Raw genomic sequence first — 72,089 nt, 5'->3', positions numbered from 1 at the left:
CTGGGGTCTTGCCCTTTCTAGACTCTTCTGACGCTGAGTCCCCTGAGTCTTCCCCCTGCCTCCGGCGGGCTTTAGGACCTGGTTCCCAATCCGGGTTTTCTGCTGTCCCGCGCGCCTGTACATTCGAACTTGGCGCGCGCGCCCAGCCGGCAACCTTTCTCCTGACCGTTACACTGCTCCTGTCACTGCTTCCCCCTTCGGGGAGGCTAGCTAGACCTGACTTCCCCTCCGTTCCCTCACTCTCCGATAGAGGCGTGGTCAGCCCTGACTCATCTTCTCTCCCTGCTGGAGGAGACGCTGGCCCTGATACATGGGACTCTTCCCCCCCACTACACTCTGGTGGGGGAGCTGGTCCTGATCTCCCGCTGCTGCTTTGGGAGTCCCCGCTGGCCCCTTGCTTCTGGTGCATCCCCCCTGGGACCCCCCTTGCCCTGGCCCTCGGCGCCCCCCTCTGGGAATCTTCTGATTCGCTGGAGAAGCTCATGGAATCTCTCGTGCCCCTGTCATACTCCCCTACGCTGCCCTCAGATTCTTCCCCTTCGCTCTCCATTTCCTCTCTCCCCTGTGCCTCTGCTCCTGAGCCCCTGACAGCAGGAAACAGGCTCAGTAGGCAAAGTTCAGAAGTGGAGCTGATGCACGTGGAGATGTTGGGAGCAGGGCTTGAGTCCATGTCCCCTCCCTACTTGATGCCTGCATGCATGATAGGGAATAATAATTCTTGATCAAATAACACTTCCATGCAGCAAAGAGGAAGGATGTAAAGGCCAATCCATTACATAGTAATGGGACCACAGTGAGATGTCACCCATTGAGGGCAGAGAGGTTGCAGAGATAGAACACGTTGTTTTTGGTCCAAAGGGGGCACAAAGCATGGCAAGGAAGAAGCTGGATGGTGGTGTTTGTTTGTTTTTTTAAAAAGTATGCAATACTTGTGGATGGCCACTGATCTGTGTGTCTCAATAAACTCGTTAGAAGTGGGTTCAAGGCACTGTATGCCAAATTTCAAACTGCGCTCATTTGAATCACTGGGTTGCTTCTAGCATTGTTCCGTCTAATATTTTACAAATTGGCTAAAGCCCAGCAGGAGGCCATAGTACCAGGCCTGGTATCAGCTGTCAGTCAGCATGGTCAAACATCTGCCAGGGCCCACATACTATGGTCAAATTCACACAATATATATAAAGCACATCCTGAGAATTATGGTTTGTTAAAAGTGCTGGGAATTGCAACTCTATGAGCGGTAAACAACAGGTCCCAGAAGCCTTTGGAGGAAGCCATACACTCAATGTATGGTGTGCATATGATCTCTCAGAAAGCCTATCACTGACTCCTAACCTGACCACAGCTGTGCCTTGTCTGGGAATATTATTGCCTTTTCACATTCCTGGGGCCAGTCAAATTCATTTTCTTTTCTTCTTTTTTTGAAGAAGAGTTTGGATTTGATATCCTGCTTTATCACTACCCGAAGGAGTCTCAAAGCGGCTAACATTCTCCTTTCCCTTCCTCCCCACAACAAACACTCTGTGAGGTGAGTGGGGCTGAAAGACTTCAAAGAAGTGTGACTGGCCCAAGGTCACCCAGCAGCTGCATGTGGAGGAGCGGAGACAAGAACCCGGTTCCCCAGATTACGAGTCTACCACTCTTAACCACTACACCACACTGGCTCTCCAGTCAACTTCATTTTCAATTTGAATGTTGTGAAACAGCAATTTTACATCCCCCCTCTTCCCAGTTGCTTCAGTATGTTCAACCAAGGTAACCATTCTGTTGACACATGAAGCCCAGGGGGAAGAAAGAATATTAACCACCACCACCTGACCACATTTATAGACTGCTCCCATATTGCAACTTGCATTTCACACAGGAAGATTTATCCCTGTAAATGTTTAGGGAATGCATGTACAAATGACCTTGGTTTAATGGCAGGGCAGGAATTTTAGATTCCTGCAAAGGGACTGTCTTCCTCCCACAAGAAAGGGTGAGTAATTTCCATTTGTGGAGCAGAAAGATCTTTCAGGGTGAATTGTCCCCTCCTCCCTCAGGAAGCCAAAATACAAATTCCCCAGTAAACCAGGCTGCTGGTAGGGATCACATTAAGTGGGAAATTAGCGTACCTAATAGTAAGGGGAGGGGGAGGCAGACCTGCTGAAATCATAACTAGTGCTTCTAAATTTAGAAATCAGCAAATAACTTGCTTGTATCAGTTTTCAAATGGCTTTCATTTTCACAAAATATAATTAAATTCAGATTTGGTTTTTTTAATGGAGATCAGGTCCTCTAGGTAAGATCTCTGTCATATCATTTTTTATTTTCATTTAGAGTGATATTTTCCTGTGTAAAGCCAGTCATCTTCATGTTAAGTACGAGCTGAATGATGGGAGTGAGTTGTAATAAACAGAGGAATATTATCAGCAACAATACATTATTGCCACATCTCAGAGCCTAACAACTAAGTGTGGAACAGGGAGTTTTAACATGAGAGAGAGAGAGCAGAAAAGAGAGAAAATGGTTATTGCACACATTCTTGTACAACCCACCATAATTTAAGATTACAGCTTTTGTAGAGATGGAGGCAGCACTGTTATTATAGTGCGTGGAAACCCTATTTTGAGACCCTTGCATTATTTTGTCAACAGTGCCATCAATTGCCAGGGTCCTGGTGACTCACAAACATTGCTCCTGCGACTCACAGCAAAGATTCTGCAACCTGCCTTTTGAGAGTCATTGTCCTACCTCTTGCTCTGTACAAAGGGGTAAGAAACTGTTATGACATACGGCTATACTTTTGTTCCTACTGGCTAATGGAGCTCAGAAGGTACCTCTTTCTCACACTGAGAAAAAGCGAGCTGGGTGTGCATGATAATTTATTAATCTATAAAATACAGACATCTTGGTGTTAAACAGCTTGACTCATAGTATACTGCTGCCTGCTTCCAACATCCCCGGGCAGCAAGAAGTTCAAAGGGCAGAGCTGCTGGGTTTGGTTTCCTTTAGAGGAGAGAGCTCTGGAGATTTATAGTGTTTTGGTAACGGTTGCCTTCTTTACTAAAATACAAGCAGAACATAAGTGGAGGAAAACAGCTGACACTCATACGAGACAGTGGATCTGCTACCACACTTCATATCCCCAAACAGAGACCCTGTACGCCAAGCAGTCAACAAACAAATCCACAGCTTCCTTCCTTGTTTGGTGTGCACCTGGGAGATAATAGTACAGGTAGCAGGGGTGTAGACAATACCAGCCAATGATGTAGTATCACTTCCTTCTCGATGGCAGTTCTGGCTTTCTGCTTTGCTGAGCCTACTCCAGTTGATGTTTACATGCTCCCTGAACTGTGACAATGAGGCCTAGAAGCATGCTTTTAAAAGGGTCTCTTTCATTCGTGGATATCAAGTTCTCAAGCAAATATAGGAGGCCATGCTTGCACAGTGAAATTGGAGGCAGGTGGATTAAAGCAGCACTGTATCCCTTCCGTGGAAAAGGCATGGGAATATTTTGTTCAAGATGGCGCTTGGGCAATACAGTGAAAAATTAAATACGATTATTTCACAGCAGCAGGTAGCAGCTTGGTTTTATGTTTTGTATACAGTGTCCATGAAATTTCCTTGGCATAAATTTAATTGTTAATCTCTCTGTAATTAGTTTAGGGTGTGCATAATGTTATCAGAGAAGGCCCTCCTGAGGTTTTTGGAACCGAACAGCAGCGCTAAAGCTATTGCGGTAATAGCAAAAATTCCCAGAAGGCCTCATTCTGACACACAAAAAGCAATGCACATAAGCTTCTTCTTTTGCAAATAGCCGAGTGGGGAACACACAATCCCTTGAACATTTTCAACAATGTTCTCTTCCAAGTACTTACGCAGGAGAAAAATCCCACTACATTTATGCGTCTTTGGGAACTTTCACTTCTGGGTACCATTTTTAATCACTTTGGATCCTGGTAGCAAGCAACATATTGAAATACATTTTGAATACTTCTGCTACCATAGAGAATTTCATTTGCCTGCCCTTTCTCCCCTTTCAAAAACTAGGTAAAGTAGAAGCTGTGTAGTAGCCACGTGTATAAAATTAGAGCAGTGCAAGTAACAGAAGCCTGTTTCATGAGCTATAGGGACTACCAGCTGACCAGGGCACACCACTCTGCCCCTCTTTTCCTTGGCCATCTCTTCTGAGCATGCCTCTTGACTGGCAGAGCAGGGACTCATGCAGAGATGAAACATGTAACCTCCCCTCTGCATCAGGAACGACTGGGTGATGCCATTAAATCCCATACAGAGATGTGGCAGAACCATCAGAGAAGGCTGATAGGGAAGAATACAAGGAAGGAGCAGTAAGCCTGGCAAAACCATCGGGGGCAGTCTCCTCAGCCATCACATATTTGGGCCTTGCAAGAGTCTTTGCTTGTTTCATTCTCAGCAGACAAACAGGAAGTAGCTAGGAACCACAACCTGGTGTTGCCCAGCAATCACTGGTGTTCCTTCCCAGTCCTCCCTCAGCTTGGCAGAATGGCCAAGGTTGAGCTTTCATGTGGATTCATCTAGTCCAGTATTCGATCACTGGTTTATCTAGCTCAGTGTTGTCTGCACCAGGTGTGAGGAACCTTTGGCCCTCCCGATGTTGCTCAGCTACAACATTCCATCATCCCTGGTCACTGGCTGCACTTGTTGGGGCTGAGGTCCCCACATCTGGTCTACTCTGCCTGGCAGTGGTTCTTCAGGGTTTCAGACAGAGGTCTTTCCCCACCCAGCTGGAGATGCTGGGGACTAAACAGGAGTCCTTCTGCCTGCAAAGCAGATTCTCTATCACTGAGCTCTGGCCTTTTGCCAGCTTGAGACAGGCATTTACTTACCATTAGGTATCCTGAACAGATATACTATTAAAAACAAAACAAATTCCTTCCAGTAGCACCTTAAAGACCAACTAAGTCAGTTAAGGTGCTACTGGAAGGAATTTGTTTTGTTTTGACTATGGCAGACCAACACGGCTACCTATCTGTAACTAGATATACTATTACACCCTGAAAATACAAGCACAGGCAAAGTGGAACCCAAACTGTTTGCAGTTTTGAAACTGTTTTAGTTTCCTAAGCCCCACTCTTTTCATTTGAGCTTGGACTATGATACATGGTTAGGATCTTTGAGAAGATACATCATACAGTATGTGAAATGAATGCTCTCCTCTGTGCGCCTGTCTGCATTTCCTTTATGAGTTGGGTATAAAACGCCATCCTCCCAACAGAAGGCGAGACTTGTACAGTTCAACACCATCTGCTGAACACATGTTTTGTGAACCAGACATTTCTTTTCTGACTTTTTTTTTTAATTCCCAGGCTGGCTGTACACATTTTCATCTTGCAAACCATTTTCATTTTAAAATAGAAGGAAGAAGATCCATCGATGTCACGTGCCATTGCCATTAAAAACAAACAAATGGTAAAGGAAAGATTTGGCATAGATCTTTTAAAAATAAAAACTACAAGAAGAAAATAAATAGGAGGAAGAGAAACAAATCATTCTGAAGGCACATTTTAAAAAGTGTAACAGCAGCCAAAACCAGGTCAAACCCAGCCAAATAAAGGGTGGTCATTTGTTATGGCCCTTGAAATTGACCTATCCTCATACTCTATTTTCCAGAATCTTGCAGATTTTTTGTAAGGAAAAAGTTCCCTTTCTGTTTTTGCTGTTAGGAAAGTGATGGAGAAATTTTGGCCACCATGATGGCCGGAATTACTGTAGTTTTCCCCATGTGCCGTCCAGTTCACATTTATGTTTCTTTGCATGGTTGCACCAGCAATTGCACCATGAAAATGAGCTAACTTTGTTTGTATGTGTGAACAACTAGCCTTGAGGGGAAAGGCTGTGCCTTTAAAATGTTCCACGGGTGTTAACAGACTTCTTCTACATTTCTTCTCCAAATGCAGCATCGACACAGAGGCGGCTGAGTGCATAAGCAGCTGCAGTGGCCTCAAGGTCTCAACACAGAATGTGCTGGCAGGGAGCTGAAGTGCTAAGATTCGTAGAATACATCAGTGCCACCCAAGCTACAAAATCTGGAAAGAGTTACAAGGATCTTGAAAGGAACGGTTTCCTTTTTAGGCAAATTATTATTGACCATGAGAGAGGAAAAGTGATTTGATAACAGAAACATACTAAGCACCAGCTGTTCTTTAGAAACGGTTTGAACTCAACTGTAGCAGTCACAGAGAGGTGCAATTACTGTGTCTTGCTCAGTTCCAAGGAAAACAAGGTTAAAACTTTGGCTTGCATTTCATGGTGCTATGTTTCTCTCTCTCTCTCTCTCTCTCTCTCTCTCTCTCTCTCTCTCTCTCACACACACACACACACACACACACACACACACACTTAAAGGGGACCCTGTGACTACTATCGGTTATATAACCAACTCAAAAGAAATCAGGCACAGACTACTATCTGAGCCAGGAAATAACAGCACATTGGTCTTCAAACAGTTGAAAATACAGCAAGGAAGGTGTGACTCCTTTCTAGGGAAACAAGATATATGAAACACATTGTGAACATATTCTTCACCTTATGAGTGACAAACATTTTGGGGAAACCCAATTCCAGGACATGGTCTGAGGGTACTATGAGACCACTACCTTGCTGAAGCTAAACTGGTCTGGGTCTGGTCAATGCCTGGGTGACTGAACATATGGGAACCATATGACTATGGTCTTGGGTTTCAAGGAAGAAAGGTAGGATATAAATGTAAGAAAAGAAAATTTAAAAAGTGATATGGGCTTAGAGGGGGATATTTCAAAGGTCAAATAGCCTATATTCCCACACATTACTTTGCTGCATGTTTTGTGATTTAAAATCTCCGCTGGGGCTCTCTCACCAAGGAGTACTTGGCCCAAACCCGGATCTAGGCATCCAGGGAGTTCTCCTTTCTATTTTACCAAACAAACACAATCAACTGATGGACTTACCTTTTGCACCTGGGGATACAGGGTCCAAATGGGAGTGCTGAAGATGCCTGCCTGTTGTCCACATTTTATATAGAAACACTGGTGTATCCACAATGACCAGGATTGCCATGAACTCTGGGTAGTCATCCAAAGAGAATAGGCAGAGAGGACTGAAGAACACAGAGCCAAAACCTAGAGATGTGGGGAGGGATGAATTGTAAACATCCAGATCTTTGGTTGCAGGTTTAAGTCACACCCACACCAAACATTTAAAGCACATTTAGCACATGGCTTCTCACAAATAATCTTGGGAACTGTAGTTTACCTCTCATAGAGCTGCAGTTCCCAGCACCCTTAACAAACTACAGTTCCCAGGATTCTTTGGGGGAAGCCATGTGCTTTAAATGACATGGATCTAGCTTTAGTTAGACTTCTTCTGGGAGAGAAATATTTGCTGGAAGAGCTTTCTGAGGCTCTTTTGACAAATAAGAATTGGTCATCAGCTGTACTATATTGTATTAGTGTGTGAATCTCAGGTTAGAAGAGTGACTGCAGTGGCACTTAACTATACTTGGAAGTAATAAAACAGAGCAGGAAGTGACCAAAGTGACATAACTGATATAAATTACCCAGCAGGGAAGATTAATAGACAATTTCCTTACAAGCTGTGGAAAATGTAAGCACAGGCAAGGCTGCTGAAGAGAGCACTTGGTTTATGATTCTTGGATTTATTTCTGTTTCGTATGCAGCTGGTGAGGCCAAGTCTACAGTATGCTTTTCAGATAGTAAAATGTATGGAATAGAAGGAGAGAGATGGTCAGACAGATATGGTATAAGATCTGCTGGACCACTTCAATGCATCTCACCTCTGCAAAATCTGTGGCACTCCACAGATAAATTCTAGTCAGCTTGATGTAATCAACCAGACCTTGGAGATCTGCCGACTTTCTGAGTCCCCACTAACAACACACTCAGCATAACAGAAGGTTCTTCTGGGTGGTCTTATCCCACTTGGCTTCCATGTGTGCAGAGACATCACTTTTTTGCATCAAGCTGGGACGAAGATGGCTGATTGGGTGCTAAAGACACACATGATTAGCCCCAGCCATGTGGTTGGAGTATTCAGAGAGAGAAAGAGGAAAGGGCTGTATAGCTCATTGATACTGCATCTGCTTTGCATGCAGAAGGTCACAGGTTCAATTCCCAGTAGGGCTGGGAAAGAATTGCTGCCTGAAACCCTGGAGAGGCACTGCCAGTCAGTGTAGACAATATTGAGCTAAATGGACTAATGTTCTCATTCGGTATAAGGCAGCTTCCTGTTTTCCCGGCAGTGTGGGCACTGGGCTCATGCTACTGGGAAACAGCTCCCAAGCTTGTGTGTGGACCTGAAAGTCCTTGACATCTACTAATAAAAGGACTAGGTACCCATTTGATGTGAAATCACATCTTCTGTCTGAGATGCTGAAGAACTGCTGCCACACTGAAGGTGGGGAACCACATGTCCTGCAGGAATGAGATTCATCAAAGGGGTCCAGCATATCTCTCTCTCTCTCTCTCTCTCTCTCTCTCTCTCTCTCTCTCTCTCTCTCACACACACACACACACACACACACACACACACACAACCATGTGGGGGGGCATGTCCATTTGACAAAGCTATGGTAGGACAAGGTCTTTATTAGGTCTGCTTAAATGTAAGGAGAAAGCTTTCAGGCTCTCCAGAATTCTTCTGCAAGCAGATTCGTAAGTGAATCCCATCAGAATAGGATTGGGGGAGCTGGGTGTGTATCTAAAGCCCCAGGATCTCCAGTTTGCAACAGTCTTAGGATTCAGTAGGGGTTATGCAGACTGCATTCAGATCAATCTCATAGGACAGGAATTTTTACGATTAGCTATGCTGCCTCCTGTTTTGAAACATCCCACTTGGTTTGACTTACCTGCATATACCTTTAAATCTTCTTGCAATCTTGGTTGATTCATAACAAATGAAAGTGAGGGGAAAAACATACCTGCTGAGTTTCATGCTTCTGCTAACCCGGGACAAAGGGTCTGCATTCCCCCCATCACTTTTGAATGGGAAACTTAATTGTTCTGGGATAGGTTTTTTTTTATTCTTACACTGAGTTCTTTGTTTGTTCCTTGAGTTCCCCTGTGACATCATTATGTAGCTCTTTCCGCCGATCATTTCCAAAGGGACTGCTGGAGACAGGCGGGAAGGAACGTAAATCCAAACAAAGCACACACAGTGTTGATCTTCAAAAATAAGCAAGGCATAGGTGAGCGCCCAGCTCTTATTATAGAGGACAGATGGTTATTTAAGAGCATTTTTAGGATTCTCTGAAGAACTTTCTTCCCAGTTAAAAATATCACTGTTATTTAATTCCTGCTCACAAAACCCCTTGTCAGGTATTCAAAAAGAATGTGGTGTGTGGGGACGGAGGTGCATACACTAGGCATACCCGATTCCCCTCAACCTTTCTGCATTAATTTCTAAGCATGTATGGCTGAACAATCTTAAAAGCCTTTTTCAGATTTTCCCACTTAACGCAGGAATATTGGTGTGGAGAGGTATCTCAAGCACACCTGGTGATATTTGGGGTGGGGCCACCCTATCCTTATCCCTTCCAAGCCCTTATGTGTTCTTTTTGAACACCTGAAGAAGGCACTTTAATCTAAGGCAAGAAGCAGCCATTTTAAGCACCAGACATTTGACTGGAATACTGGATCGACTTCTTAACTGTGCTGGTTATAAATATATGCAAATCCCATGGTCTTCAATGGGACGTGTGCATGAGTAGCTTATTGCCAGGGCTGGGATGTTGGCAGCAGTCCGGAGCAAATCATGAACCAAGGGCAAAGGGACAAAGCCAGGGCTCAGGATCAATGAACAAGCCAGGGACAAATACAAACCAGGAGACTGGCTGGAGGAGCAAACTAGGACAAGTCTGACCAAGGAGCAAACCAGATTTGCCCAGAAGGCAGATCTGAAGTACAAGTTGGACCAAACAACTAGCCAGGAAGCAGGAGCAAGGACAATTTTGACAGGAAGTAGGTCTGTCATATTACATATGGAGAACCACAGAGTTACTAGAAATCCAAGTGTCCCTGAGGAATGAAATATTGGAGTGATGGGGGCAATGCCCTCCCCTATAAATGCTGCTCCTGCTACAAAAAACCCCCACCCAAATTTACTCATGTTGGCGCTGTGCTAGCTTTCTTCTTTTACCTCAGTTAGTCTCTTTTCAGTCACCTGAGAGTATGTTCTTGAGATTGCCTTAAAGAAAGAAGAAGTGCTTTTAATTTTCCAAGGGAATGAGTCCTTGGTTTTATGAGCCACCAAACATGTACCTCACACACGTAATTTATGAAATGACTCAGAATTACAACTCTCTCAGGTAATGATACTGTCCTCTTTTTGATCTCGAGTTGCAAGTCCTGCAAGACAGGACACAGAGCTGTGTGACACATTTCCCTTGATGTTTCTGACAGGACCGAATATCAACCAAACCAGCAGGGGGAAAGAAATTGCCATGGTTGCAGCATCTGTGCTGAGAAATTGATCCGGTGACAATTGCTGCAGTTGTTGGATCACTGCAAAACTCAGATTATATTGTTTTGGCCCTGAACTGCATTTGGCACAAACAGCTGATTTAATTACCGGTATTGTAATTATGTGCGTAGAAAATGTTGGTTTTACTGAGCTTAAAGGCCAGACTGGCATGCATTAGAATTCAGTATACTGTACATAATGGGATTATGTAAAGGCTTCAGCGATTTGCCTGATAGACAGTCATATACATCCTTTGATTGGCGGCTGGGCTTGCCAAAATTAATTTGGAGTCACTTCCCCCTCTTCTATATTTTTTTTTGGGGGGGGGAGGGGACACATTGGTGTTGATGATGGTCCAGCAAAACAGCACATGCAAGAGTTCAGGGAGTAGGGAAAGGCCTCTGCCCCCCCCCTATCTAAACATAAAAATGGAAGGGGGAAGCTGACTGAATCAATCCCTGGAGAAAACTTCAAGAACATGCTGTTTTAGCTGGCTCACAAAGGATCCTTTCAGAGTATCTTGCTTTTGAGATGGATGATGCAGCTGGCCTGAATGGGAGGAGAGAGAACAAACATAAGCCAGCATCTCTCTCCATGAAAACACTCTGTGTGGCAACAGCTATTCCCTAAGAAGATCTTCCTTTCATCAACACATCCAAAAGAACACCAAAAAAACAGATTCACTTAGAGATGCTCTACAAAAATGGCAGCTTCTGGGCTGCATTTTTGTACATAAGGCTCCATCTCTCAATGTAAGGTTTGCATCTGGAATGCTGTCCACTGCCCCCACCATGATGGTTATTCTGTACCTCCATGGTTTGAGGACGTAATATTTCTGAATACCAGTTTTTGGACACCGCAGGAGGGAGGGTGCTGTTGAGCTCTGGATCTGCTTTCAAGCATCTGGTTGGCCCCTGTGAGAACAGGGTGCTGGGCTAGATGGACAGTTGGTTTGATCCAGCAGGCTTTATTTTTGTTTGCACAGTAGGTCCACAGCATTGATTCATTTGTTAGAGTAATTGCTTAAATGATACGTGCCTACTACTCAGAACAGAGTTTTGTTGGCATAGTTCCATTCTGGCAATTCAGGGGTAGGGTAGAGCCTGAACAGTTCTTTTAAATTTTCAGGATGGGCTTACTTTATTGTTTTAAGAGGTGGCTGAAATCTCATTTCCATATATATATATATATATATATATATATATATATATATATTACAGTTAAGAAGATCCTCAATGAATCTCCTCATAGGAGCTGATGAGGTTCTCCTCCCCGGAACCTTCCTTCCAGCTCATGTTTCCTGAGGGTTTGGCTGGAAGCACTTGGGTTGCCATGAGCACTCTTCCTACCTATGTTTCCTGGGGGATGAGCCAGAAAAATGTTCATGAGAATGTGCGTTCTTCTGACCCAGCCCCCAAGAAATGGAAGAAGGACGAATGCTGAGAGGAAAACCTCTGATAGTGGAGTTAGTACACAGCCACCATGACTTAAGTCCATCACGACATCTTATGGTAGCTAATTCCATCATTTTAACACATCTTTAATTACAAGGATCTGCAATAAGCAGCTACTTTTAGAACTTAAATCAACTTTTTCTAAACACTGCAGACTCTTACAGCTTTAAGGGCAAGGAAGTTGTGCCTCCCGCTGTCATCCTTACATGAAGAATTCTGCCTTTTGTTGTTTAGTTGTTTAGTCGTGTCCGACTCTTCGTGACCCCATGGACCATAGCATGCCGGGCACTTCTGTCTTCCACTGCCTCCAGCAGTTTGGTCAAACTCATGCTGGTAGCTTCGAGAACACTGTCCAACCATCTCGTCCTCTGTCGTCCCCTTCTCCTTGTGCCCTCCATCTTTCCCAGCATCAGGGTCTTTTCCAGGGAGTCTTTCTTCTCATGAGGTGGCCAAAGTATTGGAGCCTCAGCTTCAGGATCTGTCCTTCCAGTGAGCACTCAGGGCTGATTTCCTTCAGAATGGATAGGTTTGATCTTCTTGCAGTCCATAGGACTTTCAAGAGTCTCATCCAGCACCATAATTCAAAAGCACCAATTCTTTGGCAATCAGCCTTCTGTCAGTTTCAGTTTCTCTCTGTTTCTCATCCCCCCCCCCCAGGTTTTTTCCTCTCCTCATGTCAGACAGTAGTTTGCAAAAAGCAAAAAACTAATAATTATTTTATTTTATTTTTAATATCCCCATGAAAATTTGTTGGCATTTTAGTGTGAATTTCTCTTAAGAAATACATTTTGGGATGAAATTTTGACTGCTATACACATTTTATGCTAGCTATTTCTCCTAATATAATACATTTCTGTATGTTAATTTCACTAGCACGTGCATTTTAATGCACAATCCCCACCCCCACATATGCATTTTTTCCACTTGTTTTGGCTGGAGAACTGCATTTGCAAAATGTTTATTTCAGTTTGCATATTGGTCCAATAAACATAAATTAAATGTAAGTGCAAAGAAGATCAAATCTCTCTCCTCTTGATTGAAAGAGGCTGCTAGAACTGGCATATGTTGCTGGGAGCCAGGCCAGCAGTGCAGCCAGTTTCCTTTTGAGCACATGAGTGACCTACATCCAGGTAATGCATAAACAGGGCTATGATTTAGCCTTAAGTGAAAACCAAAATCAAAAGCCACCCAAAGACTTTGTGTCTGTCAAGGAGAGGACAATGACATAGGAAGAGACTTCTGACTCTTACTGTGATGCCCATAAATTATATTTTAAAAGACTGGTACTTCTCCCTGAAGTCCTCCTGAGTGCAAATAATATTGATCGAACGAGGAGATGGCAATTCCCTGTTTGTTCCAAGTGCTGCTGTGTTTTGACAGCACAGGCTTAGCATGGTGTCTGTTACATGGGAGCTTGCAGATGCAGGAGTCTAGTGTATCAATCTATACTTTTGCTCTTTTAGGGACAAGGGAAACCAAGACATGAGAGACGGTGGAGACCTAATAGATCATCCTGCTTGCTCTGCAGTCCCCATAGCATTGCATTGTGTAGACTAATGTACTGTGCCTATATTGACCTCCTTTAAGAAAAACAGAGAACATAGCAAACAGTTAATCAGGCTGTCCTTAAAGTTTCCCCCCTCCAAGGCATGCACATGACCTAGTGTATTGTCTCACTTTTCACAGGAGAAACTGAAACCCAGAAGTGTGTGTGTGTGTGTTTAGATTATTCCTTATTAACTCATTAATACAACAAACACATCAAAAGGAAAGAAAAAATGGCAGATACAAGATGCAGTTAAAATGAGCAACAACACATAACACTGATGCAAACTCCCCACGCCCCATCTCCCCCAGTACCAGAAGATAGTTTACACAACAGTCATGGAGAAAAAACCACTGGTGGCAAATGGATAGGTTCCTTAGTCTCACTTAAGCAGACTCCTGAGGAATATTTATAAACCCATATAAATGGGATCCACTGCATGAAAAATACATTAATTAATTTGCGTAATAATGTCCCACCCTTTAAATCACTGTTACAAATCCATATATATATATATATATATATATATATATATATATCAGGATTTGCAATCAATCCATGTGAGCGATAGCATCTTTGAGATTGTGATTCATTAGTGCATCAGACTGAGCGATCATTTCTGCCACACTTGGGAAATCATTTAATTGCAAGGCTGAATTTTGCCTACAGGTTAGATTTATGTTGTGTTCTTTCCTACCCATCTCTCTCCCTCTCGGCCGCCTACAGCAGTTCTTTATCACTTCTTATAAGTGAAAACGTAATGGTTGATGACTGTGCTCTACAGGATACTGTTACTGTTAGGTCTATCAAAAAGTCCTATCCATCATTTTACCACTTGGGAGTACTAAGCCTATTACCAGCGAATTCAGCTCTTGTTAAATTTTAAGTGTGCATTTGAAAAATAGGCTATTAAAATAATGGATGAGTGCTGTAGAATGTTCACCTTTGGATTTCAAATCCAGGTGTGCTAAAAAAAGAAGAAAGGTTCCAAATGAGGGTAACTGCGCACAATTAAAATATTGTGAGTTTGATTAATCCTTTTCAAATTTATTTTTAGAATTTATTCATAAAACCACAGTGTTGAGTAAGATGCCAAGGGCTAATCTCTCTTTTTATTATTAAATAGCCTTTTGTCAAAAGAAGGAGAAAAATAATACCTGTGGAAGTTAATTGCGGCATTATTCAATTTTGGAGCAGAGTTGTATTTTCCCTCCGCCAGATACCTGTGTATATCAAATAGGTGTGGACCTGTGAGCATATGCCAAATTGAGGTTCTCAAATATTTTGTATGATTTGCCAGTATCCTTTCTCCCTCTGTATCAGGAATAAATCATTTAATTCTAGAAAGCAAATAACTGCAAGTAACAGAAAGATCCATCCATTGTAACTTTTAGGATACAAATGTGCACACACCCAAAGTCTTCCTGTTTAGGCTCTTGAACCCAAAGACTCCAGTTCTGATGCACTTCAGTTACTTCTTTTGAGTCAAGGCACAGGCAAAGGGATCTTTAACCACTTCTGGTTTAGTGTGAAGAGTAGCAGACATTCTGTTTGGGGCCTCTCCTTATGTATATTAGATGCTCACTTGTGTATGTTAATTATGAAGATGCAAGCAGCTAGGCGTGAACACCCGAGTAGAGAGTTGAGGTAAATAGAGGGAATAATAGAACTTAGGATTGTAGACCGTTCATAGAACTGTAGAATTATAGAATTGTAGAATTGTAGAGCCATCTAGTCCAGGGGTCAGCAAACCTTTTCAGCCGTGGGCCGGTCCACTGTCCCTCAGATCTTGTGGGGGGCGGGACTATATTTTGGAAAAAAAAATGAACGAATTCCTAGGCCCCACAAATAACCCAGAGGCGCATTTTAAATAAAAGCACACATTCTACTCATGTAAAAACACCAGGTAGGCCCCACAAATAACCCAGAGAATGGCTTTAAATAAAAGGATACATTCTACTCATGTAAAAACATGCTGATTCCTGGACCGTCTGTGGGCCAGATTTAGAAGGCGATTAGGCCAGATCCGGCCCCTGGGCCTTAGTTTGCCTACCCATGATCTAGTCCAATCCCCTGCAATGCAAGTATCTTAAGCCCAACGTAAGGGTCAAACCCATGACCCTGAGATGAAGAGTCTCATACTCTACCTTTGTTGCTGTGAAAATGGAAGCGTGGGTTAAAGACACAGATGGGAGAAAAAAATCAGTTTCGCCTGCATTTTAATGAGAAATCACTCCATTCACAAGTTCCAAAAGGATATGCAAAACAAAACACAACTATCCTTTAAAATTCAAATTACTCTGAATTTTGCAATATAGTTCTGCAATCATTAGGTACACAAATACATATATTAGTGAAAATTGACAGTCATCAATCTTTACTTGGTTGATACTCTTTTCTGTGTATCAGCTTGTGTGGGCAGAGTCAATGTTGCTGGCCGTTTTCAGCCATTTCTCTTTTCAAAATATGGTCTAGGGTTTATTTGCTTGCTTGGGGCAGTCAATGGAGGTGAACTCCAGATGTTTCAGATGACAGTCTAGTAGCACATCTCAGCATGGCAAATGGTCAAGGTCCAAAATATCTAGAGGTCACCTCATTGGCTAGCATTCTCCCCAGTTTGCTACTTTTTTGCAAGCTGGGAGGGAACATTCAGACATACCAACCTCTGACCTGTGGCCTGAAGTGTGTAAAGTGAAGAATAAAGTTTATAATTTGATTTGACTAAATAGATCACCTGGCCTTAATAAAAAATAAAAGAAATGCTCTATCTGCATTTCCTACACTTAAGACTGCAATTGTGTATTTTACACACCGATTTTGGAGTAAGCAACAAGGTTGTGCTATTAGGCTGCAAACCACAAACTACTTACTTCTTACTATTTAATTAAGTTTATTAGTACCACTTTGGCATAAATAGTGTGCAGGTTGCTGTTTTAATGTAGACAACACCCAACATTTTAGAAAGTTTTGGAGGAGAGTGAAAGCAAATCTTCCTAACCACTCTGTCCTTTAAGTGGCTTTTATGTTCTCCAGATGAGGCCAGCATACAAAGGGTTTTTCACTTCGCAAAGAATTAATTAATTTGATTAATTAAAATGGAGTAATATTTTAGAACAAGCTGAATTCATGTTATCACAGCAGAACAGATTTTTGAAACATTCACACCCAGACAGCCCTTCTTGCGGACATAAAGGGTTTATCAGTAGGGCCAGGATAACATTAACAGCAACACTGACCTACTTAACAGAAATAAAATGCATAAGTGCTTCTGGTTCACAGAAAGGAAGCTGGACTCCTGGTCCGGGAAGAGGCAGAATGGGGGACGGGGGAGAGCAAGATTTGTAGCTCTTTCCTTGCTGCAGCAATGAATGTTCTGCCAATCAATCATAGAACTCGACAGGTGCACAAGGTCAAGCGCATACTGTAGTCTTTTGCTGGAAAAACATGAGCGACGTACAAGTCGGTTAAAGTATCTTTTAAACTTCACTACAAAGCAGCATGGATTATGTTTTACAGAAGTAGGGATTGCCGTAAATGAATTCACACTGGCTTTTAAGCTCCCATTTTATTTGTAGTGCCTTGTTAATATCAGCAAGATTTGTTGCTTGCTAAAATAAATTGGAATAAACTGGAGCCTCACAGACCCTTCAGTGAGAGGGAATGTTCCACTTGCACATATTCAGGAAATGAATATTTCCTGTTGTATATACAGTATTCCCCCTCTTTCAAAGCAATGGTCTTTCCCCTCACCTGAATCCTATGCTCCTATTCTATGTTTTAGGATTTCAACTAAATTACACAAGTGCTATGCTGATATCGCTGTACTGGGTTGGACTGTGCCTTGTTCTTTAGGGATCAGGGCTCTGAAATACCTGCTTTAACTATTTCCTCTGATATTATTTTGTGCATTTTATCCTAAGATGCGTATTAGAGAAGGCATAACTTTAGGGGGTTTCCTGCATTTCCAGCAGAGAGGTTTGGCGTCAAGCAAGAAATGCTGAAAGATGTTCAAGCACAAAGGATATAATATGACCTGTGTGGACAGTCTGTCATCATGTTGCTGGGCATTGATGGGCAGGGCCACATCAAAGGAACCTGTCTCCGTGTTCACTGACCCACTCTTCCTTCATAGAAATGGAAATGCTCAACTCAACAGCTCTTTATTATGCACCTGGTTCAGGATCTTTCTAAGGAAAAGCCTCTTGCAGTTCCTTTCCAGGACCTTCTCACATTTCCAGGTAAGCAAACTCGTATGTACTGAGTTGAATAGGATCCAAAATGCAGCAGTCTGATTGGTCCTAGAACAATAGGATCCAAAATGCAGCAGTCTGATTGGTCCTAGAACAATGCAGCAGTATGATTGGTCCGCAGGAGCCACCCAATCCAGCTCCAGGTGGAAGTGAATCCACAACCTGATTGGCCTGCAGGAGAATACCGGAATTAGCCAATCACATGCAGCCCATTGTGTAAATAATGTATATAAAGCAGATATTGTGGGGGAACTTCCATTCCTCCTCACCACTAGGAGCTGAATAAAGAGCATGAAATCCACTCTCAACTCCGAGTATATTTCACAAACCCTGAGGTAAAGGGGTCCACTGCCCGAGGTCTGTTCCGTTGCCCACATTTAACCCCTTCAGGGACTGAGGGTGGCTCCTTTCTTCACACAAAAGCCACATCTCACTGAGGACACAAGTTCCTTCTCCAGGAATCTCCCCGTTGTCCTGATATGGACTCTAGACAGTCTCTCTCTCACTTCCTCCAGAGCTCCTTTGATAAAAGGATGAAGAGCATGTTCAAGGTCATTCCCAACAGCTGCATCTAACTCCAGCTCTTAGTCCCTACCAGCAACCTCTGTAAAATGGGACCCAAATTCTCTATTCAAATAGTTTGGAGACATAGGATGCAGCAGAGTGGTCCCAATAAGTCCTTCACCCACATCTTCAGTACTGATGGTGATTAAGATCATGCCAGGAGAAATGTGATGCTTTAGTTAACTTGGCTCAAGTGACCTTGAGCTGTGTTGCATAATCTTGCTGAAAATGTGTACACGTGAACAAAAAAGGATATTGTGGCTATTTCAGAAAGATTCTTGAAATATGCATGGAGTGGGAAACTAGCTTTGCATGAAACTGGGGCATGACCCTTATTTAATTTTCATGTTTTGTCCTGGATAAATAGGTAAGCAGCAAAAAACAGAAGTCTCTTAAAACCTAGAAATCCCTTTGTCAGAGGTACTATATAATATTCACCCAGGCTAAACATGTGGTTTGCTGGGACTGGCTGTGCTTACACAGGGCGGCAGACAGGCTGCTGAATACCTTCTGATTTTTCATGAAAGGAAGCTTTGGATAAACTATATTGAGCCTTTTTGAGCCAATTCCCTCTCTCCCTCCCCCGCTCCCCCTCTCTATTTTCTCAATCTTCCTCCCAAAGGAGCCCAGGGTGGCAAACAACCAGTGATAAAACAATAAAAGCATATTAAAACAATCTTTTTAAACAATTCTGAACCAGTAGTAGGTTGAGGACGATGTCAGCTCAAAAGGCTTGTTGAGAAAAGAAGGTATGGTACTCAGGAGGATGCTGGAAAGACAACAGAGACGTTACCCGTCTAATATTCGAGGGGTGTAAATTCCAAATTTAATCGGGGTCATTAAAAACACACACACATACACACACTATTCTATCACATTCTGTAACAGCTACATCATAATACTTATCATTCAACTAGTTTAGCTACTCAGCGTTATGGTAATGACCGCTCCCCACTTAAAACGGGGGGCGCCTTTTGCGTGGACGCGTGCAGCCCTGGATCTGGAGTGGCCCCATCAGCATAGGCTTTGCCTTCCCCCAGGTGGGATACCTGGAGGTCCCCGCCTACCCCAGCGAGTTGTCCAATCCCACCTGGGGGAAGTGTTGCCAGGGAAACCAGGCCAGGTAAGGGGAGGGATTACCTGCCCACACAATAGAGGGTGGATCTTAATTGTTAATCCTCACTTGGCTCCAGAGCTTCTCCCACCCTACCCACCCTCAGTTAATGTCTTCTTTTGCAGGTTAACTTTTTTTTTTTTTTTCATAGGTTTTGCAGGTTAACCTGTCTCCACAGGTATGCGGGCGCTGCTACGATAAGGTCGCTGTTAAAGGGCCGGAAAGGAATTTCCCTGCATTGGCAGGTTTCGCCTTTCCCGTAGCAAAACGTCACAACTTTGGCGGTATCAGGCCTTGGGCGGAATCCTTTAGTCCATCTTCCTCTTTGCGGCGGCGATACCAGGGTTCCCCGTTAAAGGGGTTTTTGAAGGGAGGCTTTGGCCGTACGCCGAAAGGTCGTCATTGCTCTCCCCTGCGGCGGCGTAACGGGGGCGGCTATCTCTGCTTGAACATATGTTCTCCAGAGCCGGCCCATCCCCCCCACACACACTGGATAACCCTGATGCTCCCTAGGTCCCCGGCTGGGGACTAGGGAGGGAGAACGCCCAATGCCTGAGCCAAGGTCTACCCACATTTGAAATTTAATAAAGTTGTGGCCAATTTAATCCCATAGCACGTTGTCTAGAGTCGTTATTCCACATGACGGGGGGACCACTCGGGATCTGGGGACTCCGCCTGTCCACGCAAACTAGATGTTGGATTTCAAACAAGAACCTAGTCGTATTTCTGTTCATAAAAATAAGACACTCTACAAATGATGTTTTGAGTATTTTAACACACATTTCAGCAGCATCTGCATGCCCTACATTTTTCTGCTTCCATTCCTTATTCACAATGGCTATTTTTGCACTTTGTTTATAAGATTGCTAGGTGATGCACGCAGCCGTTGTTTACTGGCTTGTTTGGGAGAACTTTCCATTCCAAAGCAAGAAACAGTTTTTTGCACATTCAGTTTACCCCTAATTGCCTTCAAATTTTGCTTTTCTTTTTTTTTCCCCATAGCCAAAGGTCGCAGCAATTAAATGACCTTACTCAGAAACATTTAGACTGACACATCTAATCACAGGGTAAAAAATACACGCTATTGTTCATACAACCCACCTCTCCTTCAGTGAGTCAAGAAGTATTTTGGAGTCGGTGTTCAAAAAAGAAAAAATAAAGTTCTTGTCAGCTTATTCATTTGCTCCTGCCATTTTTTTTTTTCAATTCAGTGGTGAAGACCACTTAGTGATTAATGCCAGGTATTTATTTTGGTTCTAAGTTTAGAACATTTTGAGACATTCTAAACTAGAGGTAACAAAAATCTGATGATCAGTTTCATGCCATCATTTGTATTTTTAAGATTTGATTACAAAATTGTTGGTTGAAATATTTCCCAGTGTGGAAGGTGGAAATGAGCAGCACTCTTCTCCTCTGTAATTTATTTAAAATCAGACCTTCAAATTGTGTGTGTGTGTGTGTGTGTGTGTGTGTGTGTGCGCGTGTGTATTTCTAGCCAACATTTCTATCACAAGACTGTCAAGTGGCAATAGTTAATGCAATGCTTAACTCTTGCCAAAAGGAATCAGCTGTGTTTATCTAGTAGGAGACGCCATAAAATACGATCATTTAAATTTTAATTAAAGGTTACCAGGAGCTATACTTAAATCACACCAATCCTTTCATTTGAATTTTAAAAGCTGGATTTTAAGTATCGGTATATAGATAATAATGTCTACTGGGTGTTCTTGGGAAGAATTATGTTATTACAAGGCACACACATAAACAATATCTTGATAGTTGTATACAGTTCAGAGGAACACATTTTTTAAAGTGATGGTTCAACATTTCACGAAGGAACTGTCCATGATTGGGTTGTTACACCCCCTTAATCTTTGGATTAATCATTTTAGTGCAACTTCTGGTTCGTATGTCAACTCCGACTATTGTCTCAGACCCGACAATTCTACTTTTTTCAGTTCTGCCTGCACCGACATTCGTTGAAACAAGAAGCCAGGGCAGGCTGAAGGAGCATCAGCTTCTCATTCTCTATGACCTCTACTTAAATTTAAAAAATTTAAGAGTTTTCCATTCTAAGGTCTCTGACTGCAAAAATATGTGCATGCTTTGTGTTGCTTTGAATTTTCTTACTAAAATGAACACACCAACACACATGCAAGATGTTCAGTTATGAAGCTTGACCACTAGGTGTCTCTAAGCAGAGTTCAAAATAATCAGTTGTGGGTTTGAGGTCACACAGAAAGATGTGAATTGATTTGTTCCTTGATTATGTCTTGAAGAGCCTAGAAGTATTCATAGATTGGGCTAAAAGCTCTTGGCAGCCCCTCCTCTTTATTCATCCAGGCTAGCCTGGTTCTTTTGCTTGTTGAGCCCCCTGATGGGACCTCCTTTGCTCCTCTCAGGGCCTCTCACTTGTGAAAACTCCTCAACTACAACACTGTTTACTATTCTTGGACATTATACTGCCAGGATTAAGGTTGCCTGGAGACTGGATAAAATAGCCAATTTCTGCACTCTGCAGGCCTCTCCTTGATACCCGGCAACTCAAGGCTTTGATAAAGCAGATCAGAAAAAAAGATCCCATTCTGTAGCACAGTGGTATATCAAGTCCAAACACTGTGGAGAGGCAAAGCAGCTCACCAGAACTGGAAGGCCCCTGCTGACACAGCCTGCCTTCCCCTTCTCCATCATCTTTCCATCTCGTGCAGATATTCTCTCTCTCTCTCTCTCTCTCTCTCTCTCTCTCTCTCACTCACTCACACACCCCTCTTTGATTATTGGAACTTATTGTAACAAGGTCACATCCACACATACATTTAAAGCACATGGCTTCCCCAAAGAATCCTAGCAATTGCAGTTTATTCCTCACAGAGCTACAATTCCTAGCAATCTTAACAAACTATAAGTCATGAGATTCTCTGGGGGAAGTCCATACCCTCCAAGGGTCCCGATTTTCCAGGGAATTACAAAAGCTTCCCAGCTTCTGATTTGATCCTGGAATGTCCTATTTCCCTGCTGAGCTCAGGGAGGAGTATGAGTCAGTGATTGTTCCAAGTGATGGCGGTGGCTGTGCCTGCATGGGGACATCCCATTACCTCTCCATGGTTGCTGCTGCCAGTCTCCTCCCTCCTAGTACGGCCTCCTCTGATCTAGTGCCCTCCAGACTTTGTGGATCATTATTATTATATTATGGGATAATGAACACTACAACTCCTATCATCCCTGAAAATTTGGCCAGGTGAGTTGGGGCTGATGGGAGTGGTGGTTCAGAACATCTGGAGGGCAACAGGTTGAGAAAGGCTATCCTAATGGATGTTACAGGCCTTCCTGAAAAGACGTAAGGACAATGCCTTTACCTTTACCCAAACCCTCTGACATTAGAAGAAGAAGAAGAAGAAGAAGAAGAAGAAGAAGAAGAAGAAGAAGAAGAAGAAGAGTTTGGATTTGACATCCCGCCTTTCACTCCCCTTCAGGAGTCTCAAAGCGGCTAACATTCTCCTTTCCCTTCCTCCCCCACAACAAACACTCTGTGAGGTGAGTGGGGCTGAGAGACTTCAAAGAAGTGTGACTGGCCCAAGGTCACCCAGCAGCTGCATGTGGAGGAGCGGAGACGCGAACCCGGTTCCCCAGATTACGAGACTACCACTCTTAACCACTACACCGCACTGGCTCCAGCTACTACTGGAGATAGCTAACTTAGGTCCATTAATTTCAATATGTCTTCTCTGAGAATACCTTTGTTACATATACAGTTGCACCTTGGTACTCGAACGGCTTGGCTCCCAAACAAATTGGCTCCCAAATGCTGCAAACCCAGAAGTAAGTGTTCCAGTTTGCGAACATTTTTTGGAAGCCGAACTTCTGACGCAGCTTCTGCTTGAGCTCAGGAAGCTCCTGCAGCTCCTGCAGCCAACTGGAAGCCACATCTTGGTTTTCGAATGGTTTTGGGAGTCGAACGGACTCCGGGAACAGATTAAGTTCGAGAACCAAGATACCACTGTACAACCCTCATATCTTTCAGCCACACAGCAGACAGGATCTGCAGTTAGAAACACTAAATTGCAAATGAACTTTCTGTTCTTTAATTTAATTTAATTTAATTTAATTTAATTTAAACTGAGTTTTTTTTAGGATTTTTTTAAAATAACATAAGAAATGGATGGAAGTGGAGAGAGTGTCTAAAAATATATAGAGGTGAATGTCAGTTTTGATGATTTTGGATCCTATTTTATCGCAAGATGGAGCTACCAGAGACCCAGATAAGGTTTCAGCTCTCCTTAACTGGCCTGAACTGCCTACTTGAAATGAGCTTTAAAATAATAAAAAAACTGTCCTGGAATTTTTTGATTATGCCCAGGGACTTGCAAAGAATTCTGCTAGCACTGTGAAGCCCCTTTATGATCTCATGAGAAGAGACCAAGCGAACAAGGCCAAAAAGAGGTATTCTGCTGAGAAGGATCTTCTCCACCAGATTAACATGATCATTTAGAACACTTCTGGTCTATGCAGAGTGAAAATTGCAAGAGGCTGTTGGAAAAGATGGTTAATAGCTGGACTCAATAGTGCCAGGACATTTTCACACGTGAGGCACGTAATCCCAGAAGGGTAGCCGTGCTAGTCTGTTATGGCAACAGCATAAAAATAAAACATATTTAAAAACTGGTTAGATAGTGCCACTCCTTTTTGTTTTTGATGAGGCTTAACATGATTAGGCTTGCTTCAATTGCTTTGCAACACAAGCATGAGACCCACACTGGCAAAAAGATCACTTACATTGCCTGGGTGTCTACATTAACAAAGCTCAAGCATCTGCATAAAGAGGTCCAGGTGCGCTGAATGGCAATTTGACAACTTGGCCACTTGGCTGTCCTCGATGGAGCTGCACCCTCCCTGAAGTATGGGGCTGCTTCTGGATCCAGCTTTCGTCACTGAAGGCTCAGGAAGCCTCTTGGTGGCGAGAAGCATCTTTTGCCAGCTTCAGCTGGTACAACAGCTGTGGCCATTCCTGGACCAGGAGAGCTTAACCACAGATGTCTAGGCACTGCGGATGTCATGACTGGACTACTGCAGTGCACTGTCTGTGGGGCTTCCCTTGCACTTGATCCAGAAACGGCAGTTACTGCAGAATGCTGCAGCACAATTGCTAAGAGGACTGAGATTGCATCAGTATATTACACCCCTGGTGAAAGATCTGCAGTGGCTGCCAATTTGGCACTGGACCAGTGTTTTTCTTTTTCTGGGGGCACTCAAGGGTACGCAGTACCGGCACCTTTTGTCAGAGAAGAAAAGCACTGGTTTAAAATGTGGCACTTGCTTTAACAACTTCATGGTGAGTACTGGCACCTTTCTATTTTTTTAGAAGAAAAGCACTGCACTGGGCCAAATTCAAGCTGTTACTATTAATATATAAGCTCCTGTCAGCTTGGAACCGGTTTACTTGTGGGATTGCCTTATCCTGTATATGCCCATTTCATTCTGCACTTTTACAAGTGCCACATAATGCCTATCCCATACTTTTAACTACTGATTTTATTTATGCTTTATTTATGCTAGGTCAATTTGTTTTTAACTTCTGATATTTACTGATACTTTTAAAGTATATTTTATGCTCTGTGTAAGCCACTGAGAGGTTTTGACAATGAAGTAGTGTGTGTATATATATAAATTGGCACCTCTAGTCCTTGTTGAGCCAGGCAAGATGGCTGGCAGGCCTCTTCTGTAGGGAGTAGGCAAGGAAAAGCTATGAGGAGCTGATAGAGGTAACTAAGATACAGCCCTGTCCATCCAAATTCACTATCAAAATTAGACAGCCATATAGCCCAGCTTGTTTCTTCCTCTGTTTACACCTGCATATCAAGGTGGGAAGCCTTTCTCAGCCTGAGGGCCACATTCTATTCTGGGCAAAATTGCAAGGGCTGCTGTGGGGCCAGTCAGAGGCCAAAATGTGGGTAGGGCGATGGATGTGATTGTCAATTGTGTGCAGTAGGCTGAATTCTAGCCACACAAAAGTCAAGAGTTTTACACAAACACCTCCACCCAGTCCTAACAAGAGGTATTATCACAGTTCAAGGATTCCAGCCAAGCAAAAGTACCTGAGGAGGGTGCAGATGAGGGCCAGTGAGGGCTTTGGCCTGATGAAAGGCCTGATGGTTCAACAGAGAGGATATGTTTGGCCCCTGGACCTCAGGCTCCCCATCGCTGCTGTATCTGAACAAATGACAAGATGTGGTTTAAACAAATGCTTGTTGTGCCCCCGGGCCCCAATACTGTCAGAGTATTCTAGGTGTGGGTGCTCCATACAATATAGATTTCAGAAAGCTGAGGTAATATTTCAGCTGTTCAACTGCAGCAATTTGAAATGTATTGTTCTAAGTAAAAAGTAGCCCTTGAGGGGAAATCTGGAAAGTGAGTGCAGAGTTTCAGTCAAAACTTGGAATTTGCTTGTTAAATTCCCGGTAGATCAGGAGTGCAGTATCTTCCTTTAGATTACTATTTGAACTAATGAAAATGATGCTTCATTACTCACAGAACCCAAACACAGGGAAACCATTAGGTTTCCTTTCTCCTCATGTCCTTATTGTTTTGTCTGTACAGTTATGAACTCATTTTTTCTCTGCAGTTCTAACACCAACAAATAACATCATATTGCCTCCATGCCACACAAAAACCAGAGTGAGGAACCTGTGGTCATCTGGATAGTGATGGACTACAGCTCCCTTTATCCCTGACTATTGGCTGTACTGTCTTGGTCTTTTGGGAAATGGAGTTCAAGGACAGTTGGAGGGCCACAGGCCACTCTTCACTTTGTCTCTCGTATTAAACTACATGCATGCATGCACTGAAGCTCGTCACTGGGTCAGAAACAGCCCCACATTCAGACATGAGGACATTTCAGCTGAATGTATTGGTTCTGATCCAGCTGAATTTCGTCACGACTAATTTGATTCATTAGACTTATAGTGCTATGTTATATATATATATATATATCTACTCAGCTGGGATGGGGTGGAGAACTGAATTTGCTTCACACTTTCCAAAGCAATTTACTAACTGAAAGACAACCATCCCTGAAAATCAAGAGTTTTTCGAGGCAGTTCTCTAGCCAAATAGTGTGCGTTCTCACAAGCTGGGGCAGGTGGGAGTCCAACAGCATATGGAAGGCCACAGGTTACCTACTCCTGACACAATGGCTGTGCGACTCTTACCTTTTTAGAGAAGACTACATTCCAGCTGTGCAAGTCCTACATTCCAGAGGTTTCCGCACACAAGCAAGAGGCAGAAAGCAAGAGGCAAGCAAGAGGCATTATTAGAGATGCATTCCATCCAACAAAAGTGCACAAGAAGGTCCAGAACAGGGCCTGCCAGAGAGGGGCATAGCCTAGGGAGAACCCAAAGGGCTGCACAGAGAGGCCTTGTGGATGCACACCCCTGGCTTAGCATATAAAAAGATCCAGTGCCTAGTTTTCATTTCACATGGGGAAATGGGACAGGTGGTAGTTCTGCTGAATTTCAAGAGGCATTATCAGAGCTCAAGGACACATTCCAGCCAGGCAAAAACACTCCAAGAAGCTACTACGCAGAGCCAGTATGGGGTATGGTTTGAGGGGAGAGACTCGTGGGCCAGCTAGAGATGTCCCATGGGCCTTCCACTCAAAGGAGGTGGGGAATCAATGGGCAAATCCCTTAAGAAAAACTTCGGAAGCGCCTGTTGCCATGCTTCTCCTAAAATCAGACTGTGACAACATATTTCCACTCTCTTTCAATTTTAATTTTGTGCTAATGACACATCTCACTGATTTCTTTATTACTTCATTTGAATATCTTTGTGGCACCATTAAGGATTAAATGGCTTTCTTCTCTATCCTGCAGGATTCGTACTCGGCATATTTTTCACCGCGTACCATATAAGGAGTTTTATAACAGCTGCAGCAGAAGCGACATGAATCAAATTGTAGGTAATGTGCATGTTCGTTTGCTTTGTGTAGCCTGCGGTTTCTATGGCTACTGCACATCTGCTTAATGCAGTTTGCCATGCATTTTTGGGTAGCTGTCTCAGACCAGATATTTAAAGCACACCGTGCCCATTTGACTAAGTGCAGCAACTTTACCTGACAATAAAACTAGCATGAGGATTGTTCCAAGATGTACTTTCTAGAAAGCTCATGTTGAATATTTCAAACGCTACTTCTGAGCCACGAGACAAATCCCAGAGTTCCTCTCTCGTCTTCTGTTGTTGAGAGACTGAAGCTGCTTCCATACTAGGGTTCTTCAGCATTGCTGAAGCATTTTTCTTCCACAATCAGCTGGAAAGTGAAATTGCAATAGTGTTCTGCAAGGCACACAATACAACAATTTATTCCCCTGCAAGAATCCTAGCAATGCCCCCCATCCTGGCCAAGATCTATCATTCCTGTTCAGCAAAGGCCTAGCAGCTTCTCCCAGAAGGCAGTGCTTTCATTGGTTGTTCAATTCTTCCTCATCCCCACCAATGGCTGTGGAATTAGTTCTTTCATAGCAGCTTCCTGTTTCAATTGGTCCTTTAACTGTTCCCTCCTTTCTTGCCCACACTGCTGGTCTCTCCCTAAACAGTACCTGGCCACAACTTATTCTTTCCTATTTGCATTTTAAGCAATCTGTTTAATTATTTTGCACGAAAGAAGAGTGAGAAGCCTATATAGGACGTCTTTCAGAGAATTAGAGAGTATTTGAGTGTGTGTGTTTGTTTTAAAAAAGAATAAATATCCTTTGGGGAAAAAATGATACATATATTACAAATTAATTACTGCTAGTGGTGCTATTCTTGCTGGGAAAGTGAGGGGCTGCCCAGGCAACAGATTACTTAAGATGGGTTTTAAATGTTATGCTACTAGTGCAGTTTTTCAGGTAGGAAATTAAGAGATGTGTTTATTCGTTTTAATTGGCGCAGCTAATTGAACTAATCCTTTCTTTTTTTTAAAGGGATTTTAAAAAGAAAAGCAATTTATCATGATCCAACAATTACAATGCAACAAACATATATACAAAGCAAGGGAGGTTGTTGTGAGTTAGACCATGATCTCTCATGGCTTGCCTGTGCCGTTGCCACCGGTCCTGACTCCTGAGCCAGTGTGCAGTCATGTCAAGAAGAAAAAGGAAAAGCCAAGCGATCCAAAACATTCTATAGCAGGCCAATGGACACCTTGCAGCTCCACTTTTTGCCTGCTTGCTTGTTTATATATTTATAGACCACACTTTTCAGGGGAAAAAGACAGCAAGGTGGTATACAACATACCAAATTATAGTAACATCGATAAAAGCATCAATAGAAACAAAGTATTCAGCATGAAATAAATGGATGACAAGTGGCAGAATGAGGTTTTGGTATTTTATCATCACCATGCAATCCTCATGTTGCTGGCGAGTTTCTCTAATAAGGCCACATTGCAAAGTTTATTCTACCAAGCAGCAGACGGTGTGGTGGAGCTGCACCTCTCACATGACCTCCATCCAGCTGACTTGCTGCAGCATACCGGGATGGGGAAAGGATGGTGCATAGCAGCAAGGCTGGTGCAGTGCAAACAGCCTGGCAGCACCACCAAATGGGCTCAGCTGGTGTGTTAGCACTGCACCAACCATGCAAAGCCATGTCCCTCCTACTCTCTGTCCGGCAGCAACACAGCTGGAGGGAGGTCAGGTCAGGAGCACATTCCAACCAAACTGCCCACCACTGATTATACCTGAAAGATTGATTTTGAATATTTAAAATGTTTTAATTAATGGTGTAAGATTTTAATGTATGAATTGCAACTCTGTTTGAACCACCTAGCAGTTCAAAAGCACACAGTGCAAGTAGATAAATAGGTACCGCTCCAGAGGGAAGGTAAACGGCGTTTCCGTGCGCTGCTCTGGTTCGCCAGAAGCGGCTTAGTCATGCTGGCCACATGACCCAGAAGCTTTATGCTGGCTCCCTCGGCCAGTAAAGCAAGATGAGCGCCGCAACCCCAGAATTGTCTGCAACTGGACCTAATGTCAGGGGTCCCTTTACCTTTACCTTTTGAACCACCCAGAGGGCTTTGTTGGTTGGGCAAACAATAGATGTTCAAAATAAATGAAATCACATGCAGAAAAGTCAAACCATAGCCTTTCTTCAGGAGACTACAGTTTATTCAAAGAGTCAGCAGCAGCAGCAAAAGGATTTCCACAGGCCTCATCAATCTGGGATCTCCTGATTAGCCAGTGGAAAGCCCTGTGAGATCTAGTGGAGATAAACTTTTACAAGAGGCAGATTGCGGTCAAATTTTCATTGGCTCTACGCTACTTTTATATTGCAACAAGAGATCACATGTGTTTTATTTTTAAAATTATTTGTGATGCAATTTTGGAGAAGCAAATTTGTTCATGTATGAGTAGTAAACTTTGATCTGGCAACAAAACACAAGAAAGAAATTGCTTTCTTGCTCCTTGCAATTTTTCAAAACTCTCCGATATCTCTCGGTGCTTGCTGCTTTACCACTGAGGATTTATAAAATTTTGTTTAATGTTCTCTTTCTAATGAAATTTACTGCTGGTTAATGACTTGCCTTGTTCATAATGTGCATGCATTCCTCTGGCTCTGATGTTATATGTTCTAACATTCTCTAGTGTCTCTCTTGAGCATTTGGTAAATTCTGCAAAGCACACTGAAAAGATGAACCCGTTAGGGAGTGTGGAGATAGTAACTAACCCCCACCCCCACCCCCTTTGCTCCCTTGCCTTAGAAACATTAAACCAAGTAAGATATAGGATGCAATCCTAACCCCACTTACCTGGGAGCAGAGATGAGGGAGAATTACAATTCAGTTCACATGTAAAAGTGAACTTACCAAATTCACACTTTTTAAAGCAGTGTGTTAACTGAAACACAGTCAACTTTCAAAATTTGAATATCTCTGAATGTTACAGTGCTGTTATCCAACTGAGTAATGTGTCAAAAATGCATGTACTGGGGTAAATCATGCTTATAAATGCATATATTCGTGAAAAAGACATACAAAAATGTGCTGTATTAGGGGAAATTGCTTTGCCAAAAAATGTGAACTATAGGAAAAAATACATACAAAAATGTGCATATTAGGAGAAATTAGCACTAAAATCCTGGTGATTTTCATGAGACCTGAACTTCAGAGTGGGAAAATGAGAGAAACAAAAATTGACATATTCAACCATCTCTGCCCAGGAATAAGCCCCACTGATTTCAACAGGACAGACTAGATGGGGGTTAGGATTTCCCTGTTCCTCCTGTACAGCAGATGCAGATTCAGATGAGTGTGTATATCTGTAAATAGGAATCTTTTCAAACCAAGGACCCACTTGTAGTTGGAAACATAGGAAGCTATTTTATACTGATCCACCTGGTCCATCTACACTTACTGACAGCAGCTCTCCATGGTTTCAAGCAGGGTTGTCTCCCAGCCCTCCCTGGGAATCTGCATTGAAAGTGCTCTGCATTTAAAGCAGATGCTTTGCCACTGAGCTGTGGCCGCTTCCTGATATTTTGCTACTATATTAAGGGCAGGACTTCAGGCAGGAGTACTGCAAAGGTAAGTGATTTTTATGTGACTGTTAAAATCTCCTCCTCCTTCTTCTTCCAAAAGTACATCCATGCCATGAAATCTTGTGCATGTTTACTCAGAAACACACCCCACGGTGCTCAAATAGGGTTTATTCCTTGGCAAGTGTGCAAAGGATTGCAGCTGTGACCCTACAGTCCTTTATTCAAGAATAGTCCTTATACCTACGCACTTTGTTCCATTGGCTTAGGTGAGGGCCGTCAGCCTGACAATCCCTTTGCCGGAGTGGCAATAACACAGAGAGCAGCATTGTTGCAGCAGCATTTTGTAGGAGGCAAATGGCACACGGCCGTCTCACTAGCCTGTGTTTTGATTGCATCCCTTCGAAAGACCCCCTGATGCCAAATATTGCTGACATGCTCAGCAAGGCTTAGATGGCTTTAAGACAACAGAGGAGACAAATGTAACAAGAAATCTGCATGGAGATGGCTAGCTGGGAATAGACATACAGTGGTACCTTGGGTTACAGATGCTTCAGGTTACAGATGCTTCAGGTTACAGACTCAGCTAACCCAGAAATAGTACCTTGGGTTAAGAACTTTGCTTCAGGATGAGAACAGAAATTGCGGCAGTGGCGGCAGCGGCAGTGGGAGGACCAATTAGCTAAAGTGGTACCTCAGGTGAAGAACAGTTTCAGGTTAAGAACGGACCTCCAGAACGAATTAAGGTCTTAACCCGAGGTACCACTGTAGATTTTCTTTCTGCAGTGTTTCTTTCTGCAGTGGGGCCTTGAGAGCACCCTCAGGTTTTTCTTGTTCCAGGCAAAGAAAAACCTAGAAAATCCTTCCCGTGGGCCTGTTGGTGCTGTCAGCACCAGTTACCTGCTTCAGCCAGCCTGAGGCTGGAAGGACAGGAATGATTCCAGGCAACTCATTTCACTCTGCTTTCAAACAGCTGGTTGTCACTGTCTGAATGGATGACCTGCTGGAGTCAGGGTTGCTGGCGTGCGTGTATATGAGCATAGAAAGGTGCCTCAGACTACTGTGAGCCAGTGTGGTGTAGTGGTTAGGATGTCCAGCTAGGACCTGGGAGACCAGGGTTCAACTCCTCATTGGGCTAGTCACTGCCCCCCAACTTCTCCTACCTCACGGGGTTGTTGTGGGGATCAAATAAGAACCCTGTGTGCCACCTTGAGCTCATTGGAGAAGAAGGCAGGATGTGAATGAATGAATGCATTTTGGGCCATTTAGCATAGCATTGTCTACATTTATTAGCAATGGCTTTCCAGGATTTCAAGCAAGGGTCTTTCCCCCAGAGATGCCAGGGAATGAGTTGCTCTGTGCCTCAGCTGCAGCCCCCTATTCCCCTATTCCCAGGGCTTTTTTCAGCCGGAGCTCAGCTCAGCTCCACTTCTCAGATGGGCACCATTGCCATTCATGGTGAGCTCTGGTACCTCTTTTTCTAGAAAAATAGCACTGCCTATTCCCCTTCATGGAATAGTGTGCTTACAGCCCAGGGCTGTTTGCTGAGATCTCTGAATTGGGGCCCAACTTAGGTAAAAAAATCCCAGCTGGCTGTTAACCAGCCTAGAGTCCCCTCTCCTTTTTCTTTTCTTTTAAAGGAAAACGAGAAGTGAAATTGATCATGGCAAAATGGACAGGCAGGCATGACTTCCAGTGTATACAACACCCTGACGGAATAGATGATGGATCATTTTTTTCCATTTTGCTCTGAAGAGCAGCTCATTTGTCATACGCGAGCGGCTCGGCGGCTCCTTTCCAGCCGTTTAGAGCCTTAATGTGGCAATAAGTGTGTCACTCACAGGCTCTCTGTAGTAGGGCTGCTGGCAAGGAGCGCATGAAATGCCCCGTTCCCCGGAGACTGGAGAGGAAGCCTGTTGTTGCATGTAAAAGGCAAAGCTATCCTCCCGCTGAGAAGCGACTAAATGGCTCCCCAGATCACAGCAGATCACCCCTTGAGATGGGAAACGGCTAGGAAATATTTAACAGCTCTCTCAGATAAAGCTTTTGGGGGGGCAGTGGGGGGGGAGTTAATGCACAAATAAGCGAGGTCCTCTTAATTACAGCAAATGTGCTATTTTAGGTTTCGCACATCTCTCTTGAAAGGTAGTCGTTCCAGGGCGAAAGGTGGCAGCCATTGTTGGAAAGCATTTAATAACTAGGTTGTTCACAGACCGTGATGCAGCACAGCTATTCTTCCATCTGCTATTTGAAAAGAAAATACAAACTGTTTCACTCTTGCCATCCTTGACTGTGCTAATATAGGGCAGGTCAACCAAGTAGGGCAGAACTTGCTGGTCAAAGTTTCCATCTTGCATGGTAGCGGTAACTGCAACAGGCTGCCCTTATAACTCTTTGGCAGTTGCAGCTCAGAATAGACCCTGCTGTCCACCTCTTGCAAGGGATGAGAGTCTTTGACAGTGGTACCATCTCAGAAAAATTGGCTGCAGGTTAGCTTCTGGCCACAATTCAAGAAGCTTGAATTATTACCTACTGTATAAAGTCAGTGTGGTGTAGTGGTTAAGAGTGGTAGATTCATAATTTGGGGAACCGGGTTCGATTCCCCTCTCCTCCACATGCAGCTGCTGGGTGACCTTGGGCCAGTCACACTTCTCTGAAGTCTCTCAGCCCCACTCACCTCACAGAGTGTTTGTTGTGGGGGAGGAAGGGAAAGGAGAATGTTAGCCGCTTTGAGACTCCTTCGGGTAATGATAAAGTGGGATATCAAATCCAAACTCCTCCTCTTCTTCTTCTGCACAGTTTGCTGGTGATGAACCATCCTTCTGCCCATTAAGGATTATGGGAAGCGGTCCTACTCTACTTTGTGTTCCTTTTCCCTCTCACAACAACCCTGTGAGGTGGGTTAGGGCCTGGCCCTGGTAAAGTGACTTTACCTGAAACTGGTAAAGCTGATGGTTGTCAGGATAAATGCCAAACCTGACCCATTTTTTTCCCTTTAAACGCTGCCACCACCCCTAAGTTTAGGTCTAAGGGGAAGGCCGTTTCACTCACTAGAGATTCCCACGAGAGCCAAAAATTGCTCATTGCCTCCAGGAGCCTCAGATAGAAGGCAGCCCCACATAGGTTGATGGGTTTGGGCACAGGGTGCAGATCAAAACAGGGCACCTCAGTAAGCACATCAGCTTTTCATAAGACAAACACACACATACACACCGTTAAAAGAATTTAAGAAGTAGCTAAAACAGACTCTGTGTTGCCCAATAACATAAAACAGATCCCATTTAAACAGGGTATTTCCCCTAGCAGACACTTCACTGAGAAACTGCAAGCACAAATACTCAATCTAATTTACCTGCCCCAATATTTTCCTCTTCCATCCCCAGCACACACACACACACACACACACACAAACAAACAAACAAACAAACAAACACACCGCTTCAAGCAATGGCATCAAAATTCAGTTTCTCCAGGATCAGGCAAAGGAAGAACAAAACTGCAGTCAGAAGATGGTCAAGGGATCCGAGGGTTTATGGCACGTATTTCTATACCTCCAGCAACTTAGGCCATTGCCACAGAGCCTAGGACTTGCCGATCAGAATGTCGGCTGTTCGAATCCCCGCGACAGGGTGAGCTCCTGTTGGTCAATCCCTGCTCCTGCCAACCTAGCAGTTCAAAAGCACGTCAAAGTGCAAGTAGATAAATAGGTACCGCTCCGGCGGGAAGGTAAACAGCGTTTCCGTGCGCTGCTCTGGTTTGCCAGAAGCGGCTTAGTCATGCTGGCCACATGACCTGGAAGCTGTACGCCAGCTCCCTCGGCCAATAAAGCAAGATGAGCGCAGCAACCCCAGTGTCGGTCATCACTGGACCCTTTACCTTTACCTTTACCCCTTGAACCAACAAATCCAAGGCTTCTTAGCTATGACTTTTTTCCAGCCAACTCAAACAGGAGGGGGAAACAGTGGGAAGGAAGGGTCTCCTGCCTCTGCAGCTGACTAGTGTTATATGTATTCCATTTGTGAGCACTGAATAGAAGAAACTCTTAGGCTATTGTGAACCAAACACAACACTGTCATGCTTGCAAATCCTGGTGGAAGTCTGAAACCTGTAGATACAGGTTTATCTAAAAGGGAGATAGATCTTCTCTGTTTGCTTTCAGGAAATCATTATTTTTCTTCTTCTATCTGGTTGGGTAATGGTTTTCCATGAATAAGGCTCCTAGCGCAGCTTGTGTAAATGTATAAGGATGATGAAAACAGTGATGGGGGACCTTTGGCTGAACTGCAATCTCCATCAGCCCCAGCAAGCATGACCAATGCCCTGGGATGATGAGAGTTGTAGTTCAGCAACATCTGGAAAGCTATAGGGAATTCTCCACACCTGGTCTAATAGATTCACAGCCATTACCTGTATAATTGCCTGTTTTAACCACAGCAGTGGGAAGAATCTCTTTACATTTTTTTTTAACCTTCTTAGAACCCCTGGAATCTCATACCACTCAGAGTTGGGTTGGCGTGCAACAATACTAATTAATTACAATTATTATTTCCCCCTTTACTGTACTTTGTTTAGTGACATTCCGATTTTTCCGATGTTTGCGGTGAGGTTTGCCACAGTTTCTTACCCCTCAGGATCCACATACGTTCATGAAGCGCACCAGTTCATGCTTCAAATGTGACTCACAAAGGCTAGCAATTCATCATGGGTTCCTCTGCAGCCCTATTTTTGGTCTGCTTTCAATACACAGCCTCACTGAAAAATCCCAGGGTGTCCTCGCTCAGAGAGCAAAGGGAACATGCAAGGATCGCCCTGCAAAGGAGCAAATGTGCTCATTAAAAAGGATTTCTGGGAAGCGGGGAAGACGACTTGGAGGTTTGCACTCCTCCTCGCTGTAACCTCAGGCAGCACCAATACACCTGAGAATGATGAACATTGGATCACCAGGGACAGAGAGGGCAAAGTGGAGACAGGCAAAGGAATTGTGGGTTTTGTGAACAGCACACTTGAAGCAGCTCTCCCAAGTTTAATTAGTCACAACCAACTGATGTTTTGCAGTCAGGTTCTGTACAGGCTGTCAAGAAAATTGTATTTGTGAACACCGGCTAATTAATCAAATTAATGTTAATCCTGACTGCACATTACAAAAAAAAAAAAAAGACTATAAGCTTCTCTCCCCTGCCCCTTATCCCTTTATTCTTTCTTTCTTTCTTTCTTTCTTTCTTTCTTTCTTTCTTTCTCTTTCTTCTTTTTGCCTGACAAGGTGACCAGATGGAAACAGGGAAGGGCTTCAGTATGCTTACGAAAAAGGGGACTTCGCTTTAGGAAGTCCGTCATCCTGGGATCATGCAGGGGTAATTTTACTAAAAATAAATAAAAATAAATGGGGGGGGGGAGACCTTTTAAAATGAGTTCCTGTTCTGCTGGAATGCCTATTTCTAGTGGAGGCTGGTGTCTGTTGGAGCTGGTAGGGCAGAAGGCAGGGAGTTCAACAGTAGGTGGCGCCAGAGCCAATAATGGGCAAAACCAACTAATTCTAGGTTTGTCCCCGTCTCCTTCCTACTGAGTTCTGCAAGGGAAACACTGAGTCTAAGGAGGAGGAAGCTGAAAAGCAGTGCCATCCCCTAGATTGGCTGTAAGTAAGAAGGGTGGCTAATGGGAGCTGGCTGAGGTTGGTGGGGGCTGTGTCCTATTTTGCCCTAATGGACAAGCCTCTACTGTCCTTTTCTGTACAACGTTGCTCTTCTTTTCTGGAGGAGCTCTGTTGTCTCACACACACATCTGGTCACCCTGTTCCTAAGCATTTTACTTGTTCTTAGCTGGGCAATGTGGGAAACAAAGGGGCCTTCAAAATGGCATAATAACCAAAGCCAAGGGCCTTTCTGATATGGGATGAGAAAATGAAATGTCAGGGTGTGAGTATTGACATTGTTTGATCAATATACGCACCCTTGTATGCCTTTGTCTCCCCTGCAAATTGCAATCTCTATGATGAGATCCCAGTGGCAACCAGAAATGTCATCTTGGATGGACGTTTTAGGATAAAAAGCCCTTTGACGTGGTAACTGAGAAAATTCTACATGTGATTGCACTTTGCAATCTCTCCTTTTGTTCGTTATTATTTTTGAATTTTGTATCACTTAGAAAACTTTAATATATAGATGTTTCCCCACACAAATTGGTTGTGTTGCAATTAGCATGGTTTTTTTAAATGGCGCAAACACACACACACACACACACTTTTAAAGCAAATAAACAAAGCAACCAACTTCTAATTCCCCAGCTCTACAAGTTCTTAAGTACATTTAAAGCTGTTGCGCAGAACAAAGCAATTACTCTCCTTCCATGATCTTCCTTGACTTGAGTTCACATGATACGTTTCTTACTCCCAGCCAAATGCAGAAGATGAAATGGACTCCCCAGGAACAATTCTTCCAGGGAAAGCTATCAGAGTTTCATATTGCGTCTGAAGACATGATGTTGTTTCATCAGGAGGCCAAGTCCGCGGTGCATGATATCCAGCATGCTGCTTTCTCATTTTACTGCCTTCCTCAGTGAAACCTTCTTTTTGCTATCTATAAAGTAATGAATGTTAATGAATGCAATTAATACTGTACCAGGAACACACATGCTTGTAGCTATGCTGACTCCTGGCCCCCAATGTTTTCCTGGGGATAATGCGCATTCTTCTGCTAAGTAGGGCTAGCCTTAAGAAGTGTATTATATTTCATTTTGAAAGCTCTCTAATGGGTTTTTAGTTAAAGAACTAAAATTAATACCCCAGTAGGCACATACTTGCTTACAAATGTATTACTATTTGTGCAAGGCTAGAGTTTCTTTTGTACCAAGGTGCTCAGATAAAATATTATTCATGCAGAAGTTGGGAGTTAATCCTCAAGTGTCTTTTCATGGCCCAAGAAACCTCCTTGGGGCCGATACTGCAACTCTTTTTCAAAAGAATGATGCACACGTGCAGGAAATGTGCTCTGAATCATAGGTTTTTCATCTGTATCAGAATGGAGGCCCTTGCATGTGTTCCTCTCAAACAATTCTCTCTGGACAATCTAAGCAGAAGCTTTGACAAGATCCAGAAGGAGTTGCTGTTAAGCCCTCCTTTCATCCCATACCACTGTGTTTGTTGCCGTGTGATCAATCCATCTCTAACCTCTCAAGACTTGCACCAGGAGACTTACGCAACACGCTTAGAAGATCTGCTTGAGAAGCAAAGTTCCAACATTGCTGGATTCAAGGAGTAACAGGTTACATTTGTTTATCATATTTTAGCTTTGTCTTTCTAACGTGGTGCTCACTGAGGCCTACATGAAACTCTGAAGCAGTCTCTTATCCGGTGGCGGGCAGGCCCAGACCTAGAATCAAAGAATTATAGAATTGTCGAGTTGGAAGGGACCCCAATGGTCATCTAGTCCAGCCCCCTGCAATGCAGAAAACTCAGCTAAAGCATCTATGACAGATGGCCAACCAACCTCTGCTTAAAAATCTCCAATGAAGGAAAGTCCGCCACCTCCTAAGGGAGACCGTTCCACTGTCAAACAGCTCTTACTGTCAGAAAGTTTTCCCTGATGTTTAGTTGGAAACTCTTTTCTTGTAACTTGGAGTCGTTGGTTCGATTCCTACCCTCCAGAGCAGGAGAAAGCAAGCTAGCTCCATCTTCCATATTGCAACCCTCGAGATGGCTCTCATATCTCCTCTCAGTTTCCTCTTTCCAAGCTAAACATACACAGCTCCTTCAACTGTTCCTCATAAAGCTTGGTTTCCAGACCCCTGATCATCTTGGTTGCCCTCCTCAGAACACGTTCCAGCTTGTCAACATCCGTCTTAAATTGTGGTGCCCAGAACTGAACACAGTGCTTACCTTTGACATGGTGTCTGTATCAGGAACCTTCAAACCCTTACAGAAAGAGGGAATCTTTTTCTGCAAAAGACCACATTCCCTCATGGGCAGCTTTGGGATGGAACACATATGAGTGGTGTACATGACCAGAAGCAAAATGTGGGTGGATGTGACTCTTGCCTTGGCCCTCCTTTACCAGGTTTGTTTCAAGTGGCTACTTTCCATATACATTTCAATTAACTGAAGACCAAGTCCCATCAAGACCTGTCTCCAGGTTTATGTGATATCACAGATGTTTGACCAATGGCCAGAGAGGACCTGCAGAATGAAAGTTAACAGTTAGTCCCTAAAATGGGATTAGCACATTTACTACAGATGTTGAACAGAGTCAATAAAAGAATTTCACAAAATGAAGAGATAAAAAACCCCAATTACTTTAAAACCTGCTTGAGGACACACAGAAAATAAACTATGATATGAAGTAGTTGGTCAGGGAAAGTGAGGTGGGGGTGGGTGGCATTTAGCTGAAGAGGTAAATGAAGATGTTACTAGCTTTTGGAAAAGAAGGGAAGAATGCCAGGAGAAGAAAGAAGTTTGGGTAGCAGTTGGTGGGGCTTTGGAAAAGTTTAAGGCAAGAACTATAACAGAGCAATTGCAAAACTTTGGGGTACCTGAATTTAAAAACTTCTGCTTCTGCAAAAGAGCCTTTGCAGGTGGTTATGACTGTTGAAAGAAGGGGAACCTAAAATTGTGGGCTGGGACAACATACCTACATACATACAATAAAATAAAATATATGCTTGTGATCAACTTGAGAAAGTCTCATAGGTTTGAAGGGTGAGGAAGAGATATTTTAATGCTTTGAGTTGGACACTTGTTTAATGAGAAGGCACAAGGTTCAACTGTTGGTTGAAGAGTGCCAGAATAAATGCATCCCTCATTAATTTAACATGCAGTAAACTAGATGGATATAGACCTGTCTCACAGAGCAGGAGCCATATGTTAGCAGTACCTTGGGTAATGCTCAGACATATGCAAAGTATTTGCACATGAAACAGTAACACCAGATGGAGGTTTTGTGGCTTCACCATCAGTCAACTGCAGTACTTTCTACTCCCTCCCTCCCGCAGACTTGCTCTGTTTATCATCTAGCCTGATGAAGAGTTCTGGAGAAATAAAAAATTTGCACACTATTTTGGGGACGTTTCCGTTGGCCTAGTAAATATATTGTCCTAGTATGGAATTTATTTTTTGTTACACAAAAGGATTGTGTGTGTGTAGACAAAACTATTAAAAGATTTCATGCAAGAGTTTATTTAGCAAGATTTAATATACTGCTTCATCAGAAACAAACAAAAAAACCACTGTTTACATGATAGCTAGCATAAAATGTTAAATACAAATAATGATATAGACTTCAAAAACAGTTGGCAATAAAATGGTCAAAATCCAGATAAAATCAACAGTATTAAAAACAATTATACATAGGATCATAGAATTCACAGGAATCACAACTAAAGAATCCCTGACAGATGGCCAGCCAACCTCTATTTAAAAACCTCCAATGAAGGAGTCTATTGACATCTTGTTGAAGTTGAAGTTAAATCCTTCAAAGACAGAGGTCCTTTGGATGGGTCGAGATGATATGGGGTTGGGGGGCCAACTCCCATCCCTTGCAGGGATGCAATTAGTGCCAGCGCCTTCCTTCAGGAGTTTGGGTGTAATCTTTGACGCCTCCCTTTCTATGGAGGCACGGGTAACAGCTATAACAAAGGCTGTTATAACAAAGGCAGCATTTTTTCATCTCCACCAAGCTAAGCAGTTGGTCCCTTACCTCTGTTGCCCTGACCTTGCGACTGTGATCCACGCGACGGTCACCTCCAGGCTTGATTATTGTAACTCACTCTACGTGGGGCTGCACTTGAAACTGACCCAGAAACTCCAGCGGGTGCAGAATGCTGTGGCGAGACTCCTTACGGGGTCCTCGCCGCAGGATCACATTCACCCAGTGCTCTACCAGCTTCACTGGCTTACAGATTGCCTAAATCAAAAAAGGGTTTAGAGTTCTTTTTACACTAATAGCATCCGTATCAAAGACACAGTAATATTATGAAAAGAAAAGGTAAAAAAGGGAGAGAGAGAGAGAGAGAGAGAGAGAGAGAAACACAGAAACATGAACACACACACAGTAGTGATGACCATAGATTTAAAACACATTTAATGCACATGGTTTTCCCCATGTGCATACATCCTGAGAAATGTGGTTTGGAGGAAGTCATGTTCTTCAAATGTACATTAAATGTGCCTTTATTGTATTGTGTGGAGGAAACTACACAGACACACAGACACACATACACAGACTGCCAAAGGTTGCCAGCAGCTGCCTGAAGTGAATCTGCAGACATTTGCGCTTTATTTTTCCCCATGGAGAGGATAGGAGAATAAAGGGTAAGGGCACAAAGATTGATATTGATATTTCCGAGTGAGATATATTAAATAACTAATTGGGCAATTGCTGAAGCTTGAGTAAAAAGAAAACCCCAGAGAATATAATAAACCGACATCTTCCATAATAAATTGTTCCATCCTTAACCTTTCCAGTTCATTCTCTAGTGATTGAAAATTGTCCAAAGACTTTGCTTCTCTTCATTAGAAACACACACAACCTTTAAAAAATAAAATTCCTTTACCTTCCTTCTGCTCATTTGTATATATAAATAAATGTTTTTTATTCAAAGTTTTTCCATAAGTAACAAAAGTACGTTCATCAAATAGCTGCTCTAATGAATCAGTCAACTAAGGGCGTATCCAGACTTCCACTTGTGTCCCCCCCCTCCGCATCTTTACCGCTGAATTGGGGTTGCAATATTTTAAGTAAAAATCAGGACACACAAATTTGTTGAGCTTTTTTTAAATACAACCCCCCCCAAAAAAAAACCCCCACACTTTTTCAATTTACTTGCCTAAGATCCAGGACAAAGTACTGCCTTTCGGAAATCCCCCCCCCCCCAGACATCAATTCTGCCTGATATAAGGGTCAACTGGGTTTTCTGTCGATTGGTGTTTGCAAGTTTTCCCTGGGGGAAGCGGCAGAGCAAATAGAAAGGTGCTCAGACCCATGTTTTCTAGGAATGGGGCAAGCAGAAATGTAGCCCCACATTTTGATGTTTTCAGGATAGTGCTGTTAATTCTTTTAAAAAATAAAAAAGTAATAGCAGAATATCCAGTCCATATGTGGAGCCACACTGGGAGCCAGTGTGGTGTAGTGGTTAAGAGCGGTAGTCTCATAATCTGGGGAACCGGGTTCGTGTCTCCGCTCCTCCACATGCAGCTGCTGGGTGACCTTGTGCCAGTCACACTTCTTTGAAGTCTCTCAGCCCCACTCACCTCACAAAGTGTTTGTTGTGGGGGAGGAAGGGGAAGGAGAATGTTAGCCGCTTTGAGACTCTAGAAGGGGAGTGAAAGGCGGGATATCAAATCCAAACTCTTCTTCTTCTTCTGTGTAATGAACATAGGCAGCAGATAGCCATATTGCAGTTGCCCCGTTCCAGTGACTTAAAACCTCCAGTATGAATGTTCACTCCAATACTGAACAGGGGAATTCAGAGCCTTCAAATAATAAAAAGGTGTGTTATATCATCTATCTATCTATCTATCTATCTATCTATCTATCTATCTATCTATCTATATCTATCATCTATCTATCATCTATCTATCTATCATCTATCTCAAGGGGTTGTTGTGAGAATGAGACTACACTGGTTTTATTATTATTATTATAAAACAACATTAGTAGGGCACTTCATGATAAAGTTATACAGGAGCATCTTGGTTATAGCCGCTTAAACAAGAAAACCAGCAACAACTTCACAAAACAGCATTGGGAATATACATTTGGCCTAAATGTTCACATAATTTTTTAGTGTGTATAATTTCTCCCAGCCCAGCAATTTCAGCAATGGATGGGCTACGTGGGTGAGAAAACTGCATTTTCCCAGGCACAAAATAAAATTGATTTGAATGCTAAGAAAAGTGCAATATCCCCTCAGCAGAAATTAAACTTTGAGGGAAGGAGTGAACCACATGCATCAAATGAATGGGCCACTGAGTGTTGCCAAGCCACTCCTTGAAAAGGTGTCTACTCAGGAGCAGATGCTGAAAGGGAGGACCAAACACTTCTGAGAGACAATTCTCCCTGTACCAAAATCATGTTTGCAGCATGTATGCTGGTATTAGATTGGTGAACACAATGTGTAAAGGAGAGGGGAGGCGAGTGTGAAGAGAAATGGCTCCCTAGCCCTAGTACACTACAAATGTGCCCACCCTGTAACAGGTCAGTTGGCCTTGATACTGTTCCGAGGAAGAACAGCAAACTAGCTCCCTAACAGGCTGATATTCTTGCACAGAAGTTGTTAAGGAGAAAACAAAGGAACACTTTCCGCACAGGAAAATCACGTCTCTGCTGAATAGATTGCTTAAGAGATATCGTCTGATACAGTATATTTCTATATCTGCTCCCCAAAGCCCAACTAGGATTAGATTTAATACACAGACTGAATCTCTATGTGCTGCAGGCCAAACAAACTAAATAATGATTTGAAATACAGTACAAATGAATTTGCTTCTAACTAACCACCCACTGATCCAAATATTAACAAACATCATGACCGCAAGAGCTTTTGTTACAGGAGAGTTGGTTAATTAGTCAGACCTGTATCCAATGAAGGACTTCTGCTTAGGTCATGGAATTTCCTTTTTCTTTCCTCTCCTCACATGGAGGGTTGGAGGAACCTCCGATTTAGGGGGCATTGGGAAAAGAAGAATAAGAGGAAGTCCTCTTGCACCACTGGACCACTTTGTTGGATACACTTAGGGCCCCCAAGGCAGTTCACAAAAGTTAACATAAATACAAAGTTCAAGCAATAATATGTAACTTGCAAAAATTGGAGACAACAAAATCTCAACAGCTTAGAAAACAACAAACCCTCCAACATTTGTATGTTGTATCCTCCAACATTTCTCTGATGAAAATAGGGACATCCGTTGTTGTTGTAGTAGTAGTAGTAGTAGTAGTAGTAGTAGTAGTTGTTGTTATGCCTATCTTGCCCCACAGCCATTCTAGGCGGCTTCCAACATATTTAAAAACACAATAAAGCATTAAACATTTAAAAGCTTCCCTATACAGGGCTGCCTTCAGATGTCTCCTAAAGACTGTGAAGTTACTTATTTCCTTGGCTCAGGGGTTGCATAACCCATACCATGTGGGTGTCTGTTGCTTACCAACAGGGAGAGAGGGAGGGGCGGGGGTGGGGAGAATTGCATGGTGCAAATGCACCAGTGGGAGCACTGGATTGGATGTGCTATTGAACTTGCACCACAGCAATCTCATCTCTGGACTTGCCCCTCTCCCCTTGGTCTGCAATGACAACCCACCTGCTCAGAAGTTATTGCAGCAGCTCCAGCTTGTCTCTTGAGCACTGGGTGCCGCTGCAGTAAAATTCATGAAGAAATATCTAGTTCTAAGCATGCTATTCTCTGGCAGATGCATGGAATGTTTAGACTTTCCTCCGTTTGCTTGCAAATTAGTTTTCCTCTTTCTTTCCACTCACTGGACTGAATAGAAAACCTTCTCAAATTAAATGCAGGCTTGCTCAAAGGCAGCTATTGCTTGTAGTTTCTGATTTGAAATGGTAATGCATTGTTTTCATGTTTGGAGATTAACTAAAGCTGCAGTGAGAGAGCTGATTTCATAGTTAAATGAGAATGCGCCAAACGATAACCTCTAAAATGAATATTGTTTGAAGCAGACCCATACTATAAATAGTTTCATGTAAAGCAAATGCAATACAATGCTGCGACAAAAGAGCGTTGGAAATGTGTGCCAGACAAGTGCACAAGGGCTCGGGATGACTTGTTCAAACATATTTGTTCATTTTCTATAGCCCTCAAACTGGATGCTGCTAAAGAGATTGGAGCAGAACGCATGACAAATCGCTGATAGCTTCTTGCTATACAAGAATGAACCTGTATGTTTATAATCTTAAACATCTTGCATGGCCTAAGCCAAGTGCTGCCAAGTACCACCATCTCCCATATATTTCTCCTTGTTTTAAAGTGCTCTAGATCAGCCTTTGTCAACCTGGTGCCCTCCAGCTCAGGTTGGGGTTGATGGGAGTTGTAGTCCAAAACATCTGAAAGTAACCATGTTGGCAAAGGCTGCTTCAGATGATATAGTTTCAGGAAGCAAACTCTTGTGCTATATGAGGTCAGGCCTTCTAGATCCTGGTGTCCTCCAGATGTGTATGGACTGCAATGTCCATCATCCCTGACCATTGACCATGCTGACTGGTGCTGACAGCAGTTGTCAGTGAAAGAATCTGGTGGTACACCGATTGGGGAAAGCTGCTGATGGTGTATTGATCCATTGGTATCTGTATTGGATTTGAGTTGATTTTATGTATTCACTGCATGCTATGTTGCTGTTTTAAACTACGTGTCTCCCTCTGTATATAATGCACTTGTTTTAACAGTTTTTACATATGTAACTGTTTTATATATACTTTTATTACATTGTAGAAACTTTGAGATACCTCAAGGAAAGCTATTCATCAGTGAAATAAATTGCCATCATTTATTACTTACAGTAATATCCTGTTTTTCTTCCATTGTGAAACTCAAGTTCCCCATCCAGGCTCTGTCCAGATCAAGACCTACTTAAGGTCTCAAAGGTCTCACCTCAAGAACAGACCTTTCCAAACTTCTGCTTTAGACACAGACATAACTTATTTTCCAAGCTCTGTGTTTAATAGAGTGGGTTGAGAGCCAAAAATACCCAACAGAAGCTAACAGAAGCCCCTTTGTAAATCAATATAGCACTGTTTTCAATCAAGATCTGAGTTCTCAGTTTTTCTTAAACACACTCCCCCCCCCCACTTCCATCTTTTTCCATATCCAAAGTGATTTAGTATGCCCGTCCTAGGGTTCCCCATTACGAATCACAAATAATATTTACTGGGTGTAGCTGAAGACATTCCAAAATAACAAAATACATAAAACAGAATGAAATACATTACACAGTTAGAGTAATTATTGAAACTGGGTATTATGTCAGAAAAGAGTTTCCTCCCCTGGATAATTTAACTTATCCCGACTAACTTTTCTCTTGCCACTCTAAAAGACCTGCCCCTTAATAAAAAGTTTATCAGATACCCAACTGATCTCTCAACTGGGAGATGTAAATCTTCAAACAAACTGCCCTTATGTCCTCATAGATTGGGCAAGTCAGTAGGCACATTACTTCCACATAGGCACATGAGTTCCCAATTGGATCCTTCTCCCCTCTCTTTCTGCCTCTACTCCATCACTTCCCCCTGAAATGATCCATTTAGTCTCCGCTCCACTTCAAATGAAGCTAAGTAATAAATACCTCCTGTAGTCCAGATTCTCCAGTCCACTCCTGTTTCTCAGGACTCCTGTCTTCATCAGTCAATTTTCTCCTTGCCTCCTCAGACTTGCTTGAGAAGAACAATAGACCATCCAGGAGTTGGTACAGGCAACTTGGGTCCCACTGCTGTTCCTCATATGCTCCACTTTCTTCTGTAGCCCCGCATTTCACATCAGATGCCCTCACCTCATGTAGAGCTCAGTTCTTTTTCTTCCTCTGCACTCCCTTCCACCACTGAACCCTGGAGATGGAAGTTAATTGGGAGAGAGGCGGAGGGAGCAGAGGACAACCCTCTCTCAATATATGTCTATATGCAATAATTTGCAGCCAGTTCCTGCTGGGCTGAATTTGCAGCCCTTATACAGTGGTACCTTGGTTCTCAAACGCCTTGGTACTCAAACACCGAAAACCCAGAAGTGTTCTGGTTTTTGAACATTTTTCAGAAGCCGAACATCCGATGTGGCTGTTGGCTATTTTTTCTGGGGCAGCTGCACCAATCAGAAACTGCGCCTTGGTTTTTGAACATTTCAGAAGTCAAATGGACTTCTGGAACAGATTAAGTTTGGCGCTTTTGTTTTTGCTATTTGTTTTGTGTTTTTGTTTTTGAGGCTTTTTCGGTTAATTTGTTTTTGTGACTGTGTGATCAGCTCAGCTACTGATTGATTGTGTGACTGCGGAAATGGATAAAAGCCCCCCATCCAAACAATGACTATCATCAGTGCTGGTAAGAATTTTTTTTTTTAAATCATCTACAATACTGTCTTATTTATTTTATAGTACAGTACATTGATTATTGCTTTCATTTTATGAATTAACGGTCTCGTTAGATAGTAAAATTCATGTTAAACTGCTGTTTCAGGGGTTGTTTTTAAAAGTCTGGAATGGATTAATTTGTTTGCATTACTTTCTATGGGAAAGCGTGCCTTGGTTTTGGAACGCTTTGGTTTTGAAACAGACTTCTGGAATGGATTAAGTTTGAGAATCAAGGTACCACTGTATTTTTAAGGCACTCTTGCCTGCCTGGAGTTTCAAGTCCTCCCTCTGCCACCTGGGGTGAAACAGACAAACCTGGGGACTTCAGATCAGCCTGGGAAACCTGGAAATCGTCCTGTCCCCCTCCTCCCACTGAACACAGTGAGAGGGAAATAATTTTCCTGGCTGCAAGGCTGCTATAGTTTTGGGGTACATTGGGAGCATGTCAGGGGGGAAGTGGTGATAGAAAGCTGCATATCTATGACCCCCCAAAACCCTATTTGGGGCCCCACTGCTGGCCGAACACAGCAAGTAGGACGTCCATTCTTGCAGAGCTTTTTGGTGTTATGCTTGGGGGCCATTTTGTGGTGTGAGTGGTGTCTTGTTAGCAGGCCTCCCTCTCTGCTGATGGAACATCACGAACGTCACTTTCTATGTTCCTTCAGCCAGCCAAATGCTGTCTGCAGGCCTGCAGCCTAAGCAATGCAAAGCCATTGGTCTTGCCATGGCCTAGTGATAATCAGCTTGTGTCATGGAGGTGAAACCTTTCATTGGTGGAACAGGCTCCCTGCTGAAATAGAAGGTGCCCATCAGTAGTGGCATCCTGCCAGCTTTGGAAGATGCACCTGTCTACACAGGCTTCCCCTTCATCTTGTCACTGGAGTTTCCTGTTTTAAGTGCTCTGTTGTTTTAATATGAATGCTTTATTTCATATTTTAATTAAGGATGTTGTTGTCATTATTGTTTTTATTTGTTACATTTCTATACCACCTTTTATATTCCAAAGATTATGTTTAAAGGGTTTGTTATTTGTGTATATTTTAATTATGAATCCTTTTTAATGTCTATGTAACTGCTTTTTATACTTGGAAACAACTTAGAAGCTTACTTTAGAATTAAGTGATATATAAATTAATTAGTGCATTAATAACAAATATGATTTTAATCTTTTTTTAAAAAAATCTGTTTTTCTCAATAATATTATCAGAAGGAGTTAAAATCTACCTCTTTAAGATTTCATATGCTTCCTTCTGTTGAATGATACACCCATTCTGTCTTTATGCAGAGCACGAAGTTTAGTAACCACAACTGATCTTGGGATAAGTTTTAAGTAAGGTTCAAACTCATTTATCTGAATTGCTCAGAGGCACATATAAACTATTTCAGTTATTAGAGGCTGGATAAATAGAAAGGCTGTTTATTCGGGGCTGTGACCACAAGAAGAACACACAGTGAATTCAAATAATTTGTAGGCTTAATAACACTTGGATAAGATAATCTATTGCATTATGTATATAGAGACACTATCTTCTGTTCTGCAGATTTTCCAGGTGTCCCCCCCCTCCCCAGTCTTGGGTTAACAAGGTTTTGCACTCCAGATATCTAAGCTAGAACGACATCCCTTAAATATTTTTGGCATTCTGAATGCCTGAAAATATTAATTGTAGGAAATCAAAAGTGCCTGACTTGAAGACAATCTAAAATCTGCAGCTTTATTCAATGCACCCTTCTTGATAATTATTGTACTGTGTTGCAAATGTCTAGGAACAGCTTTATGATTTGGCCAGAACTCTGAACTCTGGGCAATTTACTGCTAACAAAAGAAGCATTTAGGAAAATTTAACAGGTTCAACCATATAAAAAGAAGCATAAAATAGCACTTAAAATGTTAATTCAAATTCTTTTCAGATGTCAAATAGCATTCCTCTCTTAGGCTGCAGATTCTTAGTTACCTCAATCATCCCAGCACAGAGTGTCAGCAGAGCGTCTCTCAAGAAATCAGTGAATAACCTCAGCAAAGATGGCTGACCTTGAGGAAAGCTGCCATTGAACAATATCATCTGAAGGTGAGGTGATATCACAAACCCTTATGCTACAATAGTGTTTAGATTCTTCTGAATTTGTATCCTGTAATGGACATTTCTATTGCATCTGAATACGGAGGATGTTCTCGGAAAGGGCAGCCACTGTTTTTAGAAGTCTTTTTTAAATGTAAGTATAGCCAGTTTCATCTGGCTAGATGCTTCAGAAGTCCAGAAGGACTCGTTCCGTATACACTGGGCTACACAGGGCTTATGTCTAAACAAACATACAGAACAGGCATTACAGCACATAGTGATTAGCTGTCCCTGACGTAGCATAAGAAGCTGTCTTAGATAGTGAATCAATGGTCCACGTAGTTCTGTATTGTCTTAACTAACTGGAATCAACTTTCTAGGGTGTAAGACATGGGATGTTCCTAGCTCTACCTGGAGTTGAACCTGGCAATTTCTGCATGCAAAGCAGACACTTTGCCATTAAGCGACGGACTTGCATTCCCTCTGGCAGCCACTTTTCTACAGGTGTCCCAATTCAAAGGGAAGTAAAGGCTCTGATCTTTTCTGATTGCATTTTCTGTACAATAGGATTCTGATTTGCGAGTACTTAGTTGTGGGAATTTTTTAAAAAGGAAAATATTCAGCCCTAGATTAACACCCTACTCCACCCTAGTTAAACTGGTGAGGGCTGAGAGACTCTTGTGTTCACCAGCAGGTAATGGCTTTTCCCACCTGCCTTACTCCAACCTCCAGCCCTAGGAGCCTTCATAATGGAGCTGTTTCCAGAGGAACAAGGGGAGAGAGAGAGACTGTTGGCCATCGGTGTATCGATGTTTGTTTGTGTGTGTGTGTGTTTGTGTGTGTGGTGGTGGTTGGTTGGTTTCATCTCTGCTGCCCCACCTCCAGCACGAGGAACCTTCAGAAGGGACTTGCTGCCACGGGCGTTATGTGTATGTGTATTTTAGAGCAGAGTGCAAGATTATGAATCATGGGGGTGCAGAGCAGGGGTGCCCACTTGAATAAAATATTGTGGGTGTCCAGGTAAGCCCCACCCTGCATAATCAATCACAATTGACACAGCGCATGCATACCATTTAAATGGGAATGCCCATCAACTTTGTGGGGGTCTGGCCCCTTCAAATATTTATTGTGGGGGCCGAAGCCTCCACAGCCCCTAGGAGTTGGCTGTGTATGTGTGAACTTAACGGTGCTTAAATTATCTTTTGGTTGCTCTTTTGTTAATGTTGTTAATATTGTTTTATAGATTATTTGTTGTTGTTTAGTCGTGTCCGACTCTTCATGACCCCATGGACCATAGCATGCCAGGCACCCCTGTCCTCCACTGCCTCCCGCAGTTTGGTCAGACTCATGTTTGTAGCTTCGAGAACACTGTCCAACCATCTTGTCCTCTGCCGTCCCCTTCTCCTTGTACCCTCCATCTTTCCCAACATCAGGGTCTTTTCCAGGGAGTCTTTTCTTCTTATGAGGTGGCCAAAGTATTGGAGCCTCAGCTTCACGATCTGTCCTTCCAGTGAGCACTCAGGGCTGATTTCCTTCAGAATGGATCGGTTTGATCTTCTTGCAGTCAATGGGACTCTCAAGAGTCTCCTCCAGCACCATAATTCAAAAGCATCAATTCTTCGGCAATCAGCCTTCTTTATGCTTCCAGCTCTCACTTTATAATACAAGGCTTTTTTTTCCTGTCTGGAACTCTGTTCCAGAATCTCTCAGGTAGGCACCATTGCCATTATAAGAGAACAGGAGAGGCGTTCACGGTGAGTTCTGGCACCTCATTTTCTAGAAAAATAGCACTGAGATTATAAATGCTGTATTGATTTGTTAATCATATACTGTGACTTCTGCTTTGATTGTGACTCGCTTATTTCTTTAGTTGTTGCTTTGTTAAAAGTGTTTTATAGACTGTATTTGTTTTACCAATGATTTGTTACTTATTCTATATGCCTTATGCTGTATTTGTGATGTTCTATTATGTTCTATCACATTGTTGTTATTTATTGTTTGTAAGCCACTTTGGGATTCATTTGAATGAAAAGTGGCATAGAAATATAATAAATCAAATTGAACTGATCTGGAGGTTTCAGGAGAATGCAGCCTACTTCGGCCAGCATTCATATTCTGTTTTACTTCTTGTTTTGTTCTACAGAAAGGAAATTGGTATATTAAAATGTAAATAGCCCACAACTTACCTGTGGGCAATGAGTAGAGAATATTCAATAGAATTAAGCAAGAATCTACAGGGACCAGTAGCAATTATCCCTGGGGTTAATGCCATAAAAATATAATGTATGCGCCAGTCCTCGGGGAATTACAAGTTCAGATAAATTAGGTGGCTAATTACATGCAGCTAAACAAGGGAACCTGAATTTCAGGCAACTGTAAATTTAGCATTCTGGTATTAAATATTGTGTTAAATGGGATTTGCTTTTACATAATGGACCCCATCTAATGAGCCCCTTTACGCATGTACACAAGCGTGTAAGCACACTGTCAGCAACCTCCCCACACAATTTAGGGATTTTTCTTTTAAACCAGCAACGTTGAATCTGGCATGGGGTGGCTACCTTTGTGGAAGATAAGGAAAAGCTGCACTGTCTGTAAGGCTCCCACTCTGTATCTTTCAAAATTGCAGTCAGTCATCCCACTAGCGTGGTGTTTACAGTGTCAAGATGGGGGGGGGGCTGAAGAGGCTCAGGTTCAAGGCCCCACTAACACATGAACCTCAGGCTGTTGTAGAATGCAGGAGATGGGGGAGAAGTATGTTTGCTGCCTTGAGATCCTTGGAAACAGGGAGCCTCCTTTCCTTGCTGAGACTCCCCATGCAATTTGAAACCTTGATTACATAGAGGACAGCTTTCCTAAGTACATACAAGAGATATCCAATTCCAGGCCTTCACCCTCAAATTATTGGAAGGCTCTAAAGCAACAGCTCTAAAGACATGCCCCGTGCCCCTACTTCTCAAGTGCTCATTTACATGTTTGTCTACATCGAACACCCAAACAGGATGTAGAGTGCACGGGATGCCGGGTTATGAGAGAAGTCCATCATCCTCTTCAGGCAGTTATCCTTAACATGTGAAGGGGGAAGTGTGTAAGGGGCTATGACTGATGTGTCCGTCCTGCTCCAACATTCCTCCCTGCCCTCTCCACTCCTTGCCTTCCTGTGTTCAGCATGAAGGTGTGATGAGATCTTCTAAGTTCTAAGAGTGTTTGGCTGAACATAGTTGGAAGCCTCTGTGTGATCAGGAAACCTGCAATACCAGGGTTCCTGATCATGAGGTTTGTAAAGTGGAGCAGCTACCTGCCCTCGCATCTTCAAGCTCAACGCCTTAAGAGGGTTTAGGGCCTGACAGAAAAAAGGATCATAGGTCACTTGAGGCAGCATGTTTGCACCAGAGATATTAAACAAAAACCACCTAGGCCGCAATTCCATTCTCAATTTTCTGAGCAGGAGTCCCACTGAACTTGGTAGGTATTTGTTTTGAATAGACATGTAGTCGATTGTACTGTGAGGTTTGGACTCTACTGCACTTCTTCATAAAAGGTAAAGCAGTGTAAAAATAAAAGACAACCAAGTCACAGTCAGAAAAAACACACACAATTAGGCTGCAACCATTCAGCCACTTGCAAAATTTACTTCTAAAAATAACTCGAGCAATCTATCTGTAAAAGTTATCAGCAACAACATGCAACAGGCAACAAATATTTTATTTCTATCACTAAAAATACATTTAATTCAAAACTACAATCCAATGTAACCCATGATGAAGTGGACCATTCAGGAAAGTGATTATAAATATAGCATTTCTACTATCTTCCATAACCATCCTCTCACACATTTAACAGGTCCACTTCTTAATATTATTACTGCACTTTGCATGTACAAGAGTTTCTCAGTGAACATTACGTAAACACTTAGAAACTCTTTTAGTACTGATATTGGCATTATCAGTGTCACTTGGTAGTTGCAGCAACTCAGTGTACATTATCATGCATAGTTTTTAAAGGGGTACAAATGTTTAAAAAGACACACCATTTCACAAGCATGCTAATCAAAAATCCAATCAATCCAATTTCTGCAAAACGTGAAGAGGGCTTTGGGCACAAGCTCCACTGAAACGAACATGAGCTGTGTAAAGCTATGTTAATGCAACTCCCATTTCAAATGGCCTTTCTTGTTTGTTCAATCTTTAACCAACTTCTCAATTGCATTTTTTAAAATTTAAAAATACACTATTTCTGAAGTATACACTTTAGGTTAGAAAGTTATAGGACTTGACTGGGACATCTGAAAACAGAAGAGACCTGCAAGAGCTGATGAAAGGCCTATTTAGGCCAATTTTCTGTTTCCCAGGAACTAGTCACCATGCCTATGGGAAGACCACAAGCCAGACATGAGTGCAATCGTCATTTCCTGTTGTCCCCTGGTGAGTGAAATTTGGAAGTAGGCAGATTTATCCTCTATTAATATTTTGCCTGTTTTTCAAGCAATACATGTCCAGGTCCAATGGAACTAGAGAAAGCTTGGATGGGCAGAATTATTTGCCAGTCGCAACATAAACAGAAGAAAAATAAGGACAATAAAGTTTGCAGTTCAGTGCCCTTAAACATTCATATTAAGGCAGGCAGAAGCCCTACACATACTTACCTGAGAATAAGCCACACTGAACAGTAGTCACCAATATTAGGCTGCACAGGACTTAACTTTATAATTACTTTGGGCATATGCCTGGCTCATTAATCTATGTAGGAGACTTCATGAATACTCTAAATTAAATGCTCCACTGCAGGAGTGACTAACCTATGGTACTCCCAGCTCCTCTCAGCCACGGCCAGCATGACCAACAGTCAGGGATGATGATGATGTATTATCTGTTCTTTACCATAAAGTCTCAGGGCATGTGACTTCAATTTAAAAATACAATTTTAAAATATGTTGAAACCATTTACAAATCAAAATAGGGTAGGCCATAAAAATATGTACCATGGGCATCAAAAGGCCAAAGAACAGAGGTGGACTCATGGAATTGCAGAGTTGAAAGGGACCCTGTGGATCACCCAGTCCAACCCCCTGCAATACAGGAATATGCCATTGTCTCATAAAGGGGTCAAACCTACGACCATGGTATTCTGAGCACCACACTTTTACCCAACTGACCTACCCAGAACCGATAGATATTGATGGAAAATGTCTTGTTGATGCTCTCCTCAGACAAGGTCCTATTTAGATGACATGTGCAGGAGGAGCAGTTTGCACATGAACATTAAAATGGCCTGCCATAAACCAACTGACAAAGAACAACACCCCAACTTTCAAGGGCTGCTTCAGTTATCTGATCAGGGCAAATTCTTATTAAAAAAAATCTTGAAAACGCCTTTCAAAAGTGCATTATCTAGGCACTTCTGGAAAAGTCCCAGCCCTGCCTTTGCATGGTTGCTTGGTGATACGGCTGCATATGATAGTGGCAACAATCAGGGAGCCAAGAGGAGCGGTGGAAGCCCTCCTGAAGTATCCCATCAGTGAGCCGATTGAAGCCTTCCCCTTCAAGTAGTGTGACTCACAAGTCTCCACTTGTATTCTTCTCTACTGACTAGTCTTATTTAATGGCAGGTACAGTGTAACTGCTCCTGCCAACCTAGCAGTTCGAAAGCACGTCAAAGTGCAAGTAGATAAATAGGTACCGCTCCGGTGGGAAGGTAAACGGCGTTTCCGTGCGCTGCTCTGGTTCGCCAGAAGCGGCTTAGTCATGCTGGCCACATGACCCGGAAGCTGTACGCCGGCTCCCTTGGCCAGTAAAGCCAGATGAGCGCCGCAACCCCAGAGTCAGCCATGACTGGACCTAATGGTCAAGGGTCCCTTTACCTTTACCTTACATTGTAACTGGAACTTTTGAATGAAAAAAAAAAATTCCAAAAGCATATTTCTTTTTGTGCAAAAGCTCAGAGATGTATTGTTACCAATGCATCCATAAAGACATGTATAAAGTTTATCATCCACTCCACAGCAGGTCACACAACAGGTCATTGGTGGTGCTAGGAATCTTGTGTCAATCAAGTAATAATTATTTCAGTTAAGCATGTCGTAATCCTCATTGCTGATAAGGACACTGTCAAGGGCTCCTTTGCAACAGCAAAAATGAGTTCAGTCTTTCTTCTGTAGTATATAAAAAGTAACTTAGAAGCTTGGAACTGAAAGTGTTCTCTTACCAGATCTTATTTTCCTTCATCACATGTACAGAGCTGCTGTTGTTGCTTGCGACCCATTCAGATGCTGAAGAAAGACAAAAAGACAGTTAAATTTTGATCCCATTGCTTTGGCTGAGCTCCTTAAATGCTGTGACTCAAGAGGAAATTAAAACAATATGCATAAACATCTAGCAGAGGTCAAGCCAAAAGCTTATCCCGTTCACTAGCAACCAGATTGAGGGTGGGGAATCAAATTCTGAGCTGGAGATTGAAAAAAATTAACAGAGAAGTTTCATATTGCGAGTTTATAATGAAGCCTTATTAGAAATCTAGTGCCACAAGGGTTTTATTTCTAAGTACTAGAACAGTCAAGGAGCATATGATGCACGGCAGAATCCAAAGGCAGTATTCCTTTGATCTGAAAGGCTGAAAGATTACTAGAAACCTCTAAGTGGAATAAAGATGTGGGCACAATCGCTGTGTGTAAACATGACTTCTATATGCAGTATCTATTATATATTATATCTATTAGGCACATCTAATTTAGAGATCCACTTAGGTGGGTTCAATTACCACCCATATGCTGGAAAGCATATGATCAAAGGCTTGGAATGCAAGTCATTGGCATTGCTCTGGTTACAGAGGAACAAGCCTGGGAAGTAAGCCATAACTCAATAACAAGTTTTGCCTTGTTTTTGGCCAGGGCTTCTAATACAACAGAAGCCGCCATTTCCATCAGACCTCTGCTTTCCAAGACTATTCTGCAGCAGAATACACAAAAGGCAGAGAAAGCAGGGCAGAAGCATAGCTGGCGATGGATGCGGCTGCCTACAGGTTATTGGTGCAGCCAGAGGGACCCCATCATTAGAGAGCTCTGTGCCTTTGCATTGCATGGAGTGGGCAATGTACACCAAGTGTGGCAAAGCACACATTGACTTTGCACACCAGCTAAGGAGCTGGTGGGTTCAGATTGCGGCAAAGATTTAATTTGAAGATCCAGATAATGTCTACTAAATGTAAATAGTTATTTGACAAACAGAACAAGTTGCTCAAATGAATTGCATGCTCCAAATGTTACCATAGCTAGGCTGGATTCTAGTTGGCCTCAGATATATTTTTCAACTTTATAGCACTGTGATTATAGCATCCGGTGCCCATCACATCACTGGCATAAGTGAGCATATAATAAGATCCACAGATTCTGATGCCTTGTAACTTAAGAAGCACATTGCATTTGACAATTCCAAATTAGCAAATGAACCTGATTTAAGTTCTCCCGTATAGATGAAATGGTATAAATATTTTCCGATCTATTAAAAAACCCCACAACTCAGTCCCTTGCAGAACTGATGTTATACACCTTATAATCCCTTCTAAGCTCTGTCATCTGTCAAAGAACATTCCCTGTGTCAAAACACACTGAATAGCTACAGCATCAGAAAATACAAGCTCCAGGGGAAGGGGGAAGAGACGAATAAATAATTTCAAACTGTACTTTTTTTGTGTGGGAACTACAAACACATTTTCGGCTGCTATGGAAAATACTGGTATATACTGTATATTGCCATTCTGCTTCATAGTGAGCTTTTTTTTTAAAAGGACCTCTTTGTTACTCCTCTAAAACATGCACAACACACTAAGCTCAAATATCAGTCCACCTATTGCATGCCAAACAATTCTGGGTGCATATCATTTAGGAAACAATAAAATAAGCCCATGTGCCATTTTATAACAGATGCACAGCAAAGCAACCAACAGAGCTTAGCTCAAGTAAAACAGAAAAGTGAACAAGTTCTTTTATTAAGCTAACATTGCAGGTTATTTTGGTTCCTTTTGAGATGGCCATTCTCACTTCAGCCAATAAACAGATACAAGAGCACTCTTTATTCATTAGACACTGTAAATTTGCTCGGTATTTTAATGGAAGACACATTTGATTCAAGTCGGTCCAAATCACATATGCATTTTGGAGCACCCAACACTATTCAAAGCCTTCAAACAAGCTCATGTTTCACTGAATTTATTTTCAACATCTGTTCACATATGCATTTGTTTGGCTGGTACATGCTTTACATAGAACAATCTAAAATTTACATGACAGTATTGCTTGAGAGAGGAGTGGAACGGAAACCCAGTAGTGCCAAGCGTTCTCCGTAACAGTTTCTGAAAATAGCCCAGGACTGTCTCAGGAAGCATAGCAAAGCCCTGTTCTTAGAAACATAGATGTGTCTGTGAAAATCCCATATTGTTTCAAATTGGCCCAACAAATACACCATTATTAAAATTATTTTAAAATTGGTACCTCCTGTATTCAAAAATTCAATTGCTCTTCTCATGCACTTGTAATCTTTAAGTTACATTTAGCAGAATGTGATTACAGTTAGAGCAATTATGTCTTTAAAAGCTAACAAGCAAACTGTAGTATAGTTTCTATTTACCCCTGAGCCTTAAAATAGGGGGTTGACTTTTAAATAGGCAAGTGGGGGGGGGGAAGCTTGAAGAGACTTAGCTTTACCTAAAATTAGGTAGGGACACTTTAAAAACACCAGAACTGAGGACAACTGTAAAATTAAGTTCTGCAGGATGTTGAATTATGATAACTAGGCTAACAATCCCTATGCTCACCTACATAGGAATGAGAACCATTAACACACTGGGATCTGTTTCCAAGTAAACATGCACAATATTGCTTTGCTAAGTTGTTACAGTATTTTATCAGACCTAGCTGAAGTAATTAGATTTCACAAGCAAAACTAAGCATAGAACTTACTACGTGGATTACCAAGACCTGATAAAATAGCTTCGCTTAAAATTAGTTTATTAAAATTCTGTTAAGAGCCAGTTTAGAGAGCGGCATCAACATTCTGTGCAGTTTCCTTTTGCTGCTACTTAAGTTACTGGCCAGAAAGAGCAACATATTCACTTTTGTTTCCTGCAAACCCCACAACATCTGCAGCATCCAAAGTAAATGCGATAGTGTGCGTTCAGAAACGTTTCCGCTTATAAACGTGTGTGACGCAGATCACGTAACAATGTAAAAAAGAGAGTGATGCAATACGTGTCACAGGTAAATTTGAAATTTGCCCCACATACCTGTCTCTGTATTTACAGGTTTGGCTTCTTCAATACTGCCTTTGGATCAACACTGAGATTACAAGCGACTGCCCAGCCGCAAAAGCTAAATGCATTAATTAGAAACTTCCTTCTTGTTCTCACAAATGCGCGGAGGTGGCAAATGGGCTTCTCAACTGCACCACTTGAGAAACGCTAGCGGTGGGCTCACAGCATTGCATACTCCTCCATACCCGAAGCATAAAAAAACCAGGCATTTTGGGGGAAAGGCTGCTCCACACTTACGCACCCCACAGCGCCAACATGCCAGTTTTCTGTATGAGGGGAGTGAATCAAGCAGCACTGATGTGTTCATGAGGATTCACCACCAGCTTGTTTGCTGTTTGTGAGAATTAAGACACAACAATATTTATTTTCTAGCCAGGCTCCAACCCTGTTTACTTAGGAGTAAGCCAGTGTACTCAGTAGAACTTACTTCCAAGGAAACATGTGTGGAATGTGTCTGTACGTGTACTTATCACAGCAGCCTATCGCTCAAAGCTTTAAACACTTTACCCAAGAATAAGCCCCTTTCAGTCCAATTCATTTCAAAAGGAATGGGCTAAACAAATGCATGAATCTCCCTCCCACTGAAATCCATGGAACTTGTAAGATTATGGACAAGTACCTGGGAGTAAACCCTACTAGTCTATATATGTTTTTAATTGCAGGTGTTTTTAATAGTTGCATCACTTTGGAATACTTTGGGAGAAGCAATTCACAAATGAAATTAATACATTAAACAATCCACCCACTGGAACTTACTTCTGAGCAAATATACCCAGGATTAGACTGCAGGAGTGCATGGTTCAGCAGCAATTCCCACCAATTTCAATGACTGTCCTAAGGATCAGATTCAGAATTGTAGCGGCAATTTAATGAGCCCTCACCAGCAGAGTTATGGCAGTTGAACAGCTGCCACATTCTAGGAACAGGATATGAAAATCAACATTGCTTATTGAAAGAGACGGTTGTTTGCATGCAGTTTGAAATAAAGAAGTGCAAATCAGTATAGCTTTGTACATTCCTAGTCTCTCTGAAAGGTAAACGACAGCAATGGGGGAAAAAAGGAATTCAAGCAAATATCTTAACATTTGAAGGCTCCACCATGTTTTGTAATGGGGAAATAATTTCCCCCCCATTGAAGAAACTGAGTCCATTCCATACTGTGCTTCATTTCCACATCAGAGCATTAAAAACAGCAAACTTCAGCAAAACAAAAGTTCCTGTAAGAGCATTTATTGAATTATTTAAAAGTTCAAACTCAGTTCACATGCAGTTTATAGGGTCCCCCCCCTTTTTAAAAAAATCCTGTTTTCATGTAAATTGCAAACACTTGTCCTGCGGTTTTCAGTTTCTCCCTGCCTACCATGTAAATTTGTCAACTATTTGCATGCTCACTATTTTATGTGGTTCTTTATACAAAGAACTTTCCTTTTCCCTTTTTAAAAAAGCATGTTCTAAATATGCATGTGCACTACAAGGATTCTTCACCGTTCAGGATGCATAAAAGCAACATGGGTACTGATGGATCAAATATTTCTCCCAAAAGAAGTTGAGGCAGCCTTTGTTGAATCGTACTTTTTAATAAGCCCTCGTGGTTTGAGAACATCAGAGTGGGAGAAGGTGGAGGTGGGGGGAGTGAAAATGTCCTTTTCTTTTTTAGGTGCCAAGAGAGAGAGAGAGAGAGAGAGAGATGTTTCCAAGCAAAGGCTGGTAGCAAGTTGCAAAGCAAACAGGCAGGGAGGCGGCAGCAGCAGCAGCAGCAGCAGCAGCAGCATGTTTTCGTACATACAGCCTGATATCATGCACAATCGACTGTGGATAGTAATAATGGCAACTTGTACAGGTAGGCATAATTCTCTGTATGGCGCATGTCAAGTCTGCAATGCCTCGAAGGGTGTATGCCGGGAGCAGAAAGCACACACATTTCAGGGGGGTAAAGCTAAAGTCTACATTCCATGCATAGCTATTGCGCCCCTTGGCCTGCTTCCCTGCAACGCATCTTCAGACATCAGAATTGGAGCTGAGGTTGGTTAGCCGGGGATCTGCGTTGATCTCATACCTGTAGTGATAGCCCTCCATGTGATCTCTACAGGCGTCCCTGATATTGTACATCCACTTTTTGATCCCTTTGCGGTTCAAGTACAAAACCAGGAGGAAAATGGCACCGATGAGGGCCAAGACTATCCCGAGGAAGACATAAGAGGTCTGCAGCTGAGTCTGGTTATCGGTCGGCTCTGGGCAGCTCAGCTCTGAAAAATCAATGGCCACCAAGGACCTGTTCTCCATCCCTTTGGGGTAAGAGCACTTGAGGGACGACTTGGCCTCCACCAGGTCACTCTCCTTGAGCCAGCTGACCATGTCCTCGATGCCGCAGTCACAGACCCAGGCATTGTGGGTGAGGTTGAGGCTGGCGAGTCGAGGAAGGCCCCGGAGCTGCAGGAGGGTGCTGTTCCTCAGGCGCTTGAGGGCATTGCCGCTGAGGTTGAAGCTCTGGAGCTGACGGAGGTTCTCGAGCGTCACACCGTGCAGACTCACCAGGGAGTTGTTGTGCAGGTCCAGGTGCTGCAGGCTGTGTAGCGCAGCGAAGGTGCCCTGGGGCAGGTAGAGCAGGGTGTTTTCGGACAGGTCCAGGCGCTTCAGGTTCAGGAAGGCCTCTTGCTGAAGCAGCTGGGCCACGGCGGTCACATAGCTGTTGTTATAGAGGGAGTTGCGCAGGTTTAGCTCCTCTAGGGGGCTGCTGGTGTTGCCCAGGGCCATGGGGCTGAGCTCGAGGAGGGAGTTGTCGCTGAGGTCAAGCTGCTTCAAGCTGGGCAGCCCGGCAAAGGTCCCAGCCTCCACCCACTGCAGGCGATTACCGCTAAGGTTGAGGCTGCTGAGTTCTAGAAGGGTCTCCGGGGGGAACGAGGCGGAGGAGACGTTCTGGATGTGGTTGCCCATGAGGAAGAGGTTCCGCACATAGTGGGGCAGGCCCACCGGCACCTCCGTCAGGTTTCTGTTGATGCACTTGACTGTCCTGGCTGCCTCGGAGCAGTCGCAAGTTCCGGGGCAGTCAGCCGTCTGCTGAGCCAAAACCCAACCGGAGAGGACCACCACCAGCAGCAGCAGTTCAAGCCACCTGGCTCCTCTCTTCTCCCCAGTTGGTGTGGGGGGTGCAGAGCCCCAAAGAGAGCACCCCAGCATCACCGCCTCTGCCAGGGGCTGCTCTTTTGTGGCACTCACACAGCGATTTCGGCCGCTTCGTGCAAGCTGGGGAAAGCTGGAGAATGCAAGGCTGCCAAGAGGTCAATCCTGGCACAGTCAATGCTCCTGGGAGAAGTGGGAGCAAAGCAAACCCCTCCTCTTCAGCGCCACCGACTTAGATTGTGTGGCACCAGCACCAGGGTGTGAGCAGGAGCCCAGCCAACAATGCAGAGCAGTTCCTTCCTGTCTTGTTTCGTGGGGGAGCTCTCGGGGGGGGGGGGGGGGCAAAGTCCTCCGTTTGCTCCTTCTCACATCCAGCCACCCCTGAAAGAAGCCACAAAGAGAAAGTATGAAAGTCACGGAAGCATCGCATGCCAAGCCAGTTTCGCTTGCAGACTCTCTCTTCTCCTTTCTCCAGCCCACCTCTACACAGTCCTTCTCAAAAGCTTTGCCCCTACTCATCCACCTCTAGCCACAAAACCAAGTAGAACTCAAGATTGCAAAAGACAGTCTGGTCTTGTCTTTGGTTTTACTACATTGTGAAATAGGTTGGGAGGGGGACACCTCACATCTGAAGAATTTTTATCAGCAGACCATGAATCTCTCCTTAGGTTCATTCTGTCTCCTCCTCCTCCTCTATGGAGAGAGTCACCTTCCAGCCAAGAAGAACACATATAAAAAGCAGCAACTGTCTGAATTCTAGAAGCTGGAAACAAGAGAGTACTGCCACCACTTTTTACATCCTTCTCGCGATCTTTCCCAGGCATCTGACTGGACCCTGCTGGAAACACACCAACCCAACGGGACTTCGCTCTGGTCCAGTTTTTAAGCCACCTCGCCCCCCCCCCCAAAAAAAACTTCCCACCACTTTCCAAGGTCACATATTTCACCCACTCCGTGAGACCAAGCTTCTCTCCTGTACCTTTTTAGAGACATGACGTTTTAATCCGCGCAGCTTTTGGGAACTACAGAACTATCCCCCCCTCCCCACCCCTTCAAAGCGCGCCTTCACCATCACGTTGTATAACCGGGCGATCTTGCAAGTTTTCTTAACTCCCGCCTCTGTTGCAGAAGCGGAAAGTCCCCGCTGCCCCTGGGCTCTTTTCTCAACTTCTCTCTCCCCTTCCACCAGATTCCCGCCAGGAAACCTCGAGATTCCGCAGAGATTCCACGCTCACAAAAGAACCCCCCCCCCTCCCGCGGCTTCTCCACCTCCTTTTCTCCCTACAAAGACTCACTTTGAGAGTCCATCCATCCCATCGAATTTAGTTGGGCTTCACTTTGGAATCTAAAGATGCGCAGAGTCCGGCCGCGCGTCGGGTACCGAGCAAAGCGCGCCGGCTCTGGGCGCAGGTACAGTACAGACAAGATCGCGCCTGACCTGGATCCAATCCGGACTCGTCTCTCTTTCTGCTCCTTTTCCTGCGCGGGTGGGCGACGAGGAGCGAGGTCCTAGCAGCAGCAGCCGCAGCCGGATGGGCCCTTCTCGCACCGCTGTCCGCCCCTCCCCGCGCCTCCTTACCTGGCTGCCTCTCCTGGCGCGCGCGGCTCCCTCTCCCGCCAGTCCCGTGCAAACTCCGCCGCCGAGTGCGAACTACATGGCGCAGGCAGCAACTTTCCCTCCCACTCCCTGGCCGTGCCTCTGGCCCAGCCTCCGCTGCCAGGAGAAACCAATGGCAGGCGCGGCCGCGGGGGAAGCCGCGCGCCACGCCCTCGGCCGACGCCGGATCCTGCTCGCCGCCGCTGGGCGCGCGGAGGCTGATGGAGCCGAAGCGGCGAGCGGCGTCTCGGGAGCAGCGTTCCGCTGGGAAGCCTCAGTCCGTTTGGTGGAAACGCCTTCGCGGTTAGAGAAAGGCACTCTGTATGCGTGCAGAGGCACTTGGCTTGCTTTTGTTCGCGCCACAGATCCCAGGATTGAGCCGTGCCTGGCACTGAGCAAGGGCGCACGCAGTGGGGTGGAAGGGGATCTATTTGCATTACAATCCTAGATGTAGTTACAGGTAGGTAGCCGTGTTGGTCTGCTGTAGTCGAAACAAAATAAAAAAAATCCTTCCAGTAGCACCTTAAAGACCAACTAAGTTTGTTACTGGTACGAGCTTTCGTGTGCATGCACACTTCTTGCATGCACACGAAAGCTCATACCAATAACAAACTTAGTTGGTCTCTAAGGTGCTACTGGAAGGAATCCTAGATGTGTCTGTTCAGAAGTTAGGTGCATTGAATTTAGTGGTGCCTTAGGTCACATCCACACCATGGCTCCCCCCCCCCAAGGAATCCTGGGAACTGTTAAGGGTGCTGGGAATTGTAGCTCTGTGCAGAGGAGGGCAACCAAGATGATCAAGGGTCTGGGAAGCGAAGCTTTATGAGGAACAGTTGGGAGAAGTTCCAGGTATGTTTAGCCTGGAAAAGAGGACACCGAGAAGAGATATAAGAGCCGTCTTCAGGTATCTCAAGGGCTGTCATGTGGAAGATGGAGCAAGCTTCTTTTCTCCTGCTCTGGAGGCTAGGACTTGAACCCATGGCTTCATGTTACAAGAAAGGAGATTCCGACTAAACATCAGGAAGAACTTCTTGACAGTAAGAGCTGTTTGAAAGTGGAACGGGAGATTGTGGATTCTCTTGGAGATTTTTGAGCAGAGGCTGCATGGCCACCTGTCATGGGTGGTTTAGTTGAGATTCCTGCATTGGGTCCCTTCCAAGTCTACGATTCTGTGAGGGTGAACCTCGGCTCCCAGGATTCTTTGTCAGAGGCCGTGCCTGTTGAAGCTGCATGAATGTGTTTTAACTGTATGGTGTAGATATGGCCTTACTCTCAGGTTGCAGCCTTATTTGGCTTTTTGTACCTTGCTCCAGGAGCCTCAGAACGGCACCCATTGCCCATCACATTGATCCTCACAGCAACCCTGTGAGGCCGAGAGAGAGCTGGCGCTCACAGGCATATGACTAACCCCCAGACAACTGGCCAAGGTTCATATCTGAGCAAGAACATTAGCCCATGATCAGGGTTTGCCAGTCATACTCTTTCCACAGTATCAGGCGCTAGCATTCACAGAGGCGAAGGCTGAAAGCTAAAGCTAAGGGGACCCCTGACCATTATGTCCAGTTGTGGCCGACTCGGGGGTTGTGGCGCTCATCTTGCTTTATTGACCGAGGGAGCCGGTGTACAGCTTCTGGGTCATGCGGCCAGCATGACTAAGCCGCTTTTGGCGAACCAGAGCAGCGCACGGAAACACTGTTTACCTTCCTGCCGGAGCGGTACCTATTTATCTACTTGCACTTGACGTGCTTTCGAACTGCTAGGTTGGCAGGAGCAGGGACCGAGCAACGGGAGCTCACCCCGTTGCGGGGATTCGAACTGCCGACCTTCTGATCGGCAAGTCCTAGGCTCTGTGGTTTAGCCCACAGCGCCACCTGCATCCCAAGGAGGCTGAAAGAGCCCTGCCTTAAACAATGCCCGCTCCTGCTGCTGCTGCTTCACAGTGGCCACAAGCTTCATCTTCATGTGGGGGTGGGGATTTTTTTTTGCCCAAGGGCCGCATTCCCCTTCTAAACAGCCTTCCACGTTTTGCACTTGTACATCCTTCTCGGTCCTCCATCCCAGCAGGCAAGAAGCATTATCAAAAGGATGCTTTCTAGGGAGGCGTAGACACTCAAGGAAGTTGCAAAGCAGGGCCTGAGGAGAAGGGAGGTGACAGAGAAGAATAGTCCTGAGGGCCAGATAGACTCAAATTTGTTCTGCGTATAATATGAGTCTGATTGCCATGTGTTTTTACATACCTGTTGCAGTAAAGTATTATTTTCTATTGATTATATTTTTCATCTTTATTCAGTCTGCAGACTTTGTGGTTTGTGTGCAATCTGGGGGTGTTTGTGCTCTCTGTCCCTTCACCCTGTCGCCATCTGTTCTGAAGTCTTCAGTCTCTCTGGATCCAGCACTCCCAGCCTCCTCACCAGGGAATCCCTACTGTTGCTCTCCCTTGCATTTTAATGTTTCTCCAGTGGTAAAGGAGCACCTGAGCTTCAAAAGACAGCAAAGGATCCAGGAGTACCCCCAAGCTATGTACCTTCAGAGGGAGTGTAACCACATCAAGAGCAGGCAGTCTCCCATCCATCCAGTCTAGGGAATCGCCCACTAACTCTGCCTCTGTCTTACCTGGATTGAGCTTCAGTTTGTTGGCTATTTGTTTCAGGGGTTTGCAGCTAGTACCTCCCAACCCTGCCCCCGCAGGCTGTTGCTTGGGTTGCCTGCCCCCCCCATTCCATCCCTGTCCTATAGGCTTCTTAGTCATCCCCAAGTACTCAAAGTGGAAATGTATATCTTATTCACGTTGCTCAGGAGGTCTATTTCTGCTACCTGCAAGCGTCTGAAAGATGATTTGGCCATTCATTCATAGTGATCCAGTTATGCCATTTCACAACAGGGTTACAAAGCAATTTTATTGACCAATCTTAAGGCTGTGCAATTGGCGGTTTACTGTTCAAGGAAGCACACTTGAGGAGTTAGCTGGTTGCATGCTGACTGGCTACTGACTGAGCTATCCCCCCCCCACCCCACCCCACCCTGTTCTGGTGGCGACCTTTAATTTTGATCTGCCCATCTGTACTCACAGGCTGGATTCCCAGTTACACAGAAGCCTGTTAATGCTGCTTTGGCAGGATCTTGGCCCACTGATAGTACATTTCTGTACGAAGGGCCTTTTGTGGCTGACATAGAACTGACGCCGGGGAACATCTGCACTGGCAGATTGGGGGCACAGCCTTTAAAGACTGCATTACTCTACTCTTTTCAGGCCCCATAGGAACGAATGAGAACTAAGTTGCAAAAGGCAGCACTCCAGAGAGGAGTGACCAGATGCAGTTTAAAGCAGGGGAGGAAGCAGATCAGGATCAATTGGGAGATCTCTGGGTGAGTTGTATTACGCCAGCCAGGATTTCTCACTCCCAATCGTAAGAGCAATGTGCCTTCCTCCACCTTCTAAATTAGGCTGCTAGAATAAGATGTACACTTATAATGATATAGACAGGTCATCCTGGTGCAGCCATCGTTCACCTGGTGCCTTACAAATTTTGCACGCTGCAACTCCCATAACCCCCTGCTGGCTGGGGCTGTTGGGAGTTGTAGTCCAGAGGACGCCAGCAAAGGTGGTACTGGGTGTAGAGTTTCAGGGGGCACTGCAGGAGGTGCTGCAGCTATTATGTAAAATTGAAGGTGAGAGGTGTGCGCACCAAATTTTGGTGTTGTACAGGGCGCCGCTGAAATTTGAGACCCCAAGGTCTGCCACTGATGCCGGATGGGTGGAATGCAGAAGGGAACTGGCTTTACCACCTGAGCCACCATTATGTATCAAGCTCCGACCCCCACACCCACTTTTTTATACCTGCCTCGAGTTGGTTTTAAAAACAGAAGCAAAGTGTCCCCCACAAGCCTGAAGACTTTCCACCTGTTCTTTAGAGCACAGGGCTCCAATAGTTGTGCAAAGGAAGGAATTTAGGCAGGTATGCTTTTTCTCCCCATGGTATACCAAGCAGGACTTGCTGAGATTTCCTCTTCTGGATTTCCATTGAGCAATAATTTTCTTTCTATCTGGTCCCAGGGTCCTCTCAGGCTGTCACTATTTTGGGGTGGGATTCAAGCACGAACTGGTGAATTCGGGTTGCACGGTTGAAGCTTATTTGGAGCTCTTGTGCAACAAAGCTACTTCTTCAAAAGACTGGAGTTTTAGAGATATGGAAAGTAACATGGAAGGGAAAATGCAGTGGAAAGTGTGAGGTATTATGCCAATAAAGGCTGAATGAATGAATGAATGAATGAATGAATGAATGCAAGTGTGGGGTAATACTTGCATTTACACTGTCTCATCTAGCCTTCCTGCAAACAAATCAGAATGAATGCTCCTTAAATACCCAGCATCATCTAATATCCCAAATCAGTGTTCAATAAGCAGCTTGTCTGGAAGGGCTCACAATATGTCAATGAAGTTTGTTTCTTTTACAGAAATTGAGTGGAAGAGGGTCAACTATAAAGGAAACACAAATGTACTTTGAAAGTAGCACAGGGGTATGATTCTGTGTCAAAACTGTTTCAGAAATCCACTGCAGTTTGGAACGCTGCTGCTCTTAAGAAAAAGGACTGTGTTATTTCATTTAAAATGCAATGAACAATTTCTATAAGAATTTTTTTTTAAAAAAAAGAATAATTCTGTTGTATTCTTATAATTTGTAGACTTAGGCTGCAGCACTTTATTGTTTTCCTGATGTCTCTTTACCTGAGCATTTCTGTGTTTTATGTGAACTCTCACACAGTGTGAAAGCCACTTCTGGAAATCTAGTGGAATTTAGTGAAAGGCTAGCATTCATTTCTGTTTTAATTATTTCCAGGAAAAAAAATCCGTTTGCAACCCCATTAACTTGGAAAATTGTAGAAATTTTGCATTGTAATTCCATGTGCTGAAACTTGGGAAACTATTCTGGCATACAGTTATTTCCCACCATTTAAAATTTAGCATGACATGTTGGTATAGGGATCAAAAAGTCCACTGTGGGAAGTGGATTTTGGAATTTGGATTGAGCCCTCAAAGTCCAAGCCAGACAATGCAAAACCCCTGAAAAATAAGATCTGGGTGCCAGTGCTATCTGTTAGTACTAAAACCCAACCTAGTGCTGCTACTGCTGCATTAGCAAGGGAAGAGGAGCAGAGCAGCCATTTGGGTGCCACCAGCACCAATAGCACACACTTCACTAGTGAGCTGTCCAAAGGAGGAAACTCTAGAAAGACAATTCATAGCATCCAACAAAGACTCTTTGCATCAAGAAGCCAGAGAGCATGATGTGTATATTTTTCCTTCATTTTTTAAAAACCTGAATATATTTACTCGTCCTCTGCAGATCAGTGGCCTTAGATATCTGTCTTCCTGGTCCACTAATGAGAGAATAGTAAATGATTCAGTAGGTATCTGAACTAGCTTAACAAATGTCAATATATGCTATAAAAATAGAAAACTATTTCCCAAGTATTTAATGGGGCTTGCAATATTTACTATGAATAACTTAATTCTGCTGTACATATATAGAATATCTACTGATTTAACTGCATCTTTGTTTACTGTATAGGTTTGAATAACCGTAGAATACCAGAGACAGCTCATCCAACTATAATCTACTTTATAGTGAGTCATTATTTACTCCGTGACATGATAGGGTAAAAAAATAAAATTCAGATGTAATATGAAAAGGTGCCTTTTAAATGGAATTTAATTATCCTCAAACTGTTGCATTCAGCTAAATGATACTGTATAAAACAGTTATAACTGGGTCATAGCTAATAGACCTGAATCTCTTGCCTTGTTAAAGGTAAACATTAAACAGAAACCAGCAATAATTGACACACTCATTTCCCATATAGTTTTATTTGAAAGAAATGAAGAACACACATTTCAGCCAAAGCTGAGCACTTTTAATCCCATTGTGTAGCTATCTTACTTCAGATCCTTATGGTTTGTGCTTATCGGGTGTGCTTCTGATCCAGATGTTCCCTAGATAGATATCTACAAAAAACCTTAAGGGGATTTTGTTAGTACCATAAAACCGTTTTGGTTTCCCTAAAACTTCCTTCAAATATTTTGTGTGTGGAGGAACAACCTATTTTGTTCTTTTGTTTTAAGAAGAAGGTGGTGTTTTGGCCGGATGGGTAGGGAGTCTGGTGACATTGCACAAGGGCCTCATTCCTATCTGGCTGACCTTTTGGTGGGTGGGGAGATATGCCAGTGAGGGGCAGAGCAACAAATGTCAGTTTTTCTTCTTTATCGTTTGCTGCTTTCTACACCCACACCCACACAGCTTTCTGTCCTCCATCCAAGCAAACAACAGGCATTACCAGAGTTCAGGGACCCGTCACATCCACAAACCTTCAAGGAGGGTGGGAAGCAGGGCAGGTAAGGGATGTGGCTGGGGAGGAGATCTGGCCTGAGGAGAGGCTAGATTGAGAAGCCGGAGAGATAGGGTGGGCAGCTTTGGTCCCTGGGCTTGAGGTTCCCCACTCCTGCTATTGCAAAAGTGAATCAAATAAACAGCAAATAATCTGCACTTTGTAACTGTAATAAGGTAATCATAATAAGAGAGACTTGGGCCCCACATTTAAAACAGTATCATACGACTTCAAGCAGTCATGCCTTTCTCCCCAAAGAATCCTGGGAGCTGTAGTTTGTTAAGTGTGCTCAGAGTTGTCAGGAAACCCCTATTCCGCTCCCATTACAGTGGTACCTCGGGTTAAGTACTTAATTCGTTCTGGAGGTCAGTTCTTAACCTGAAACTGTTCTTAACCTGAAGCACCACTTTAGCTAATGGGGCCTCTTGCTGCCGCCGCACCGCCGGAGCACGATTTCTATTCTCATCCTGAAGCAAAGTTCTTAACCCGAGGTACTATTCTTGGGTTAGCGGAGTCTGTAACCTGAAGCGTATGTAACCTGAGGTACCACTGTACTACAGTTCTTTGAGTTCCCTTGTTGAACCACTCTGAGAATGATAGCTCTGAAAGGAGCTCTGGGAATAGGAGTCTCCAAATAATTCTCAGTGCCCTTTAACAAACTAGATTCCTCAGCATTCTTTGAGGGAAGCCCAAACCGTTTAAAGTGGTGTGATACGGCTTTCCTTGTCTAGTGCAGATGGGCCCTCAGAATGCTAGAGGGTTCTAGTCAGCATGTCTGTTAAGCCACTTGTTTTATTCTTCTCTGTTTAGGAATGCAGGGAGTTAAACTGGACTATTTGTCAGGACTGTTTGTCTGCTCTGACTGACCAAGGTCTTTCATATCTTTTCCCATCCTATCCTGTGAAACAAAACTGCCATGGATTAGAACCAGGAATCTCCTATGCGCAAAAACATGTGCTCTGCCCCTGAGCTACTACTACAGTTCCTGCCCCCGTTTTTGAAGTCCCAAACGTCTTTTTTCAAATCCTGTGTTGCTCTTTCAAGTTCCATATAGGGACAAAGTGCTTCATCAACTCTTTGAAAGGCTACGGTGCCAGCCAGCTCCACCAGTGCCTCAAAACATCTTGTCTCCGAGCTCCTTGAAGATAGCCTTTTGTGTTCATTTCGGAACATTAAACTACCAGATTTATTTTTATCTCACTTTGGGGCCTGTCTATTTCTAACATAAAGCCTGCAATTACGATTTATTTGTGAGGTCTCTCTCATTTTTCCTTCTTATTTCTTTCTCTCTTATAAGGCATGACTGCAGGGAACAAGCAGGTCTATGCTTTTTAATTTATTTTAAATGAGTGAACTTTTAAACCTCTGTATGCTGTCTTTTACTGAGTATAACAGAAATGGAAGTTTTCTTATAGTGTAACTACTCAGATTGACATTTTGTGACCTCCAAAAGTGATGTACTCCATCAGAGGGCCAGCAATAAGGACTGTGGCCGCTGGCACACTCTCCATAAGCTGAATCACAGGCAGAATATGCTCCATAACTTCCTTTACTGCAATGTGGGCGGTAAGAGAGTTTTTGGTAGGGCAGTTTTTTTTACCCACCTCAACTTTTCTCTATGATTTCCTTATATGCAGAGACATTCCTTAAAGGACTGAGGGCCACAGGCCTGCAATGCAGATATACACCTGCTAATTTAAATGCATACAGGCCACTTTTCAGAGGTAGAATAAATGAACTCTGACTCTTATATATTATTTGTAATATAATGTATGTAATTTCAGTATTTCATATGTTTCAAACCTTTGTATCTTTTACGCTATATTTTGAGAAGGTTTATGTTCATCCATTTTAAATGTTTGATTTTAGCAGTATTGTGTACATTTTGTATTGTTTTATGGATTAAGTGCTATATAAATCTGGTTAAAATAAATAAGTAAACAAAATTTTTAATGTTCTTAGGCTGCTTTTCTAGGCAAATGCGCATTCACATTGGTTTGCTATCAAAAACAAAAGATAGATAAAAAGAACAATACAAGAATAAAAGTACAGTCGTACCTTGGTTCTCAAACGGAGTCCGTTCCAGAAGTCTGCTCGACTTCCAAAACGTTCAGAAACCAAGGAAGCCGCAGAAGCCGCGTTGGATGTTCAGCTTCCAAAAATAGTTCGCAAACCGGAACACTCATTTCCAGGTTTGCGGTGTTCGGGAGCCAAAACGTTCGAGAACTAAGCTGTTCGAAAACCAAGGTACGACTGTACAATAATGCAAATAATACAGATCTTTTAGAACTTGGAACTACAAGTTGGCAATACTACACATTTATTATTATTATTATTATTATTATTATTATTATTATTATTATTATTAAAACTATTTGGAGCTTAATTCTTTTCAACAGTCTCATGCCATCAGGAGTGACTCAGAACAATGTGGTGCCACTTTGGGACCAAATAGACCAGCACAACTATCATGATAGAAAAGAAATTGGAAAAGCATCTCTTTCCCGAGCTACTTTAATGAAAGGTACAAGCACGCCACAACAGACACTAAGGTCCAAACCTTCTCCTGACAAAATTGGTTCACGTAGTTCAGTATTAAATACACTGAAAGGCAGCGGCTCTGCTCTTTGGGGTTTCAAACCTGAGTGTTTTCTCAGACCTACCTA

The 72,089-nt window shown here is 43.4% G+C and overlaps 1 protein-coding gene across 3 annotated transcripts; it reads right to left on the bottom strand.

Moving 5' to 3' along the window:
• Positions 1-54,919: 54,919 nt before the first annotated feature.
• On the bottom strand, positions 54,920-63,138 carry TPBG (trophoblast glycoprotein). Of its 3 annotated transcripts, XM_081856496.1 has the most exons (3): positions 63,022-63,138; positions 60,379-61,823; positions 54,920-55,287 (listed from the first exon to the last, which is right to left on the bottom strand). In XM_081856496.1, the coding sequence occupies exons 2-3, from the start codon at positions 61,497-61,499 to the stop codon at positions 55,281-55,283; spliced, it is 1,128 nt and encodes a 375-aa protein (XP_081712622.1). In that variant the 5' UTR covers positions 61,500-61,823; positions 63,022-63,138; the 3' UTR covers positions 54,920-55,280. The 3 variants fall into 3 exon arrangements, with proteins under 3 accessions (XP_081712622.1, XP_081712620.1, XP_081712621.1); XM_081856494.1 differs by lacking the exon at positions 54,920-55,287 and having other exon boundaries at positions 57,207-61,823; XM_081856495.1 differs by lacking the exons at positions 54,920-55,287; positions 63,022-63,138 and adding an exon at positions 62,881-63,015 and having other exon boundaries at positions 57,207-61,823.
• Positions 63,139-72,089: the final 8,951 nt, after the last annotated feature.

This window comes from Podarcis erhardii (assembly GCF_964252035.2).
Source record: "Podarcis erhardii genome assembly, chromosome: 3".
Lineage (NCBI taxonomy): Eukaryota > Metazoa > Chordata > Lepidosauria > Squamata > Lacertidae > Podarcis > Podarcis erhardii.
Note: the sequence above shows the minus strand (reverse complement) of the source record. Positions and strands in the feature narration are given on the sequence as shown.

What these genes read in the sequence shown, in the direction of transcription:
- TPBG (XM_081856494.1), bottom strand. Translation starts at nt 61,499, where the DNA reads ATGCTGGGGTGCTCTCTTTGGGGCTCTGCACCCCCCACACCAACTGGG.